This window comes from Vicia villosa, unplaced genomic scaffold (assembly GCF_029867415.1).
Source record: "Vicia villosa cultivar HV-30 ecotype Madison, WI unplaced genomic scaffold, Vvil1.0 ctg.001020F_1_1, whole genome shotgun sequence".
Lineage (NCBI taxonomy): Eukaryota > Viridiplantae > Streptophyta > Magnoliopsida > Fabales > Fabaceae > Vicia > Vicia villosa.
Window position 1 is genome coordinate 436,390 of NW_026705450.1, and position 72,089 is coordinate 508,478.

At 35.7% G+C, this 72,089-nt stretch overlaps 5 protein-coding genes across 7 annotated transcripts; 3 read left to right on the forward strand and 2 right to left on the reverse strand.

The window, feature by feature from the left end:
• The first annotated feature begins 2,456 nt into the window (after positions 1–2,456).
• On the forward strand, positions 2,457–4,729 carry LOC131632806 (serine hydroxymethyltransferase 4). Its single transcript, XM_058903532.1, has 4 exons — positions 2,457–3,221; positions 3,437–3,827; positions 3,912–4,013; positions 4,215–4,729. The coding sequence occupies exons 1-4, from the start codon at positions 2,544–2,546 to the stop codon at positions 4,457–4,459; spliced, it is 1,416 nt and encodes a 471-aa protein (XP_058759515.1). The 5' UTR covers positions 2,457–2,543; the 3' UTR covers positions 4,460–4,729.
• Positions 4,730–15,736: 11,007 nt separating this feature from the next.
• On the reverse strand, positions 15,737–39,503 carry LOC131632801 (DNA repair protein RAD50). The gene is made up of 27 exons (XM_058903528.1): positions 39,236–39,503; positions 39,070–39,156; positions 38,811–38,978; positions 38,481–38,656; positions 37,049–37,163; positions 29,237–29,465; positions 28,898–29,076; positions 28,648–28,818; positions 23,638–23,742; positions 23,445–23,552; positions 23,135–23,346; positions 22,969–23,061; positions 20,923–21,050; positions 20,080–20,194; positions 19,831–19,960; positions 19,532–19,741; positions 19,131–19,339; positions 18,479–18,680; positions 17,936–18,105; positions 17,540–17,864; positions 17,230–17,355; positions 17,080–17,132; positions 16,804–16,954; positions 16,647–16,709; positions 16,392–16,525; positions 16,176–16,304; positions 15,737–16,051 (listed from the first exon to the last, which is right to left on the reverse strand). The coding sequence occupies exons 1-27, from the start codon at positions 39,356–39,358 to the stop codon at positions 16,012–16,014; spliced, it is 3,951 nt and encodes a 1,316-aa protein (XP_058759511.1). The 5' UTR covers positions 39,359–39,503; the 3' UTR covers positions 15,737–16,011.
• Positions 39,504–48,077: 8,574 nt separating this feature from the next.
• LOC131632772 (3'-5' exonuclease-like) lies at positions 48,078–53,017 on the forward strand. The gene is made up of 6 exons (XM_058903497.1): positions 48,078–48,401; positions 49,455–49,634; positions 50,151–50,281; positions 50,377–50,538; positions 51,375–51,485; positions 52,030–53,017. The coding sequence occupies exons 1-6, from the start codon at positions 48,104–48,106 to the stop codon at positions 52,102–52,104; spliced, it is 957 nt and encodes a 318-aa protein (XP_058759480.1). The 5' UTR covers positions 48,078–48,103; the 3' UTR covers positions 52,105–53,017.
• Positions 53,018–57,460: 4,443 nt separating this feature from the next.
• LOC131632779 (ubiquitin-like protein 5) lies at positions 57,461–58,847 on the reverse strand. Its single transcript, XM_058903508.1, has 2 exons — positions 58,541–58,847; positions 57,461–57,678 (listed from the first exon to the last, which is right to left on the reverse strand). The coding sequence occupies exon 1, from the start codon at positions 58,768–58,770 to the stop codon at positions 58,549–58,551; it is 222 nt and encodes a 73-aa protein (XP_058759491.1). The 5' UTR covers positions 58,771–58,847; the 3' UTR covers positions 57,461–57,678; positions 58,541–58,548.
• Positions 58,848–63,769: 4,922 nt separating this feature from the next.
• Positions 63,770–70,397, forward strand: LOC131632807 (inositol transporter 1-like). Of its 3 annotated transcripts, none has more exons than XM_058903534.1 (7): positions 63,770–63,785; positions 63,884–64,090; positions 66,066–66,136; positions 66,369–66,704; positions 68,928–69,035; positions 69,150–69,335; positions 69,463–70,397. In XM_058903534.1, the coding sequence occupies exons 2-7, from the start codon at positions 63,952–63,954 to the stop codon at positions 70,111–70,113; spliced, it is 1,491 nt and encodes a 496-aa protein (XP_058759517.1). In that variant the 5' UTR covers positions 63,770–63,785; positions 63,884–63,951; the 3' UTR covers positions 70,114–70,397. The 3 variants fall into 3 exon arrangements, with proteins under 3 accessions (XP_058759517.1, XP_058759519.1, XP_058759518.1); XM_058903536.1 differs by lacking the exon at positions 63,770–63,785 and having other exon boundaries at positions 63,810–64,090; positions 69,463–69,545; positions 69,629–69,861; XM_058903535.1 differs by lacking the exons at positions 63,770–63,785; positions 63,884–64,090; positions 66,066–66,136 and adding an exon at positions 66,156–66,289 and having other exon boundaries at positions 69,463–70,394.
• The last annotated feature ends 1,692 nt before the right edge of the window (positions 70,398–72,089 follow it).

Sequence of the window (72,089 nt, forward strand, 5' to 3'; positions counted from 1 at the left end):
TAAATCTCTCTTCTTCATTTCTCACTTCTTTCTCTTATTCCAAACAATACATCAAATCTTCTATATTTCTCATTTATTTCTCTCTTCTCACTCTCTCTCTCGCCTCTTTCTCTCTTCTCAACTTCTTCACTCAACCAAACACACTCTAAATGTGAGATGTGAGAAAATAAAAGTTACTGTGAATAAACAGAGAGAAGTATAATGTGAAATTTTGAGGTGGTAGTAGCCTATATTTTAGAGAGAGAGGTGACCAAGTGTGAGATGTGAGAAAAGAAAGGTCAATGATACTCCTTCAAAGAAACTATTTTGTGATCTTTATCTTTATTTAAAAAGCTGAGTCTATTAGTCTACAATTGTACTACAAGCTTAGATAGTTAGAAAAAAATATTGGATTTTATCTTCATCTAAAAAGCTGAGCGTCAAGTTAAAATAAATATATATTAACTTTGTATGTCGGTCGGTAATGGGTATGTGTGGATCAATTTTGTGCACCCACATCAGCAAAGATTTTCTCCATTTCTAAAAAAAAATGGAAGTGTTAATTATTATAATTTTGAAATATAAATGTATAATTAATGTCACTATTTTTTGAAATGTGTCCAAATATATATTTTATTTACATCAAAACTATAATAATGGAGAATTCTATTTCTTTAGAAAAATTGAAAGGATCCTTACTCGTCCGTTTATACTCATAAAAACCCAAAAGAAATCATCCGAACAACCCACGGTTTAAAAGAACCCATCCATACTGTTTCATCCGAACAACCCATGTTTTAAAAGAACCCATCCATACTGTTGTGTTTGCAATCGGTTAGACCGGATTTCGGTCTGTTCGGAATTTATTGTCCACCCCTAAATACAATAAAACTCTAAAGTGTCATATTAATCTTCATAAACAACCCACAATAAATTTGTTTCAAATACAAGGTTGGATACACCTACTAGAATCTAACGGTTGTCCAAGGTAAACACAATATTGCTAAAACCCAAACCATGGCAGCCACCAACTCTAAAACCTACTTTTGGCTGTGGAAAACGAAACGAGGTAGGTGGTATAAGTTTTTTGTTAGTGCCAATGTGGCAGCATAAGCATCATGTATTCTATGTTAATTAAATAAAGAGCTGTGGTATGCTTACACTGGTTTTCCTACACCGAATTGCATTTACACCGTATGCAATATGCATACAATTATATAGTGCAGCACAGGTTTCAATGTGAGGTAAAAAATCATTAAAAAATGAATGAGTATATATTTATAGTATAAAGTACGGTGTACATCATACATGTATGTATGATTAAGTGTCATGAAAACATTTCTCTTAAATAAATCCAAAATTTGATCGGTAAAAAACATAATTTGGTAGTCTTTATAAATATTTTAAATTTTATTTTTAGTTTCAATTAAAAAAATAAATATATTTTTGTTTTTATAAATTTTTTATGTTTGTAGTTTTAGTATTTTTATTTTCTATAATTTTATAAACTGTTTAACAATTTTAAAATTTTTAAATAATTTTTTTTATATATGTTTAGAATATTCTAAAATATCTACTTATCAAATTTTAGAAATTTCTAAAATGAAAAGAATTAAATATATTTTTTTTAAAATAATAATAATAAAAATAATGAAAATCTAGACTTAGAAATCATATTTTTAATTTTTTTTTTTAAAAAAACTTTTTATAACCTTCTAATCATATTTATAAAATAATTATTTAAAAATATACATTATTTAACAACAGAAAGTAAAGCTACATGCATAATAATTTTATAATGACCAAAATATTTTAATTTTCTAAACAAAAATAAAATTTAATAATTCATAGAGACTAAAAATATATTTAACTTATAATTTAAAATTAAAAAACTTTATTTAACAAAATAACTGTTAAATTTTTAGTAAACTTAAACACATAATTTTAATGACAATATTTTTACATGTGTCTTAAACAAGTATTAATAGTATTTTCTTATATCAATTTCTAACCGTTAATTAAATCTATGTAAAAATTTGTGTCAATAGGTGAATTTAATTTTGACTAAAAAACTTAATACAATAATAAATTTTTATTATAATAAGGAGACCCGTTAATTCATTTTATAAAAGTAGGAGTAAAACTCAGTCATTAGCAAGTTAAACACGGGCGCAAGATCACCGGCAGTGTGGTTGGTAAGAATAGAATGACTGAATTACCCTCACCAACTCAACCCACTCATTTGAAACCTTTTGTCACCAACTTACTGGGAGAAAATTAACTTAACTTAACCACAGTTTCACAACCAAAATTTTCCTAACTCTATCCACGTCACATGCAGATTTTCATACATCACTCTCAAAGAACCTAATCTACCAAATCTAAACCAGAGTAGTAAAAGAAAAAGGATATAATTGTACATTCCTTATTTAATTCAACAGCTAAAAAATCTTTTAAAAGGAACACACAGCACACAAAGCCAAATGTACAAAAACCACAACACTAACAGAGCCACACACCAGTGACACCACACTGTTTGTGTTATTTCCTCTATTATTGTGAAAATGGATCCAGTTAGCGAGTGGGGAAACACGCCGTTAGTAACGGTCGACCCCGAAATCCACGACCTAATCGAAAAAGAGAAACGCCGTCAATGCCGCGGAATCGAACTCATCGCCTCCGAAAATTTCACCTCCTTCGCCGTCATCGAAGCTCTCGGAAGCGCCCTCACCAACAAATACTCCGAGGGAATTCCCGGTAACCGTTACTACGGCGGCAACGAGTTCATCGACCAGATCGAGAACCTCTGCCGCTCCCGCGCTCTCGAGGCTTTCCACCTCGACGCCGCGAACTGGGGCGTTAATGTTCAGCCTTACTCTGGCTCTCCGGCGAATTTCGCCGCCTACACGGCGGTGCTGCAGCCGCATGACAGGATCATGGGACTGGATCTGCCTTCCGGTGGACATTTGACTCATGGATACTATACTTCCGGTGGGAAGAAGATCTCGGCGACTTCGATCTACTTTGAGAGTTTGCCGTATAAGGTGAATTCGACTACGGGGTTTATTGATTACGATAGGTTGGAGGAGAAGGCTTTGGATTTTAGACCTAAGTTGATTATTTGTGGTGGAAGTGCTTATCCTAGGGATTGGGATTATGCTAGGTTTAGACAAGTTGCTGATAAGTGTGGTGCACTTTTGCTTTGTGATATGGCTCACATTAGTGGCCTTGTTGCTGCTCAGGTATGAATTTGTTTCTATCATTTCTTTATGGATCTATCTTATAGTGCTAGAATTAGGAAGTTAAACTAACAAATCTGCAATTTTTGTTCATGATTCAACGATGGTGATGGAGTGTAATTTCATGATTTTTATTGTTTTTTTAGCTAGATCTGTATTTGTTTCCCGAGTTTTAATGTTTTAGTTTATGATTTTGAGTTATTTTTGTGTGGATACAGGAAGCTAATAATCCCTTTGAGTTCTGTGACATTGTCACAACAACAACCCATAAGAGTTTAAGGGGTCCTAGGGCCGGTATGATCTTCTACCGGAAGGGACCTAAGCCACCAAAGAAGGGTCAGCCTGAGAATGCAGTTTATGAGTTTGAAGACAAAATCAACTTTGCTGTTTTCCCCTCCCTTCAGGGTGGTCCTCACAACCACCAGATTGGCGCTCTTGCTGTTGCTTTGAAACAGGCCACGACCCCCGGGTTCAAGGCATATGCTAAGCAAGTTAAGGCCAATGCAGTTGCACTTGGAAATTTCTTGATAAACAAGGGATACGCTCTTGTCACCGGAGGAACTGAAAATCATCTTGTCTTGTGGGATCTCCGTCCTCTTGGCTTGACAGGTAAACTAATCTGCAAGCTCATTGGTTTTTGATTGTTTAAAGTTGGGCCTCCGATTTGTTTATGCAATTTCCGTACTCTTGCAGGTAATAAGGTGGAAAAACTTTGTGACCTATGTAACATTACTGTGAACAAGAATGCTGTTTTTGGTGATAGCAGTGCCTTGGCCCCTGGAGGAGTAAGGATTGGTAAGAGCTCCTATGTATTTGAACTAGTGTTTTTAATTTAGAACCTAATTGTTCATACTCAGACACTATAGAGAAACGTTCTTGAATTAGAAACTTACGCAAAATTGAAGTTTTGTTTATGCCAAGTGTTGTTTAGTGCGTAATATGTTACAGAAAGTTGTCATTTTGCACGAGTAGTTGACCGGAGCTTTTTGTTAACAGGTGCCCCGGCTATGACTTCTAGGGGATTGGTTGAGAAGGACTTTGAGCAGATTGGTGAGTTTCTTCACCGTGCAGTAACTCTGACACTAGAGATTCAAAAGGAATATGGAAAACTTTTGAAGGATTTCAACAAGGGTTTGGTGAACAACAAAGCTATTGAAGACCTCAAAGCTGATGTTGAGAAGTTTTCAGCCTCATTTGATATGCCTGGATTCCTAGTATCTGAGCTTAAGTACAAGGATTAAGCTGCGCATGCTTAGGCTCTCATTTTGGATGTCAAAGGCTAATTCGATTGCTTTTGGTTCAATTTTAAGTTCGTGTATGTTGTTATGTGTCTATCCTGATATCGTATTTTCTTAAGTAAAATATGATACCAGTATTTTTTACAAATATCTGTTTAATGAAACAAAAGAATGTATTCTATTTACCTGTTACACCTACTACCTCTGTATTATGCCAAACGCCAACTTAAAAGTTTGTTGAATTTTATGAAAAAGAATGTGTTTCATATAGTAGTTAAAGTATTCAAATGTATTGGAGGGTTTTGTCTTTTGATCTTTGAACTGCGCCAAAAATAATCAGTTTGATGCGATATTGTGTTCTATCTTCATATAAGTGTCGAGATTTAATGAAGCTGTAACAATGATTGCGATTATATGGACATCAGACGCAATTATCATTAAGACAGTTCATTGATCGGTAAAAGTCAAAAAACTGAATTGAGTCTAACCTGAACTAAGATTTTCTTTTGATTACAAGGTTAGAATAAAAGGGGAAAAAAAGAGAAAAAAATTGTTTGCTTGCCCAATCTCAGTCACTATAGGCTCTCAGTAAGACTTGTTGTAGAGGATTAACAGGTGACAACAACTTAGATACCTTAGTATCCTTTTAGCCAAGCTTCAATGTGATACAAGCTTGTTAAACTGACAGGTTTTGTTTACACAAAAAAGTTATGCCATACCGTGTGAGGGTCACGTTTCCTTAACTTGCAGTGACTCAACATAGGAGTGTTCACACCATTAGCACCTGTCATGTGGATTTTATAAGCAAGTCCTTTATATACTTTGTTTGTGATAGCCGCATGGATCCATTTGGTTGGTAGAGTACTTCTATGCCAAGAAAATATTTTGAGATACCAAAGTTTTTTCATAGCGAATTTGTCATGCAATTTGGTAATGAGATCGTGGATTAATGTAGAGGAAGTGCTAATAAGTAGAATATCAGCAACATATAGTAAAGCATACAAGGTGACCCCTTATGCTTGTAAACAAAAAGACAATGGACACACTTACTATATGAGAACCCAAGGTGACACCCTTATGCTTGTAGACAAAAAGAGAATGGACACACTTACTATATGAGAACCCAAACTGAATCAAAGTTTCATGTAGCTTCTCATATCACACTAGGATTACATTGGTGTCAACAAAGCCAGAAGATTGTTGCATATAAACCTCTTCTTGAAGATCCCCATTAAGGACAATATTGTTCATATCAACTTGTTAAACTTCCCATTTGTAGTTGATAGCCAAAGAGAGAATAATTCTAATGGTTGTTGGTTTCACCACAGGTAAAAATGTTTTATGGAACCCTTTGGTTATTAACTTGGCCTTATACTTATTTACATTGTCATCTGGATTTTCCTTGACTTTGAGCATCCAATTGAAGCATATAGGCTTCATATGAAGAGGAAGTGTTAACAAAGTCCAAGTGCGATTTTTCATTAATGATTCATACTCATGTTTTATGGCTTCATGCCACCCAGGATGAGAAAGTTCTTGTTTGGTAGAGCTCGGCTTAGTGTGGACGAGAAAGGCTTTAGGTTTGAGTTTGTAAGTTTTAGCTCTAGTGAGCATAGGACGATTATTGACTAAGAGACTGGTTTGTTGAGAATGAGTGTGAAAGGAAGGAGATAAAGAAGTAGTAGAAAAACTTAATTGGTCTTGTGAGAAGGTAGAATTATATCCTTTATTTTGTGGTTGCTTATGTATGAAGTCATTTGCAGACTCTGATGACTTAGACTTATGTAAAGATGGGATGGGACATGTAGTGTACTTGAAATTGGATGAAAAGCATCAGACACGTGACGGTTCAAATGAGTACTCCACGGATAAACCATGGGATTTCTCTAAGTGGATAGGTTGGTCATGACTAGTAGGTACATTTGTTGGTTCAGAAGTGTAACTCTCAAGCAGGCTTGTGGAATTTTTGCGAACACTTATTTGAACTGAAGGACCAACCATACTAGGTGTCGTGTCTTGGACATTGTTGTTATGGTTTGTGACAACCAATTATTCTACATGTTCTTTGTCTTTTGTTGTTGGAGGCGAGCTTGGCATAATTAGAGGCATGTTAGATTGGATATGAAGGTGATATTTGGATTTTCAACTCAGAGTTATATGAATCATAGCTTTTGTATGAAAACTCAATTTCATTAAAAGATACATCCTTGAAAATGAAAATTATATCTTCAGTGTTAAGACACTTGTAGCTCTTATGAGTAGGAAACACGCCTAGAAACACACATTGACTTCTTCTAAATTAAAACTTATGTTGGTTGTATGACCCGAGGAAATGAAAACATGCACAACCAAATACTTTTAATGACTTGTAGTCTAGTTGCATGTTATACAAGGCAAAGTAAGGCGAGAGGTACTTAGTTAAACAGCAGTTGGTAGCCTGTTGATTAGATATAGTGTTGTAGTAAACCCATGGTTCTAAAACTTGATTAACATTAAAGCATGAGAAAGTAGTGTTAATCCCATTTTCACTATATTCATATGCTTTCTTTCCACAGTTTCATTTTGATGTGAGGTGCGTGGACATGTTAACTTGTGTAAAATGCCTAGATCATTAAGGTATTTGGTGAAGGGCCTGAACTCACTCCTAAAATCTGACTTTAACAACTTTTATGCTCTCATTGAACCAAGTTCCAACATAACTATGAAACAAACCCAAGATGTTGCTCCAGGTAAATCTCCTATTCCAAGTCACCATGCAAGAATACATTTTTGATATCCAATTGAGATAGATGTCATTGTTTCATGGCAGTCATGGCTAGAAAGAGGAAAATAGATGCCATATTTGCAACAGAAGAAAAAGTATCACTATAATCTTGATTGTGGGCTTGAGTTTCTCATTTCTGACTAAGACATATTTCAATCGATCTACCTGTCCATCGGGATTCACCTTGATATTAAATATCCACCTATAACCAACAACAAATTTTTCAGGTGGGAGAGGAACAAGCTCCCAAGTATGATTAGATTCTAAAGCTGACATTTCATCAAGTATTATCTCTCTTCACCTTGGATGGGATAAAGCTTCCTGGATAGTTTTAGGAATAGAAATAGATGCAAATGCAATAAAAAATGAATAATAGGTAGGAGATAACTGATGATAAGACACACTATTATAAATAGGATAAGGGTTACGAGTTGAAAGATTATCTTTACGGATGACAATGGTCAACTCAAGAGACGGAGTCGGAGCATGGATGGAGGCGTCTGGAATATGAGTTGAATCACGTGGTCTCAACCTTCTTACATAGGTAATGCCATATCGTTTCAATGGTGGTGGAGAAGCGTCTATCACAATGGTGGACTAGACGATTAAGGACTGAACTGACTCAGAATAAGGAATAGGCAAAATTTGATCTAAATTAGTTTCAAGGACACACAAATTGGGAAATTATGGTACGTCCTCAAAGAATGTAACATATGCCGACATGTAAAAACAATGCATAAAAGGAAAGTAACCCAGATATTCCTTTTGGGTGCAGGAGTAGCCCAGAAAAACACATTTGATAGCAAGAGCATACATTTTATCATGACCTGGGAACAAATCATAAACAAAGCAAGTACATCCAAAGACATAATGTGGAAACAACATATTAAGGATCTGTAGGGTGCACCAAGGAATGAGAAACCTAATCATTCAACATGGAGAATGGCATCCGGTTAATTAAATACCCGACAATAAGAACAAAATCACCCAAAAACTTTAGAGGTATATTGGCATTTAACAAAAGGGTACGAGTAGTGTAAAAAATGTGTCTATGTTTTGTTTCAGCAACGCCATTTTGTTGAGGCATATAGGGACAACTCAATTGATGCAAGATGCATTTGGAGTGCATGAAAGAGTTGAAACGATCAGAAGAATATTATTTTTAATTATCACTGTAAAATGCGAATTGTTTTGCCAAATTGGATCGAGATTTCAGAATAAAAATTCTTTAAAATATTAAACAACTCAAAACGATCTTTCATTAAAAGCATCCAAGTACATCTTGAGAAATCATCAATAAAAGTAACATAATAGATATACCATGGGATAGAAGGAATCTGACTAGGACCCCACACATCAGAACAAATGACGCCAAAAAGAGACAAAACTCTGTTATTAATGTGAATGGAAAAATAAACTCTAACATGTTTCCTAACTGACAAGACTCACATTGTAAGGACTCAAAATGAGGAAGACCAGACACCATTTTCTTCAATTATGATAAACTTGGATGATCTAAGGGATGATGTAGAAGATCAGGAGATTCGATAGTGGCACATATAGCAGAAGTAGGCATTTGAAGATTGTAAAAAACGGTTAGATTCAATTCCGACTCAAATCGTTTGTCCCGTACTCCGATCCTGTTTCAAAAAGGAATTAAACGTAAATTTTATAACATTGTTTAAAGAGATGGTTAATTTTCTTATAGAAATCAAATTGAAAGTACAATTATGAATCGAAAAAACATAACTCAAAAAGTGTGAGGGAATACGTGATACTCGTCCAACACCATATGCCTCAACTTTAGATCCATCTGCAACAGTAATATAATGTCAATATTTAGGTGGTGATAATTTATAGAAAAGTGAGGCATTACCAGTCACATGGTCTTAAGCACCAAAATCCATAATCCATCCAATAGAAGTAGCATGAGAAAGATAAACCATATAATTACCAGTATGAGCAATAGTAGCCGAGGAGGTGGCGCATTATGTTACTTTCAATCATAAATACTCCTTATACTCATCGGCTGAGAAATTAGTTTCGAGTTCACCCTTTGATTCACATTTCGCAGTGGTTTGAGCGACATTAGAGGTTTTGTTCGGGTAGCCATGTAAGTCAAAGCATCGATCTTGAGTGTGTCCATATTTCCTACAATTAGTACAATAGAAGTTACCTCTACCTCCTTTGACACGTCCTCGACCACGGCCATGTCCACCATGTCATCTATTACTAAACAAAATCAGATGACTTAGGAGCATTATGAGTGCCATCACTTGGTAGTTGGTAAAGATACTTGGATGAGGCGATCTATTAATTCTTCTATCGTAGGGATGGTAGTATTTGCTAACGCCTGTTGTTTAACTGAACTATATTCTTTAGAGTGGACATGAAGAGCAAACACCATGAACATATTTTCAAGCTTGCCCAGCACTTTCGTAATACCATCACTAACCATCATAAACTTGAGGCCATCAATAGTAGACTGAACCCGGGTAAAATATTCTGATAAGTCTTGATCATTCATATGAAGAGTATCCAAGTTGTGTACCAACACATACATTATTTGAATATCATTATCACAAAGGTTTTTAGCATTCTGCCAAACCTCATAACATGTCCTATACGCACGGAAGTGTGCCATCAACTTTGCCTAAATAAAATTTCACAACAATGATACAACATGATAATTCGTCGATTATAATAATATTTTATCTCTTTATCAATTTTTGAAACCTTTTTTGTAATATGTTCATCCAGACGTTGACCTAAAAACCACAATCCAACTAAAGCATACCAATTCAAATAGCTATTATTAACATTTAATTTGGCATCGTAATAGTGGTTGTTGCTTGAAACGCAAATGAAATAAGACACTTTTTGGGAGGATTCTCCTTAACACCAACATCCCATGGACTTGAAATTTAAGTCATGATGTTTCAGGAATGGTAAAAAAATCTCAATATCACCAAATAAAGAAGTTTTGGATAATATAAACGATACAATCGACAGATTATATGCGAACAAAGAGAAATAAAAACTAACAAATAAGTATAAGGCAAAGCACTAATCGAACACACCTTAAACGTGAGACCCACTAACTGATATTGGCCCCACAGGATTCAGCAGGCAAAATCGAGCATGTAGCAACAATCACGCTAGAAATAGACAGTCAGAAGGTGGCACATGGATAAGATTCGCCGACGAGGGAGCATGAGTGGGGCGCGTGGGGTATTCTCAGGGCGGCGCGTGGTAGGTGTTTTGACGATGCAATTTTGGAAGATGGTAGATCAGAGACTTCCGACCACCATTGGCGATTATGTGTCACTGTTTGAAGAAGACGATAAATTTTAATAACAAACTAACAAAGGCTCTTGCACACCCAAGAAAAAATAGACTTTTGACCCCACTAATTAAGGAGAAGATATACTTAATGAGGAAAGATTTGATACAATAATATCCTAAATAATATCCTAATTGATACTACTAATAAAAGCAATAAATATTGAATAATAATAAAATAATATCTCAACAATCTTCTTTCTAGTACAATCATTTGACTATTCTTGATCGTGTTGTTGTTATTGTCTCATTTGTTCACATTCATAATATGTTTCTCATAATGAAATATTTCTACTCACGAATGTCTCCCTACATAAAATCTTTTTCCACTCAACTTCCTCCACATTAGGTTCATATGTTAGCTCGTTTGCCAAATTTTCTGCTTACCCTTTCTCTGTTGCACACCACTGCAACATTAGTCACCTTTCTTTTGTGCTCTCGATATGGCCTGAAAGATAAGATTCTTTTTGTATTGTGTTTGTGACTGCACTGATTCTAGAAATCTTTGTTAGAATTTTGAATTTATTACTATTAATTTTTCAATAATCAAGAAGCAACATTAAGCTAAAAATAATGCTCTAGCACCAGAAATAACCTTTTTGCTAGAAAGATCAAGTGGACTTGGAGAAACATAAACTCAACCATCGTTTCTCATGAATCCAATTCTCATTTACCGTCTTTCTTAGTTATTCGCTCGATTGATAACCTCAATTTGAACTCTCATAAAGTCATCTCATCAAATAGAACTCTTCTAATTTATGCATTAGAGGGTTGTTATTCTTACAAATTTTAATGACACCATATACTTTACACCATCTTGAATACACCATAAGTTTGTGAGTATTTGTTTCCGAAAAAGGAAAAGTAATTATTAAACATAATTAGAAAATAAAACCGTATAAAACTACAGTGTAGTATCACTAAATAGTGTAAGAATAACATTATTGTTATACATTATTATGAATGTTGATGGAAGTTGTATTGGTACACCTACCTACTCATTCTAGCTTTGTCAACCTCATATATAATTCTCGAAAGCTTGGAAATGTGGTTTCTCTAGCTACATCCATGGCACTTCAAATATTCTTCAAGTGAAGCTTCATGCCACCTCAACAATCGAGCATTTAACTTACCACCCCCAAAATTATACCTGGCACCCCTTATTTTGTTAAAAAAGAACAACTTTTCCGAATAAAAATTTTGGTAGCATGTTGAAAATTTCTTGTATATGAAATTTACAATAGTTTATTTGAAATTTTTGGTAAGTTACAATTTTGTCCAAAATTTTCAAAATCTACCATTCTGTACCGGAAATTTAGTTAAAAGGTGGAATTTTTTATAGTGTATAGATTCAAATTTTTTTAACGATCATGATTTTGCCGACAGTTTTGTAGGGTCTTGATTTACCGACAATTTTGTGTGGTCTAGAATGAATCCAAAGTTGTATAAATAGAGCAATAATGGAATATGTTACAAAGAAAGACATCTAAAAAATGTCTCTTCCTCAATTTCTGATTGAGGCAGAAGTTTATTTCAACGTAGACAATGCTCTTGTTGAGTTCACGCTTCCGGATGACACTACATCTCTCCCTTGACAGACAACTTGAATAAATTGTTACCTGATATCGATAATATAAGGGTAAGAAAGATCAAGTTTCATGAACATTGATTTGATAATAATGGAAGGGTGAAATACAACTTGTTTGATTGGAAGACCGGTGAAGATGTGACGACTATATGAAAATCATTTCGCCGAAGGATAACTAAGGGGTCGATCGAGTTTGATGCACTAATTTTAAGATTTGTCGACAATATAATTAAGATGTTGAAACGTCCAAAATCATCTGGTAGTATCTAGGTTTTCATGTTTAGTTATTTCTAATTTATGATTGTTGTACAAATGATGAAATCACCAAAAGATTATGCAATAAAAGTACTGTGAGAAGTAGTCTGAGTCACAAAATATACAAAAAATTCAATTACCAAATCAAAAATCTAAATAGGCTCCATACGGGCTATGTGTGCTAGCCGAGATAATCCTATAAAAAAAACCCATCATCCGGGTTTATCAAATCCATGAGTTATCCATAATACAACGGTCATCTGGAGACGCTCTTGGTCATCTATGCCTTATGAAGGTGGTGGTGGAGGCACGTCGTCAGCCTGTACCTGAGCATCAAAAACCCTAGAAACATAAGGCCCCCAACATCCGGAGACCCTACAGTAGGTGGTATGAGGCAAGGATGTGATATAGTGAGATACCACTCCAGGTAACCATCCTCGCACTACAAAGGATGTTGAACCCTCACTGTCCTAGATCTAATTTCACGGGCAAAGTTGATGATGTGGCTCTGAAAACATCTATCAAAGCCCCCTTTTGAGCATTCGAGAGTGGTTGAGGGATGCCTTAAACATAACCATATTGTTTCAAATACCTGTCAGACAAGTGTCTAGCCACTGAGGTTTCCCACCTCATATGCCTTAAATATAATGCAGCTTCGTCAAATGCATGATGGTCCCAATGAGCTATGTATGGTGTCTAAACGACATCGTCTATTGTCAGAGCATCAAACCTCCTCCCGTACTCTACAACACCACCCTGAATCACTTGCCTGGCTTTCCATCTCGCATGTGGAGCGTCTTTTGCAACTGTGTGCACTCTCCTATCACAGATGTTAGGGAAATGCTCGTATATCCAGCATTGGAGAAATAAAAACTAACTAATGTGACAAACAACAATTAAATAAAAACAACTAAGAAATGCTTGTATAATTGGAATAGACTCAAACAACCTGCAAGTTGTCTTGTCGCAACTCCAAATGTTGAATAAATTATGATCAACACGGCTACTCCCCAAGCCCAGCATGGAGTCTCTAGGCTACTAAACAGACACATGTATCGAACATCAATATAAATATCTGACTCATCCTCAAAGAGAGTACATGCCATCAGATATGTAGCATGTACGCTCTAGCGAAAACCTAATACCTCTCTGCCTCTACAAGATCATGATACTTGTCTCGCGGCCAAGACATTCGAAGGTGAAATCCCCTTTTAAAATCAAACTCTACTAGCACGACATCCTCAATGACTTGCAGATCCTCTACAACTTGGAGTAATGTTGTCGTTTGATTAATGACAGTACCAGTAAAGAATCTACCGCCAATAAGGAGATGAAAGAACGAGGAGACATCATCCAACGTGATAGTCATCTCTCCAAATGGAAGATGAAAGGAAGATGTCTTTGAGTGCCACCGCTCAAAAAAAGCAGACAGAAGGGAGGCGTCGAGCATGGTCAATGAGCAATCGATGAACTCACGTAGATTGATATCAGGAATATTACGCCTGACATGCGCAAGCATCAGGAGGGGAGTTCTTCACCTTTGAACCGTGGGATGTGACCTTCAGCGTAGGAAGCTCTTGTAGAAAACAAAGTTAAAAAATTATCAGTAAACTTTCAACACAATCCCCAAACCATAATAAATATTTTGCAAATAAAAAATATAACATATATACCTTTCTCTACCATACTATGCATGCGACATGGCCAGCATATCCTGTGAGTACAAATCAGTCACTAGGTTCTCCTTGGAAGACTCAATCTTTGTGAACAAATGCATCTGCAGAAGTACAAGTTATGGTCGTTGTATCAGTAAGAGTGGCATCATCATCCGTAACAAAAACCTGCTCAGCCAGCACAACAACCTCCTCATCAGCAATAGGAACCTGCTCAACTGACACAACAACCTCCTCGTTAGCAACATAAACTTGCTCAAGCGGCACAAGTACCTCCTCAACAGCAACAAGAACAGGTACATGCTCAGCCATACATTTCTGGTCTAGCACGTAGTTGGGAAGCCTCTGCCTCAGCAGTTCTAGCGGCAGCTTCCGCTTTATTAGTGATCGTACCGGCAATGGTGTTGTCTTTCTCTCTGGTCTCACAAAAAAGGAAAACAAAAAAAAATAGTAAAGGAACAAGGTATCGGAAATTTTGAAATTTTCAAAAAAAAAATTGTACTACCAAATATTTTAAAATCTCCGATAAAATTACCGGAATTTCTATATTTTTCGTGCAAATCTCCCAAAAATTCTGAAATTTCCATGAAATTTTCGATATTTCACTTAATTTTTCGAAGAATTTCTTATATGCACGTCAAATTTTTGGTATCGCCTAAGAATTTTGAAATTTTCGGTTAGAGAACATGAATTTTTAAAAATGGAAAAAAAAATTTGAGTAGAATTATTATGGTCTTCTCTTTCGTTTCAAGGGGTGTCAGGTACAAGTCTGAGGTGGCAAGTTAATTTTCAATATTTCACTTAATATTTTTAAATATTTTCTGGTATGCACGTTAGATTTCTAATATACTACTTACTATTTTTAAAGAATTTTTGGTATGCTGGTCAAATTTTCGGTATCACCCATATGAATTTTGAAATTTTCTGAGAGAACAAAAATTTGTGAAAATGATGAAAAATTTAAATATGATTATTATGGTCTTTCTTTCACCAATCTTTGTTCAACCAAAGATACAGATCTCGGTCATTCAATTAGCTATACAGGCTCATCAAATATTATTAGCCTCATAGAATTTCCTACATGTCTGACTTGATGGATGAGCTAGATGCATCACCCTCTGATGCCGCATGTTTTTCTTTTAAAATTAGTTTTCTTTTCTCTCTTTAATCTATGTAATTATAAAAACTCAGTTCTATTAGTAGTTTTATGACATGGGTTAGTTACTTAATAAAAAAATCAGCAACATTTGCTTAAAAGTACGTCTAACATTTCTTGTCTTTTAAAGAACCAAAAACCTTGAATCCAAAAACCCAGAACATTCAGAAATTGCATCTTAGGAGGACTAATTTTGAACCCTACTTTCTTTGAGAAACAATGACTATTCTTCACTGTACAAGGTGAGAACTAAGAACTAAATGGTGCCTTGGATACTGAGAATGTGATTCAAACATAATTTTGAGAATTGATTTAAATCGAGAATGTTTAATTTTTTAGAACTGAGAATGAGATTGTTTGGTGTTTTATTTTTGAGAACTGAGAAATTGATATTTGAGAAATAACAATTCATTTAGGGTTTTAAAATTTGGTGTACAAAATGGTGAGAACAATTCTTTAAGAAATGGACTTGTAGTTTCCGATTGTGAGCTACAATAATAGGTTTAGTCAAGTGTTATGATTTAATGGTGCTGTCGCAATGATTAACAAAACAAACCCTATTATCATTATACATACTGCCATCAGTTAAGAGGAACCGTTGGTTTTCACATTTAATTTAGGGTCAGGTCAACAAGTGTCAGTCTTTTAATTAACTGAGACATCATCTTCAGTATCCTATACCTCATCAACAACTTGAAATATGTCTGCGCTGGTTTAACAAATCTGTCAATCCTCCAACCAGCAACTTCAAAAGAGTAACTAAATAAAATCCATTCTTCAGTCAAATATCGCCTGAGATTCGATTATGCTGTGCTGACTGAAAATGTGAGATATACAAGTTAAAGAAGCACTGTACAAAGTATTTACTCAGGAATGATGATAAAGTGGTGAATGTGTTTCAAAAGTAACTTGAAAACAAAACATTAGCATTTTATCCTTACTAGTCATCTTTTGCAACTCGATAATATCTCTCTGCATGCTGGCGCTGACCAATCAGTTGAGCAAAACGCTCATCATGAGTAATTACAATTAGCTGAAAATTTTCCTGGCCTTTCCTGTCCTCCATGATCCTACATGTCAAGGAAGATAGCAGTAGATAAGCAACAAAAAAAATCACTGTTAGCTATAACTACAGAACAAGACAATTCCATTCAAACCTTAGGATAGCAGCAGCCAGACTTTCAGAATTTGGTCCATCCAAATTTGTGGTTGGTTCATCCAATGCAAGAATTCCACAATTGAGGCAAAATGTTTCCGCTAAGGCCAACCGTATGATAAGAGATGCCAGTACCTGGAACCTCACAAACAAGTCGAGCTTATTTCAGTTTAACTTAATTTTAAATTGTTTAACAAAAAAAGCCTTTTGATTGAATAAAAAAACTCTTGCAAATCCCAGTGATAACATAACATACCTTCTGACCTGCACTACATCTTCCTCTCATTTCTAACTCAGCATCACCAGTTTGCATGAGAACCTATATGGTATACAAAAAAACAATAGTTTAAAATCTGTATTGGAAAATCAGAAATATTTTGAAGTAAACAGTGTTCAACATAAAGATGACAAACCCTGTAACTGTAGGATCGGGTGCCACCACCTTCAGAATCAGAATGAATACTAATGCAGTCAATATCTTGTCCTCTATAAGTCTGTTGCCACAATTCTCTTATAATTTTGTTGATTTCTTCCATTTTCATTGTGTGGAAGCGCATCAGTGCTCTGAAAGATGAATGATATGATCATATATAAATGTAGATTTTCACTAACAATTTATCATAAAGTATCTAATTTTATCAAAGAATACAAACTGGACAGTTGTGATGATAAACACTACTGAAACTCACTTATCAAGTGCATTGTAGTATCTGTCCAAGTCCTTGTTTGCCATTTCAGTTGTCTGTAAGGAAATGTCATGTTGTTAACAATTTTATATTGACAATGAGCATTAAATACTCATACAAAACATACACAGGAAATATAACATCACATTACACCTTTAGCTGGATAAGCTGGTCAAAATATCGCTTATCTATGTCCTTGTAATGGGCCTGCTTTAGATCAATCTTATTTTTGGAAATATTGCTCTGGTAAACTGACACGGTTCCTTTGCACCTGTTTAACTGTCATGGATGTATCGGTACAACAAAATGGAGAAACAGGGTGTATTAATTCTGTACTAGAAGGAAAAGTAAATAACTACTAAAGATGTGAGCATACAAATGGTAAAATGTCCATCAATCATTGTAGTTGGCCAAACAATTTACAAACCGCAAACATAGAAGCATGGCTGGCATATGAAAATACCTCCTCAAGAAGCCTCTCCCTCTCCTTAGATAATTTCGCAAGTTCCGTCTGAATTGTGGAAACTGCACCAACCTTCAACATATTTTCTTCAAGTGTATCAAGTTCGCATGATAGCTTATCTACTTTAGCCTTTGTTTCTCTGTACTTCACGTTGTCCTCAAGTATTCTTTTAAGCTTATCATTATTTCGCATCAAATCTTTCCTTTTGTCTAGTTCATCTGTAATTTCCAGCATCCTGGTTTCACAACTTTGCAGTTGAGATTCTAATAGAGATTTCTTTTCCTGCAACTCCTTCAACTTGTCTCCTTTCTTTAAATTAGAGTACCTGAACAAACACAACTTGTGTTAAGGAAAGTTGAACTCTTAAAAATTAACAATTTTGAGCAGACAACTTACTCTATGATCTTAGAAGTCATTCTAAAAACTGCTTCGGCTTCTTGCTGAAAAATTCTCTTTTTTTCAGCCAGATTCTCAATCTCGAGGTCAAGTCTAATCTTCAGTTCATTATATTCAGCAAGAATTTTATCTTTGTGCTTGGATAAAGGTTCTACGGCTTCAACCAGACTCTGCAAATACCAAGGTTTTGGATGGAATTATGCATTATGATTTTGTATACAGAGAAAAGAAAATCCAGCACTTTTAGAAACTCAGCAACAAATGAATTTTGGAATTTTGATCATGGAATTATGCATTATTATTTTTTCCTCTAGAGAATGCTATTGACTACTGAAGTAGAGAATTTTGAAAGAGGTCATTTCTATAGACAAATACATAATGAACTCAAAGATGAACTCAGTACAGTGCATCACAAGAAGTTTGAAAGAAATAAATAATAACAGGCATCTGCGTGTTCTGTTGAGAGAACTAATCACATCAATGTCAATTGCACATGCCTATTGCTTAAAATCAAGTAATCAATATCTCACATAATTAGACAACCTTCACATCAAGATCAATTTGGACCATTTCTTCAGTCAAGCATTCTAATTCTTTTTCTAATCTTTGACCACCTTGCAATTTCTTTTCTGCATTCATTTTATCATCCCTTGCTTTCAAGAGCCGTGTTTGAATACTTGATATATCTTTCTGCATATCCATCTGCTCTTCTGCCAATTTCTCCAACTCGGTTTTCAAATTGTCCCTTGTAACCAAAATACGAGAATCATATTAAGAGTAAGCAACATCCAACTAGGTAAGAGATAGAAGCACGTATGGAATGATAGATGAGGATAAGTTGAAAACAATCAATTATTCTAATTGGATCTAGATTATAAAATTGTTTGTATTAGTACATACTCCCTCTGGTTTTTATTGTCACTTCGTAAAAAAATTGTATCAAATTATATGTTGTTTTACAATACCAATGAATCATCAGTGATACTCTTCCTATTATACTCTTAAGTATTTATTATTCTCTCTTCTTTTCAATCTTTTAATTTATCTTTCTCATAGCATTAATGAACGCTAATTATGTAAAATCCTCCACTCTTTTTCATAACAATAACTACATTTCTTAATATCTGTAAAATTGGCAAAACAACTTATAATACAAAAACGAAGGTAAAAGTAGAAATCAAGTGAATCTATTTACTTCGTTCCCTGCACTGCAGCGAGTTCGGATTGAATTTCTTCTAGAGTCCTCATTCCTGGTCCTCCACAACCAAGCGCACTTTCTAAACCCTCAACTTTATTTTGCAAATTTTGAATTTCAAGGAAAGTTCGATCAGCATTTTCAACAGGTTGCAGCACCATCTCAACCAAATCCTTGTCAGTCTTCACTTGAGCTAAAATACCTACAACCTGAGACGAAGTTACAGCAGTTTTATAAGCTAATGCGAGTTAGCACCAACAAAAAAGGACAAATACATATGACTCAACAAAACTATTAATCACCATCCGGGAAGCGTACATGTAAAGAAGAAAGTAACGTGCATGAAGGGATAGTTTACAAAGAAAATTCAAAGAAATATTTAAGGGAAAATATAATGTTACATCATCAAGTGCTTGGGTTTTGTGATCCAACTCTTCCTTGACTTGCTGGAGTTCCTTTTCAGCATTAGGGATTGTCTCCTTGCTAAGTTTAACATATTCTTCATACCACATTCGAAGCTTGTCCAACTGCTGATAATCAGAGTCTGCACTAGAGGACTCCACAGCTAGAACTTTCATATGTTCAGCTGAACTGGCAGCTTTCACTCTTTGCTGTGATTAAAAGAAGGGGGGGAAAGCTAATTCAAAACCATATAAAGTTCTTGGTCAGTATATTATGATAGGATGTAAAATGTGCCAACCTTCATGACAAAACTATCTTCTTCTTCTGCCGAGAAAGAACGCTCACAGCAGGGGCAAAAATGATGAGCTCTGGCAACCCTTTCAAAAGGATCAAACATTTGTCTCATACCATCGGCAATGTTATATTTGCTGCAGGCGATCAGAAGAAGTATTAGTACATTTGAGACAAGAAAACTGGGGACAAAACAAACAGCAATCAGATGTGGTCACAAAAATGACTTCATGGGTGTGATCTGGCATAAGTTGACCTTTTCTGTACATCTCTTTTCTCCTTGACAGACTCTAAATGTTTGAGATAAGAATCGATTCCAGAACATTGCTCATCCAAAGACTGAAGCTTGGATTCAATAAACCTCTTTCTTGCTGCAAAAAGTTATTTGTACAAATGGTGTGATTCTACATGGTTGAAGAAAGAAAGCACAGTAGACTACTGGACAACGGAGAAGCTAAATTAATAAAGCAAGTACAACTTTTGGGGGGAACATTGTTAGTAGGCCTCCTATTAGTCATGTATATGTTAGAAGCATGCCCAGGTTAATGTTATTGTGGGTATATTTAAATCGAATAAGGATGGAAGGACATATTCCCAATGGGTAGTTTTATGTTGGTTTAGTTGGGAGAAACTAAAATCTATAATACCTTACCAAGAGGTTATGAAGGACATGTTCTCATTTGTCTTGTAACCAACTCTGCAAGAAGTTATTCCCAAGAGTTCATGATAATAATAGAAATACCACTTACATATATTTGAATACACCAGAACTGTCATAAATCTATCAATTTATTTTATATGTATCGTCTTTAGGCTATATAAAATCGACTTTGTTATGTAATTGAGATACATGATGTTCAACATGTGTTAATATTTTCTCTCTCAACACTGTATATTACGTGTAATGCTTATTTCTATTCTCTTAAAAAATTGCCTTATTATTGTTAGGCAGAATCATGTGATCTTCAATGGCACTGTAAAAACTATACAGAGATTCGAACCAAGAAACCCAAACTTTTACTCTAATATATTTTTCCAGATAAAGAATGCAATGAAGATAATTTATCTACAATTTTTTTAAATGATAGATGAAACTAACATTCCATATCCTTGTGGTGTTTAGATAGGTTATTGTCTACTTCTTGTATTTTCATCTGCAAAACATTTACTTCCTTGTCAACTTCCCGATACTTCACATTCAGCTCATCATATTCGGCTGCAACAGTCCTGCACCATAAATAGCATTAAATTAATACAAGGGAGTTCGTGGACACTCAACACAGACAAAGCTTTTTCGCTAAACTGGAATATGATCAATAGCCATAGGCATGCAAAAGCAAAAAAATAATGGCAAATGAACCTAATTCATTTTAAAAAGAAGCGCCTAATTCATTTTAATATTGGAATCTACTTATCTCAAATGAAAGTATGATATACTAGGCTCATAGTCATACCCGCCTTGAGATTGCCTTTTTTGTCAGTGTTGTCGGTGAGTTTATACACTCTACACCCTCCGGACACATTTATAAGCAACAAAAATGCTTCAATTCTTGGTCGCTATTATAAGCAAAAGTCAATTATTACTAAATCATTTAATACTGTAATTCCTAATATACCCCTCTATTTCATTTTCCATTCCATTAAATTTAATAAAGAGGACATTATAGTAAATTTAATTAATATTTTCACTAAAATCTAAAAAGTTAACTACACTTGATTGAATTTCTTAATAATCGTGAAAATCATTTTCGTTGCTTATACATGTGTCCAGAGGGTGTATTTATGAAGAGCATCTTGCAGTTGTCTACTGAATTTCAATATACTTGAAGGCTACCCAAGGAAAAGGCCTATTCTTAGAAAAAATCAATGATAAGAATGTGGTTATCTTTACTGATGCAGATAGAGAAGGTTCTGATATTAATGGGAAATCTACTTGAGGTTATTGTACCTATGTGTGGGAAACTTGATAACTTGAAGAAGCAAGACACAATGGGTAGTTGCCAGAAGTAGAGCTGAATTTGAGTTTAGAGCAATGGCTTACGGAATTTGTAAAGGTCTATGGATTCTTAGAATTTGTGAAGATCTAAAAGAACTAAAGATGATATTTGACCACCCGTTGAAATTGAATTGTGATAGCAAGGACGCAATAAGCATAGCTCGTTGTCTTGTCCAGCATGATACAACAAAGCATATTGAAAATGATCGTCACTTTACAACAGAAAAAAGAATCTTGCTAACATGTGCCCTTCAAGAAATTGAATGCATAATTTCCAATACAATATTTCTATATTTGCTTCACTAACAAGTGCCCTATAGGTACAAGTTAGCATTTACCAAGAAAAAAATTATTTTGGAATTCTCTGTTTGCCATTTTTGCCCTCAAATAAATAAACAGCTGTATCTTAACCAAGAGTTTAGCAAGATCAACCTTTAAGTGGTTAATAAGTTGGGCATTTTAGATATCTAGGCACCAACTTGAGCAGGGTGTCGATGATTATTAGAATATCCTTGGCATTTATTATTAATATCCATTTTAATTTTATTATATCACTCCTTGATTTGATGAGTTGACTTTCTGTACCTTCTCCCATAAAAAGAGAACTCTTTTTACTGAAGTAATACACTTTCAGTTCCTCTAATATTTCCAATACAGATCCTAAAATTTAAGAGCTTTTCTAAAGCTTCTCTGAGGTTTTCAGCTCCGCGATTCATTAAGGAGTTCATTTTTCTAATTTTTAGAGGGAATGCAGAGCTCTGTTAACCAATTTAGTTTTGTTTCTGCTTTTTATTTTAAAGTAGCAAGATTAGTACCCCTTAACTTTTTCCCTCTTCTCTACTTTCAACAGATACTAACATCAGAAGATAATGAATAGATAAACATCTACTAGACCAGTCTGGCTTGTTAAATTTAAAATAACTTGGAAAAGGAATAGTATTATCAAGAAAACAGTGCAATTCAAGCATACATTTAACAGAAAGAACAAGATCCAATAGTCAAACTGCCAGAGAGAAAGAGAAATTCCAGCACATTTCTTGTGATTCAATTGGAAGTAGAAAAGACTAGGTACGGTAACACTAAAGTGAAATTTCTTAAAGATAAATCTACAAGTTAAGACATACACAATCAAAGAGAAGGTTTTCCAACCTTAATGCTTGTGTGATTTCCTTCTTAACGTCCTTATCAGGAGGAATCCTCCCTTGTAGCACCCTTCTTATTTTATCTTTCTGGCCGTCAATTCTGCAAATTGTTCAAAAGATATAATTCTGAAAAAAAGAAGTTAATGAAAGAGGGGAGAATAAAATTGATCTACATCTTTTTATGTTGTTTCTTCTTTGTCTCCAAATGTTCCTTCATGAGAGATAATCTTCCTCTCTCCTGTGAATCATTAGCCATGGCGGCAAACTCTCGATTGACAACTTTAATCTTTTGCTCCACATTAAGGACTTCCTTTTCAATTTGACTTTTCTTTAGTTCAAATTCTTTTTCATCACGTTGCTTGGTCATCCTCTCCAGCTGAAAATGCTGCAAGCATTACTTGGTATTAAGCTATCAGGTTTGCAAGATGTCTAAATTTGAGGATGTAAACTGCCAAACAACACCAAAGAGTAACTTGCACTCACCAATTTTCTTTCTCGCTCGTCTAAATGAGAAACGTCTATATTAGATATTTCAAGTTCAAATGACTCAAGCTCATCTTTCTTCTCTTCAAAGCGCTTCATAATTCCAGCCTGCATGGACAACAAACTATTAACCTTTGTTTAATAAAAAAGCATTTGACAAGAAATGGACTGATTCAAAGTTCAAACACTAAACCTTGTTCGCTATCTTAGTTTGTAATTTAGCATCAGTATTTTGCCAGCTTTCACTTGCACTCAAGTAGGAATCCCATGCCATTTTGAGTTCAGTTTTATTTGCTTTCTGCAGAAAGAAAAAAAAGTCAGTCCTGTTCAGAGGTCTCAAGGATATTTAATAACAATACTAACAGATTTAAAATGCAAGAATAATGTTGTTTTCTTCCTTAAGAAATGGTGAAAATAATTTGAACATTTTTAATAGAGAATGAGAGAAAACTAATTTGGAATTTCTTAAATTTCTTTGGAATATTCTTTTTAATGATGAATCTTCCTTCAAGATTTACAAGTTTTATAGAGTGATTGTCCTAACTCAGCTGTGACTAAACTTGCACCCAGCACTAACAAACTTCCACTGCAAGTTCGGCAGTTATAATAGCAAGAGCTTAGGTGGCACATCTTTAAATACTGAGGTGACACACCCTAACTAACAGATCAATATACTCCCTCTGTTTCAAAATGAGTGTCGTTAAAGGTTTTAGCACACATATTAAGAAATATAATAATAGTGTCATAAGATATTGCATTTTTACCATATTAATCTTATAAATGTATTGGAAATAGTGTAGAGAATAATAATTAAAGGGCACAATTGGAAAAACAGTAATCATTTCTACATTGAAAAGTGAGAATGACATTCATTTTGAAACAAATTTTATTTGCTAAAACGACATTCATTTTGAAACGGAGGGAGTACTAACTAAGTAATGCAAGCTGCTTATTTGTATCAGAAACACGTGAGATAACTACTCATATATTCACAGACACACTCAATATCAAGGTGGAATAGTCTGAAGAACCAAGGCAGCCACATTGAGCTTGTTGTGCAACTTCAGGAACCAAGCAAAGGAGAAATAACTGGTTAGAATATCTGTTGTCTGATTTGTGCCAGGAATATGGGTTACACGCAGCTGCAGGGTTAAGACTTTTTCACAAACAAAATACAAGCCAATCTCCATGTGTTGGTCCAGGCGCAAAGGACAGGATTGTGAGCCATGGCAACAGAGCATTGGTTATCACAGTATATGACAGGAGAGGGCGAACCAATTTTGAGCGTATGCAAAAGAGGCTGCACCCACAACAACTCAGCCCTAGATCTAGGAAGTAGCTACCACATATTTTTTGCGAGACCACCAGAAAATCAACTTGGATGGGGCCAAAGAAAATAGCATATCCAGAGGTGAATCTGTATCTTCAGGGCTAGAAGCAAAACCTGCATCAGAGTCTTGGTAAGGACAGAGGGTGCTGAGCAGAGGCATGGGAAAGGAGCAGTCCATAGTAAGTAGCGCCTTTCAAATAACCCAGGATCCTTCTTACTTCATTCAAATGAGCGAGCACCAAGGGATTGCTAACATACTGACTCATGTTAACAGAGTAACAGAGCTCTGGCCTGGTAATAGTAGCATACTGCAGAGCTCCCACAACAGAACGATACAGAGAAGGATCCTGAAGTGAGATGAGCCAGCTTCGGACAACTTAGAGCTAGAGGCCATAGGGGTAGAGATGAGATTGGGATCCTGCAAAGTAATTTTGACCTGGAGGTCACGAATGTTCATTTTGAGTTAACATGGAGCCAGTGGGCTGTTTTCTGACTTCAATCCCAAGAAAATAACCTAGGGTGCCATGTTGCTTGAGAGCAAAAACATTGCAATTTATTTGTAATGGATTGGCCACTGTTTTAAATTAAACATTTAAATAAGTAGGCTGCTGACACCTGAGACTTAAAAATAAACAAAGATGGGCCACATTTCCTGTTGTGAAAACCAACCTCAAGTCAGGTGCATTTGTGCCTTTCAAACCATTGTCTTGGGGCTTGCTTGAGACCATAAAGAGCCTTGTGCAGGAGACAAACCAGAATAGGATCCGCGGAAACAAAACCATGAGGCTTCTCCGTATACACTTCTTCATCTAGGAGGCCCATTTAAGAAGGCCCTGTTAATATCAAGCTGCAGGATATCCCAGTGATTGGTAAGGGCAAGAGTCAGAAATGATCTGATGGTCACTGGTTTTAATAACAGGGGAGAAAGTCTCGAGAAAATCAAACCTATGAAGTTGAGCCAAGTTTTGTTCTCTTGCAAGGCATCATACTCCTCTGTCATTACAGCAAACCATCTGGGATCCATAGAAGCTTGTTCAGGAGTTTTGGACTCGGAAGTGGTTAAGAAGATCAAGGGGTGAACATGGGGCAGAGGGATACCAGATTTGTTTCTGGTTTGCATAGGTTGAGTGTTGGTTGGGGTTGAGTATTGGTTGGTTGGGGTTGAGGAGAGGGAATAATTGCAGGAAAGGTCAGTGGAGAGGTAGGAGTAGGACGGGATGGGCTACGAATAGGTGAAGGGCCAAGGGAGGAGGTAGAAGGGGAAGGCTGCACTGAATCAGTGCCTGTAGAGGGACTTGGTCAAGATTGTGGAGAGAAGATCGATGACGGAGGTAGGCCAGTTTGAGGAATAAGTGAAACTAGGGGAACAGAGTTGAGAGAGGCAAGTTTAGGGGATTTTTTTAGAGTAGACGGAGTGGGTGGAAAAAGGCCAAGATAAGATAACCTATATCCGTTGAAGAAGTCATCCTTTGAAATATGAAGTTTACTAGTAGGGGAAGACACTTGTACTCTTTGAGAGCTGTAGAATACCCAAGAAAGAGACATTCATGTCACCAAAAATCAAGTTTATGAGTATTATATAAGGCCTGGGGAGATAGGAGCAAGCACAACCAAAAACCTTTGAAGAACTTAAAGTCAGGACCATAACAAAAGAGGATAGAGTAGAGAATATATTGACCAATAAAAGTAGAAGAGTCTACTAATGAGGTAAACGACAGTGAGAAAAGCATGATTCCGGAAATTTAAAGGAAGGAAGCCTTGAGACCTTAGAAACCTTGAAAATCAAGAGGCATTGCCATATTAAACCGCCCATTGAAGGGATAGTAACACATGGCAACTAAGTGACTGTACTTGAAGCACACCTGATATTGTAAGTTGCAAAAACGGCCACCACGATCACATCTAGCACCACCATAGCTAGGGATGGTACCAACAGAGGAAGGATTGTTCTTAGAAGGCACAATTGTAAGATGAGTTTGCTTAAGAGGTAGAGTTGAGAAGACATGACGAGGAGTCACCATTGACCGTCACCTGAATTAGGTAAACAAAAGCAGTTTCATCTTGAAGTGACTTTTTGATGTTATCAATGCGCAAGGACCAGAGCTTCAACCTCTACAAGTTGAACAAAGTCAAACTTCCTCTCAGTGAAACAAGCAATCAATCCAAAATCCCGTGGCAATCCTTCTAAAACTACATTGATGTGTTGTTGCGGTGGAAAGGGAGCACCAACGGGGACAAGAGAATCAACCAACGCTTTGATTCAAAGAAGATACTCTTCAACCGTGCGATAAGCAAAAGAATAGTAGAGCATAATTTTCTAGCTTTTGAGCGTGAGTTTCTAGAAATGTGCATGAATGTGTTCCCAAAGTTCATATGCATGAACATATCCTGGAACACACGTCATGATGGAACAACAGAGGGTTGATTGAAGCCAGGAGATAAGCCACTTATCTTGACGAAGCCATGCATGATAAGTTTGGTTTTCAACATTCAAGGATTATTCCAAACGCAAAAGGAATTGTGGAGGAGCAGAAAAGCCACTGATCTTGACAAAGGTTTTCAACATTTAAGGATTATTCCAAATGCAAAAGGAATTATGGAGGAACTTATGCAAAAATACATGAGTTTTTGGATATTGTGCACATTGATTATTGGCTCAATGTATTGATGCCAAACTAAGAAACATTTCTCATCAATCTTTTCAGATATCTTCAGCAGAAATTTCACACAAGGTGAACCTGTTTCCAGCTATGATGCATAGTAATGGGTAGGGTATTCAGTGCAGGTACTCCCACTGGTACGAGATACGACATTTTAAAAAAAATTCAAGGTAACGGGGATGTTAATAAAAAATGAAAGTTTTTTTATAAAATATAAGAGTATAGAACTAAATTGTCGGTCCGCAACAAAATATCACTATAAAAGTTTTAAAAAAATGAAAAGTAATGTTAAGATACAATAATAAAATTAAAATACATAAATATACTAGATTGATTCAAGAGAAAACCACAAACTTCACTCAAAACCAAATAATAAGAAAAAAGAAGTACCACGAGTACTGTACATGTACCCTGTACCCATGCTTCATAGCTTTCGTGAAATGGAGGAAGGATACATACTGGAATAAAATGAACAAGAACAACTAGCGTTGGAGTAAGTGGTGGAGGAGGATTGGATTCGGATGTCATAGATCCTAACCTAGAGCTCTATGATACCATGTTATTAGAGAGAAAATGAAATAACTAATTTGGAATTTCAAGAATTCCTTGATTATTCTTTCTAATGATGAATCTTAGAGATTTACAATATTTTTTGTAGAATGTTTATCCTGCACTCAGCTGGGGATAAACCTGCACCCAGCACTAAAAAACTTTTGCTGCAGGCTTGCCAGTTAATAACTACCAGAGCTGGCGTGGTACATCTGTAAACGCTGAGGTTGCACATTTTAACTAAAAAATCAAGACATTCAGTAATACAGGCTGCTCATTATTTGTAGAAGCAACCCATGAGATAACAACTCATATATACTCATAAACATATGGTCTATTTAGAGAGCCTGAATCTTTAAGCAAGAAAACAAAATTCAGCTTGAAAATATGACAAAAGGACAGGACCACATGGTATGACATCCTTCTAAAGAAAACACCTGATCAAAGATTAACATCAACTGAGCAAAGAATGACAAACTCTGAATATCCAGCAAGGAAACCCTATACTAGTCGAGTATCATGAAGAAGATATGAAAGATGCTTTATCCAAAAAAATTTATAGTAGGAAGAATCATCATATATAATCTTCCATTTCCCAATTTCTTTCCAACCGAAGGCGCTTAAAAGTGAATACATAACCAAAAAGGGAGTACAGAAGAGTCACCTTCTTATCTTCAAGATCCTTCTCAAGATCCCCCAACCTTGATTTTACCCGATTAGTGAGGTTCAAACCATCTGCAGCACTGAAGGGTGGCTTTGGAAGAGACCCTAAGTTATAACTGGAAAAAATATTTTGAATGCAAGTATCTCGTTCATTCTTCAGAGACGTGTGAGCCTGCAGTTTGAATCAGAGACAAAATTACAACAACATTCCATACTAGATATTAGTATTGACAGTGTATCAACTCATTTACTTCTTCTTCAGTTTGTAGCTTGCTGATCTCCCAGATAGACTCATCCATGGCCTCTCTAAGGACAGAAACTTTTGTGCCAATGTCATTCTTCTCTCTTTCCAACTTGCTTATTTGTGAATTTGAAATTTCAAGCTTTTCGTCAAACTTGGTCTTCAATTCCATCAACTCTTCATCAGGTTCTAATGAATAAACGAAGCAGAAGAAAGAATGATAAACTTACAATATAGTATGATGGCCATTTATGAGAAAATTAATATGAGAATAAAAACAAACAAAAAAAGGAGAATTTAGAACTGGGTCGTTGATGTAATACATATACCATGGTCAACACTTACACACCATCATACTCCATCTCTAGATCAGCATGTTGCCTTTCTTGTCCCTCTAATAGAGTGCTTCTTTCTGTAGTTTTAGCTGATATTTGCTTCTGTAGCTCAAGCGAATGTTTCAATGTTTTTTCCCCATGACCAATTTTAGTGTCCAAATCTTTAATGCTTCCCTCCAACTGCTGTATCTGATCTTTTTGAGATTCTGTTTTCTCCTGATCCTGTGCAATGCTTTCCCGAAGCTATAAAAAAATAAAATTAGGTAATTAGGGTCAAAAATTCAGAGATATTTTGATATTCTGATAAACTGTGTCTTCACTCTTGGAGAATTTTCATATAAATACACTTTAAATTACAAGTTAAGGGGCTGACTCAGCCTCAAAAATCTGCAACTGCCATATATACGTTTATGCAGTTTAATATACTAATTAATAGTATTAATCCCATCCCAATAAATCTGCTACAGCAATATATACATTTAAGCACTTTATTATCACTTAGAAATCTAAACGTTAAGCCTACTGACATCCCCCCTCAAATTGATGCTGGTGAATCAACTAGCATTAATTTGCTAACTAAAAAGTTGTGTTGTTGCCGTGCCAATGATTCAGTGAAGATGACAGCTGTTTGAACAGCTGTGGAAACATGAGGTAAAGTGATGATTCTACGATCATAGACTTCTCGGATAGAGTGACAATAAACCTCGATGTGCTTCGTTTGCTCATGGTAAACTGGATTTGTTGCAATCTGTATAGCACTTGTGTTGTCAGCATATAACGAAGTTGATTGAGCTTGAGAGAATCCAAGTTCGGTAAGAAGACAGTGCAGCTATACTATTTCAGAACAAGCAGCAAACATTGCACGGTATTCTGCTTCAGTGGATGACTTTGAAACAGAATCTTGTTTCTTACACTTCCAAGAAATAGGAGCATTTCCTAGAAACATACACCAGCCAGTAGTAGACTTTCTAGTGTCTGGGCACCCTGCCCAATCAGCGTCACTGTATGCTTGAAGTTGGAGTGTCGAATCAATAGGAAAAAATAAACCACGTTTTGAGGTTCCAAGGAGGTATCTAATGATTCGATGCACTGCTGAAAGATGGAAGTGTTGTGGTGCTTGCAGGAACCTACTAACACTAATGCACAGCAAAAGAAATATCTGGACAGGGTGATAGTTGCATAGATAAGACTACCGACCAACTTTCGATAAAGAATATTTTAATGGCACTTATGAAAACATACTAGCAAATACCCAAAAAAAAAAAAACTCAAACTTAATGATTATAAAAAATACTATATATTTTTATATACACATGTTTAAAAAAATTTATATTATAATATAAAATTAACTTCATAATCATAAATTCATTGTTTTTATGTTGATGTGGTGTGTTATATATATTTTCTTTTTTTAAGAGGAATTAACTATTATTACTATTTTTTTTTCAAAAAACCAAATTATTATATTTTTTATAATCATAGGTGACGTATCTCATGGTATACAGCTATGAACTACCACATTGAAAATAGCTTTGTTTGACTTTTCAACACTCTTTCTCACATTACTATTTAAATATTTCCTGACTCTCCACTTCATCTCTTCCTCTTCTCGCGACTCCACCACTTCATCTCATCTTCTTCTAGTGACTCCACCGCCCATTTGGTTTTTTTTCTTAAAAAAAACCCAAAAGACAGATATGTTGCACTAACGATTCAGCTCTTAAACTCAAACGATTTTACCGAGTTTGCTCCATACGACTTTGCTTGAATCGGAGCACGCCGGAATGCATATGGAACGTAGGATCGGACGAGTTTACGAGTTGACTCGCGATTCTGCATACACTGCTCCAAACCATATAAACTGACCGCTTTGGACCGCATCTGATTCGCTACCAGACCTGCGATCTCTGCCGCGCCACCCGCTTTCTCATTTCGTGCCGAACCGGTGCTTGGAAGCGGCCACACCAATTTTTCCGCGTCGCACCGCTTTCGCGGCCACTATTAACAACATAGATAAAATATTTGTTAAATATATGATTGGTTGTGCTAAGGGATTCCACATCAATTCTAAAATCATTTGCTCATCTAAAGGTGGTGTTGTAATAATGTATATTTATAGCTATTAATAATAAATTGTATTTGACTCTAATAAAGTAGTGCTTTATATATGCGTTTGTATTCTATTACTATACTTGTGTATTGTTGTATTTCTGTTATACTTGGATTGCTGAGCTGTTAGGTTGTTATAATAGACTCAGTTAGTTAGCTAGGCTTGCTTCTCTATATATACAGTGAGCCCCTTGTATCATTGATTCATTCAATACAGTGAGAGATTATTTCCATATTCCAATTCTCTCTGTTTTACCAAACTCTATCATGATATCGTGAGCTTCTCTTTTTCGATCCATGGAGCCTCTTTTTCCTTCTTCTCAGGTGAAACTTTCTCACCTTATTTCTGTAAAGTTTGACGATAAAAATTTCAAACAATGAAAGCAACAGATTGACGGAGTCGTTCGCGGTCATCGCCTTCAACGGTTTGTTACAGTTCTGGTGATTCTGCCACCGTCACCTTCCGATCCTGCATCTCACAGTGTGTTTCTTGAATGGGAGCAACAGGACGCCCAAATTTGCACTTAGCTCCTTTCCACCATCTCCGATTCGCTTCTTCCGAAGCTTGTTGAGTGTAAACACGCATGGCAAGTTTGGACAGAGGTCCACCGTTATTTCAATACTCTTCTCTACACCAAAGCGCGCCAGTTACGATCGGAGCTCCGTCGTCTCACGAAGGGAACGCTGACGATAGAGGAGCTTATGGCTCGCACACGTGAGATCAGTGGGTCGCTGGTTTCGATTGGGGATCCAGTTTCTCTTCGTAACCTAATTGAGATTGTTCTGGATTCGCTTCCTGAGGAGTATGACTCTATTGTTGCCGCCGTCAACAGTAAGGATGAATTGAGTTCTTTGGATGAACTGTAATCGTCTTTACTGGCTCATGAGTCGCGTCTGGAGAAACATCGCAAAGTTGTGGTTACGGAGCCGGCGACGGTGAATCTCACTCAAGCAACACCATCACCTGCGCCAGTTGTCGCTGATCAATCTGTTACTGAAGCGTTTCCTCAAGGAACAAGTCACGTCACCGCTAATGCTGAGAATCATGCCTATGGCTCACGTGGAGGTCGTTCTGGCCGTGGAGACGGTCGTTTTGGTCGTGGTGGAGGACGGTTTGGCAAACCATCGTGTCACATTTGTCACAAATCTGGTCATGATGCTTCGGTATGCTATTATCGCTATTCCAATTCAAGTGGTGTTGGTTATCCACAGCAAAGAACTCCATTCAATCCCTTCTTTATGGCTCCTCGTGTTGTGTATCCTGTTCAGTTTGCGTATGCTTCTCCTAGAGCTGCACCTCCCAGATCTTCTGCACCACAAGCTTTCTATGCAGGTACTGAAGCTAGCTGCAACAATCAATGGTGGTATCCTGATTCAGGAGCTTCTCATCATGTTACTCCTGAGGCCTCTAATGTGTCTGACTTTGTTTATGTGCCTGGTATTGAGCAAGTCTTCATAGGAAACAGCCAAGGTTTGTCTATCAACTCTGTTGGTTCTATGTCCTTTCCTTTACCGCACAAACCTCACCTATCTCTTACTCTTAGCAATCTCTTACATGTCCCTCACATTACCAAGAACCTCATGAGTGTGAGCAAATTTGCTTAAGATAACAATGTGTTTTTTGAATTTCATCATAAATTCTTTGTTAAATCTCAGGCTACTTCTAAAGTGTTACTCAGCAGCCGTGTTGGAGATGATGCCTCTACAAATTTCCTAATCCTGCTGCCTCTCAACTGTCCAAGTCTTGTCCCAGTCTTCATACTTGTAGTACTAGTTGTAGTTTACCTTGTTCCCCTGCAATAAGCAGTTGTAATACTTCCAATTGTATGCCAAACCTTATGTCACAGTGTAATGAATCTTTTAATAATAATACTACAAGTACCAATTGTATGCCAAACCTTATGTCACAGTGTAATGAATCTTTTAATAATAATACTACAAGTACATTTTTCAGTTCTTCTCTTAATTCTGCCACTGTTAGCACTGAAATACCTTCTCCACATTCTAATAGTTCAGCATCTATAGCAACTAATAAGTATGTTTTGTGGCATACCAGATTGGGACACCCTAATCATCATGCTCTCATTGAAATTTTCAAACTCTGTAACCTATCTATCCCTCCCAAACCACCCACAGAAATATGTCATGCTTGCTGCATTGGCAAGTCTCACAGATTACCTTCTTCATTGTCCACCACAGTCTACACTCATCCATTTGAATTAGTTGTGTGTGACCTCTGGGGGCCTGCCCCTATGAAATCTTCAAGTAGATACACTTATTTCCTAACCTGTGTAGATGCTTATTCTAGGTTTGTTTGGGTTTTTCCTCTCAAACTCAAGTCTGACACCATGATTCAGTTTCTTCAATTTAAGAAAATGGTTGAACTACAGTTCAATTGTTCCATAAAGTGTGTCCAAACTGATGGGGGAGGAGAGTTTAGGCCTCTCACCAAGTATCTCACTGAATTAGGTATTGTCCATAAGCTCACTTGTCCCCATACACACCACCAAAATGGGCTTGTTGAACGCAAACATAGGCACATTGTTGAGACTGGCCTCACTCTCCTTGCCCAATCCACTCTTCCTTTAAAATTCTGGGATCATGCTTTTGTTACAGCAGCCTATCTCATCAACAGAATTCCCAGCCCTACACTTGACAAGTATTCCCCTTACTACAAACTCCTTAACAAACCACCTGATTATTCTACTCTTAAGGTCTTAAGGTCTTTGGGTGTGCTTGTTATTTGTTCCTGCGTCCCTATAACACTCATAAGCTAGCCTTTAGGTCTCAACAATGCATTTTTCTTGGATACTCCACATCTCATAAGGGCTATAAATGCCTTGCCTCAAAAGGACACATCTACATCTCTAAGGATGTTGTGTTCCATGAAGCTCATTTTCCTTATTCCACATTATTTTCCCCTCCCTCCAAATCATCATCTACTTCCTCCTTTTCTTCTAGTACCAAATTTGTCCCTCCTCTCTCAATTCCATCTGCTGCCAGTCAGTCTCACCTTCCCTCCTCTTCCTCCTCTTTTCCCAATTCTACTTCTAATCAAGCTGGCAGCCACAGTTCCACTCCCAGGTCTGCTCATTCTAATCATTCTACCTTTAATCCTGAGCAAACTACTCGTTATGATCAGCTTTCCCTTACTTCCAGTCAGCAGTCTGTTTCTCCAGTCCCTCACCCTCTCACTACCATTCATGTTCCCTCTTCTCCTTCTAACTCTCCTGCCCTTATTATCTCTGATCCAGCTGAAGCCAGTACCATCTCACCTTCCTCCTCTCAAAATCTATTATCTTCAGTTAGTCCTAGCCCTAGTCTCAGCCCTCCCAATACAAATTTACCCTTCATTCATCCCCAAAATGTGCACCCTACGCAGACTAGAGCCAAAAGAGGTCTCACTCTTCCTAGACTTCACCCTACCCTTCTTTTAGCCCACATGGAACCAACTTCTGTTGATCAAGCCTTGGCTGCTCCCCATTGGTTTCAGGCAATGAAAGATGAGTATCAGGCACTGATGAGAAATCAGACCTGGACATTGGTGAAAGCTCCCGATTGCAAAAAGCCTATTGGTTATAAGTGGGTTTTCAGAACAAAGCAAAATCCTGATGGTTCCATAAACAGGTACAAGGCCAGATTAGTAGCTAAAGGGTTCCATCAAAAGGCTGGCAGTGATTTTCAAGAGACTTTCTCACCAGTCATCTAACCAGTAACTGTCAGAATTGTTTTAACTATTGCTGTTAGTAATAAATGGACCATACAGCAAATTGATGTTAACAATGCCTTTCTCAATGGCACTCTTGAAGAGGAAGTGTTTATGCGGCAGCCTCCTGGCTTTGAAGCAGCTGACAAGACATTGGTTTGTCAATTGAATAGGTCTATCTATAGTTTAAAGCAGGCTCCTAGGGCCTGGTTTGACAAACTCAAGAGTGCACTAGTTCAGCTTGGTTTTCAGGCTAGCAGATGTGACCCTAGTCTCTTTCTGTTGCATCAAGGAAAGCTTCAGGTTATGATTCTGGTGTATGTTGATGATATTATCATCACAGGCAGTTCTGCTCCCTTTATTACCTCCTTAATCAAGCACCAACTATTTTTTAGGTATTGAAGTATCTCATTTCCCTAATGGTTCTCTGCTTCTTTCTCAAACCAAATACATCACTGACTTGCTTTCCAAACTGAATATGCTAAATGCTAATGGCATGCCCACTCCCATGGTCTCCAGCAACAAGTTATCTAAAGTTGGTTCAGCTGTTGTGGATGATCCAACTCAGTTTAGGTCAGTTGTTGGTGCCTTGCAAATTGCAATATGCTACTTTGACTAGACCTGAGATCTCTTTCTCTGTCAACAAAGTTTGTCAGTTTCTGTCCAATCCTTTAGAGGATCATTGTAAGGCACTCAAGAGGATCTTGAGGTACTTAAGTGGCACTCTGCACCATGTTAGCTCATTCAACCTGCTTCTGTCCAGCAGCCTATGCAATTGTTAGGATTCTGTGATGCAAATTGGGCATCAGATCCTGATGACAGGAGGTGGTCCAAGAAGCAACAGCTTGTTGCCAGATCCAGTGCTGAAGCAGAGTACTGCAGCATGGCTCAATTGGCTGCTGAGCATTTGGATCCAATCTTTGCTTGAGGAACTTCACTGCTCCTCTCAGGTGCCTCGGATCCTGTGTGACAACTTGAGCACTGTCACACTTGCTCATAACCCTATTCTCCACAACAGAACCAAGCATATGGAACTTGACATATTTTTTCTGCGAGAGAAAGTTCTCAGCAAAAGCGTATCCATGGCACATGTCCCAGCCCAAGATCAGTGGGCTGACATTTTGACTAAACCCTTGTCTGCTGCCAAATTTGTGCCTCTGCATGCTAAGTTGCGTGTGTTCAACAAAACTGCCTTGACAAACCCACCAGCAAATTCTAAGGGGGACTAATAGAGTAGTGCTTTATATATGCGTTTGCATTTTGTTAGCTATACTTGTGTATTGTTGTATTTTGATTATACTTGGATTGCTGAGTTGTTAGGTTGTTATAACAGACTCAGTTAGTTAGCTAGGCTTGCTTATATATATATATATATATATATATATATATATATATATATATATATATATATATATATATATATATATATATATATATATATAATATATATATATATATATATATATATATATATATATATATATATAGAAGCAAGCCCCTTGTATCATTGATTCATTCAATACAATGAGAGATTATTTACATATTCTCTCTGTTTTACCAAACTCTATCAGACTCACTAATAAATCCTATTAGATAAGACTCATTGTAATATAGATATTATGCACCCTACGAAAAACGGTAAAAATTGATTGATCTAACCACCTAAATCATTTTATCGGGTACTTCTCTCAAACATCTCAAGGTTATGCACCAACTTAAACTAGAGTCTTGGAAAATACTTCCTATTTGTGAGGAATATAACAATCCTCTACATATTGTGTTTATTTCAATAGTTTACATGCAATTAATTTTTATAGTATCATTATTTATGTAGTTTCAATCAGAGGAGTGTTTTTTTCATATTTAGTGCTTTTCCTTACCTCAACCCCAAAAAGACAGTGGCACAAAAAGTACACAGGCAAGAAAAAAGGAGTATAAATATTTTCAAGCTCTTCGAGTGATTGCATTTACTTTAGATTTAAAGTTCTTAATTTTGGGAAAAGAAAGTGACCGTATAAGCTGCATCTTTCAGAGTTTGAAGATTTTCTAGTTTCAGCTTGTAAGTCTTTATCTCTTGAGCTTGATCCTTGTGAAGTTTCTTTATAACCTCCAGTGCCTTTGTGTAACTGCTCAATACAAGAGCACACAGTAACTACCAATTCCAAGTCAAAATCAACAGCATTTTCAACATAATCCAGAGAGCATTTTAAATGGGAAAGAATTTAAAGGCCAAAGCAGCAACTGAAGATAATTGTGACTCGTGTTTTGATTGCTACAAACACAAAAAGCACCTAAATAATTTCTCATCAAATATCCTTGCTCCTTAAATTGCATTTGTCATAATAAAATCTGGTCTCGTTAGAGATGCGGCATTAAGAGCTATTGTAGAAGTGTATACTATGAAGGTTTATTTAAGATGTAATCCCTATGCCATATGTAGGTCTCCTAAAAATGCGTGCGTAAAACTGAACATAAACATTAAAGAAAGATTTCAAGAAAAATAAACAATTAAATCAAGAGTTTCATAAGAATAAATTACTATCCAAGGTTTTAAAAAACATTTCGCGACCGCGAATACAGCCACGACAAAACGGTATCGGAACCTTCCGATACCGTTATTCACCGTTTTAAGGCTGAGAAAAAAATCGCAAAAGAAACTCCGTTATGGCTACAACAAAACGCCGTTACGCCCATAAAACACTGTTACTTACAACTGTTTACACACTGTTATTGACGTTTTTTTTTACTCTGAAAGTACAAATCAAATGGCTTTTATAGGAATCAGAATATTGAAATTTTGAACTAAAATTTATTTTTATGGTAAAAATGGAATCACATTACATTAACAGGAATCCTCCTTTTGTACAATATTTTGTGCAATATTGTGAGGAATTCACACCGTGACGACCATTATTTGCAACGCAACACCTGTACTGACCGAAATCGCAAAAGCCACAAGGCGAACACGATTGTTTTTTAAAACCTTGTTACTATCATTCAAGAAAAAGTAAAAATATATACTCCGACACTTGGGTGAAAGTATCTTGATTAGAAAAAGTAAAAGTATATACTCCGACACTTGGGTGGAAGTATGTTGAATCAAGGATAGACAGCATCAACCTACTATGACTCCTACTTGCTCTTTTGAGTAAAGCATGAGAGCTCACAGGTGTTGAAAGCCAAATTACTTATTATACAAAGTAACTTTATAACACGTTGCAATTTTTAACAAAGCTTATATGATATATATTACCAATGTGAGATTGATGAGAAAAATTGGTGAATTAAATGGGGTAATATAAAATAAGAGACAAATGAAATAATAGGATGCTATCACATGGCAAAGTCGAATGTCTGAAAAACTACATGTTTAAATTGTGAAAGATGAAGCAGAATTACACAACAAACGAGACAAAATGAAAGAGGGATTGGTAAGATGATACCGAGTAGCTGAAAAAATATCGTCAAACTTCTTTTTTAACGTGGAAGGATCCTGGAGCGGCCAATTGGCTTCATCTTGATGAACAAATATAACATTTTCCAAAATGGCCTTTGAAACACCCATGAGCGCAGGAATCTCTCTATCCATATCAGCACATCTATAGCTAAGGCAAACTTTCTAACAGAGCATAGCAAACAATTCAAATCAATTGGATTGTTTATCAAACTATATACACCATAAAAACATAAACAAATTGAGCAAGTAGATAAATTATAGCATGAAATAAATATAAAGATGAAAAAACACGGTGCTACGAATTGAAGAATGATACCTCGCCTGTATGAGGGTTAATAGTTTGAAGCACACTCTCAATTGCTTTGTACTCCATCTTGGATGCTTTTTGCGTGAGTTGAAAAGACCTAATGCAAACCACATCTCTACCAGCGGCGGTCTTGAACCGGAGCTTAATCTGTCCCTTGGTCTCCGTTTCACCGGCAACCTATCCAAACCGAGCAAATGCAAAACGGTAACGACGCAGTTTATCGATATAAAATCAGTAATGATAAAAAAAATCGGTGAATGAAAGAAACCTTGGGATCGTGAATGAAGCTGTGTCCAGACCTAGCATTTGGCGGCAACTCGCCGGTGCAGGAAAGCTTCAAGCATTCGATGATTGTCTGTAGAAAATGCATGTGTGAGATTGATTGAGTGAGATAGTGTTAGTGTTGGTTTTGAAATGAAATGAAGTGAACTTACGGTTTTGCCGGCACCGTTGGGACCGACGATTAGGGTTAAGGGTTTGAAGAAGGTGATGACGTTTTTGTTCTCAGGATCGAAACTTCGGATGCCCTTGATGAGCATCTTGTCAACGGTACTCATCGTTGCTTCACTTTTTTTTCTTTGCTTCCTCCCTCAAAGAATGTTCAGGTATTCATAGTGCTTCTGTGGTGTGAGTGTGACTCGTGCTCAATACTCTTGCTTGTGTCTAGGCTACCCGCTCTTTCTTAATTAAATAATTTCGGAATCGGCCTTTGAGATGACCTTGGAATTTCTCAATTAAATAATGTGTATCTCTTCGTACACCTATGCACCATATTAGGACTTCCGGCAAAAATCGCAAAATATCCATATATTACAGATATTTATATTCGAAAACCTAAAATATATTTTTTCAGGAAAAAATGTGATTTAATTTTAAAAATAAAAAAAATGACTTTGGATGTGCATATCCGAAATTATTAAACATAGTTCGTACACGAATAGACTTCCCCCACTCTTTTCATTCTCTTCAAACACACACAAAAAAAATATATTCTCTCCAAACACTACATTGACATGGAAAAGTACCACTAAAGATTCTCGTGCTCCAAAAATTCCATAGAAGCATTTCCATTCATTTCAATTTATCCTCAAAGCTCAAAAAATTGTATAAGTTTTTTCTACTCATTAACTCATCCTCAAACTTGTTATTAGGTTTGTTAGAAATTATGACAATGTGTAAGTAGATGTTATTGTAGTTCAATGTTAGTGTTTGGATATTAAAAAATAGATTTTGGATGAGTTAGGGCAAGAAGTGGAAACTTTGAAAAAATGGTTATTCGTGTGTTATTTCACACATATTCGAAATCTCCTTAAACCAGTTTCGGGTGTGAAGTTGCGAAAAAACGTCCTGAGTTTATTTTTTTTCAAATTTGTTTTATTCTCTTACTTCTTATTAACTAGTCACATTTTTTTAGGAAAATGACTGACAACCAGGCACCGAGCGATCGACTAAGACAATGCAGGCCAAGCCAGGCAGCCTCTTCTTGGCGTGAGAGAGCTGCACAACAAGGAATGACTCGGGGATGGGGTCGAGTCCGCCAGGAGGAAGCGCCTGCTGGGTCCTTATTTGCACCGAGGAGTCGCCTATCTCGGACGTCATCTTATCGTGCCCACGAGCAGGTTAAGATTACTCTAGAGGATGAGGTGCCAGAGCATGTTGAGGTACCTGAGGAGGAGGTTCACCCAGAGCATGAAACGAGGTTGCTTAGGAGGATGTTCATGATGCATATGCTGCCCGGATCGACGCTGCAATGGAGGGGGTGAATCTTAGCTACTCATAAGGGTCTTCTAACACTTCCCTTTTGATATACTATTATGACCATCACGCTCAACATATTTGGGATGGAGAGATTTTTTTTTTTGCATTTTTTATTTAAACGGCTTACTCACAAATATGGATTTAACAATTAACATTAAGGGTTTTTTTTTGTTATAGGAGCGGTTGCCCATTAAATTCGTGAACCATTTGCAAAAAATCTTGTATCTATTTAAACTGCAGCTTGAGTGGTTTAATAATGTTGTTGCTGGATCCAGACTTGGCGGATTATGTTGTACTGGTTATGTTATCATAAGTCACGACATGCAAAGGCATTTTCCGAAAGATGGCACAAGGAGACGTTGTCTTTCCACTTTCCTCTTGGGGAGTTGACGATCACCCTTCATGACGTGGCTTGTCAGCTCCACCTGCCTATCAGAGGGAGGTTACTCAACCATTCCCGGATACAACGAGTTGAGGTTGTTGAGTGGATGATAGATTATCCAAGTATTGATTCATTTGCGGCAGCAGATGAGTGTAGAACAACGAATGAGGCGCATGTCAAATTCTCCCCCCTAAAAGTGCTTTATGAACACCACTTGGTAGTGGCAGTTGGGGTCGAGGATGAGGGTGATTAGGTTTTTGTTGAGTACCATTATGGTTGTGTTTTACGATGTTGGTTAATGTTATTGGTTGGCACGTCCCTCTTTATTGACAAAAGTGCAACCAACGTGGACGTGACATGCCTCAAGTATTTTATTGATCTGAGTACAATTCATGACTGGAACTAGGGGGCCGCCATTTTGGTATATTTATACCAAAAGCTGAATGAAGCATGCAACTAGAGGATCAGGCAGTTGATTGACTCTTGCACACTCCTCACGGTACCTTTCATTTAAATCATATTACATTTAATTTGTTATTTATTAACTTGTACTTACATATTTTGGTATTTGTATTTCAAAGTCAGGTCATCTCTTACTTTCATCGCATTCATGGCTACAATCCTGATCCGTTATATACTGACAACATGCCTAGGGGTGCAAGATGCCTCATCCACATGGGGAATCATAAAATGTCGTCATGTCAGGTGTATATAAATTGTACTAATCACGATGACATAAACTAGATGTCGTTCTGGGATTATAGGCATGTTGTCCCCTTCGACAGTATCTCATTACATTATGGATGGTTAGCATGTGAGACAAACACCGTGGTCAGGTATCCGCTGCATCAAACAGTTTGGAGGTGTGTATATGATATCGAGATCTCCATTTGAGACTGCTCCCGACACCATTACCCACCGAGCTCTTACTAACATATTTTCAGGATTAGAAGCATCATTTGGTGTTATAGGAGTATCAGAGGATGCGGGCATCACAAAGCTAGCACTGTGTAGAGGGATATGTGACATGTTTTTTTAAAATGTCACGTGCTATCATGACACCGAATGCTCTTGGGCGTCCACCTAGGCCAGCTCTTGAGGAGCTCTTGGAGAATCAGCAGGCCGCGGATGACCATGCCACTGATGTTCTGCCTATAAGTCAGCGGATACACTCGATTGGGCTGGAGACATTGAAAAGAGGGATCATTCAGGCGAGCGGTGCATAGGCGGTTTCTGTAGTTGAGAGGATGATTAAGGAGGCGTCCAGTGTGGCGTGCTATAGGAGGCAGAGGAGGTCGCAGGGGTAGGATTAAGCATACCTAGTAGTAGGGGTGGCAAAACGGGCCGCCCGCCCCGCCCGCCGCCCGCCCCGCCTTATGCCCGCCAAAAAATGAGCGGGGCGAGCATGCCCGCCAAGTAAAATGGGCATAAAAGTCATGCCCGCCCCGCCAAGATGGCGGGTTGGCGGGCGGCGGGCTTACCCGCCTATCTTTTTTTACCTTTTAATTAAACTTTTCACTTATTTTTTAAAACAATTTTTTATAAAAGCAACTTTTTAACAAATTTACTTAAAAAAATATTACATATATTTATAAATAAATGTATAAAATAAACCATCAAAAATTAAAATTACTAGAATTAATTAAAAAAAGAGTGAATTTTGGAGGAGCGGCGGGTTTTGGCGGGCGGCGGGCTTTGGCGGGGCGGGTATGGCGGGCGGCGGGTTTTTGCGGGGCGAGCTTTGGCGAGCGGCGGGCCTAAAATCTCAACCCAACCCGCCATTTTTTGACGGGTGGCGGGCCGGCCCGGCGGTCCACGGCCCGTTTTGCCACCCCTACCTAGTAGCAGTAGCCTATGTTTAATGTTTTGTATTTTTTGTTGTAATACTTTTACATTTCGAACTTTCAGAACAAATGTTGTACTATATTTTGGTATTTTGGCAATTTTTACGTAGTTGTTATTTTCAATTCATTTTATCGTATAAATGGAATACTTTTAGTTAGTCCGTTTCTCTGATTTTATCAATGTAATGATGACATTTTTTACATAAATGATAGATACAGAGTAAAATTCGCATGCGCATATCCGAAATATTTTTTTTAGGTGGTTTCAGATATGCAAATGCGGAAAAATCTCTGATATAATAAAACATCGGAAAAAATGTCATTTCTAATATGCATATCCGAAACATCTTGAAAATGTAAAAAAATGTGTGTTCGGATATGCATATGCAAAGGGTATTTTAGGGTTTTCATGGGTGCTTTTCAATCTATATGGGTGTATTAAGAGATTTCCTTAAATGATTTTGGGATGGGCCTTACGAAATATTATAAATGTTCTCAATTTTTAAGGATACATTTTCGAAGGCACCAATTTTTTATTTCACTAAAATTAACTTTAGAGATTTATCTGCGAAGGTGTTTTACGAAGGTGTTTTAGAGTATGTTCACATATACATCTCTGAATTAATTTTTTTTAATTCAAAAAATCCATTCGTAGATACATCTCTAAACTAGATAAATATATGTAAGCCTCACGCCACACTCTCCTTCTTCATTTTCAGAAAGTTTTTCTTTCTCATTGGAGCTCGTGAGCAACATTTTTTCAACCTTCTGTTCAATCATCATAAGAATTTCTACTTCTATCTTACCGATCTCAACTCATTCTACCTACAACATTCAGCATTTTGCATCCTCATCAACACATTTTTTAGTAAGTTTTTAATTTAACTTATTTTGATTTTTTTTTATTTATGTATTAGGTAAAATAGGTAATTTTTAATGCATTGGATAGTATTAGCATTCAAAATAAGTAATGTGTAATAGAATTTGGATGATTTTTTTGATGGTTAAGGAAAGTGTATCATATGTTTCTACCATTGAAATAAAAAAACAATTTTTTTCTGGAGATGCATTTATGAATTCTTTCCTTTCTAATTCTCTCGGCAGTGAAAACCTAACAACGTTTGCTCGCCGCGAGAGGGATCAACAACATCAGCAGGCCAGAGGTATGGGGGAAGTCGTCCCTTGACCTCACGACAGGCAAGTATCAGGTTCTATAAGCCTACAATAACAGAGGTCATCTCAGGCTCGTGTACATAGGGATGAGGAGGCTCTAGTTGCACGTGATGACTTTCTTCCACTTGTAGGCCTTTTCTCAAAAACACACATAACGCACAATAATTCACATCCTTAAACATATTAGGTACGTGAATAATACTCAAATAATTCATCTAATTATATCATTGTATAATTTTGCGTGTCAACTATCCAATGCTTCGAACGGCCCATCAAACAGACATGAAACTCAAGTTACGATCTGTTCTGCCCAAAATGTTAGTCGGCTTACCCAGCCCTCGCCTGGCAGAACTCCTCGGTTCGCCCATTTCTCGCCCGACGAGCCATGAAAAAATGTGATTCCACTATTCTCTTTGCTTCATTCGCCCGACGAAGCCTAGATGAAATCCATGCCCCACGCTCTCCCGATGAATTACGCGAGTCAACAACCTTCTAGGTATAATCCGCTTCTGTCTATGACCCCCAAGTTCCATCGCCTCACGCTCGCCCCGCGAATTTGGCGATCAGCAAATTTGCAGTTGCAATTCACTGCAGTTGCCGATCATTCAATGGTCAATTTTCAGACATCAAACTCACCAATTATACATCATAATCATCATAAATCATAGTTTAACAATAATTCATCAACATATACATATTATATTTAATCATGGCATCTCAAACATCATTATCACAATTACTCGTACGCGATCATCATTAATCGATATAATCAACAAAACCTACACCTACCATACCCTTATACCAATCATTAATCAACCATAATTACCCACCCTTGCCTTGTTATTTCTAGCAATTGATCTCTCGAGGTCGAATGGATGGAAGTTCTCCTGAAACCTTCTCTTGCCCTAGCACTCCTCTTACAGTTCTCCGAATTTTCACTTATGTTGCAACCTCATTACATTTTTCCTCACTCTTCCCCTTTTCTATTAAAATATTATCCCAGTTTAAGCTTTTCCTAATATGCCCTCCCAATTTCTACAACCTTATTATTATTATTATTATTATTATTATTTTAATAATTAATTAAATAATAATATAACTCATATATTATATTACTTAACTGCACCTATAATTACCTTACTACGTCTCTAACTCAAGGACTCTCATTCCCACCCAATAACTGAATAAATCATACAATATTCATAGATAAATATAATAGACAAAATTCTAAGTTGGGGTGTTACAATTTGCACCTGCAACATTATGACATGGCATATGCATTTTTTGTGGTGTCTTGGTGGCGGGTTATCTTCCATATTGTTATGAGATAAATATTTTGTGGTGCCTTAGTAGCGGGCTCATTATATACGATATGGACGATGGAAGATTGACCCCTTATAAATAACATATTAAGTACTAATGAGCTCAAGATGTGAAACCACACGAATAAAATATGGTGTGCGATCATGGAATTCAATAAAGGGTTTTCAACTTGAAATTTTATTTATAAGAAGTTTTTTTTCTTTCAAAACTTTAGAGAAGGAGATTTGTAACGTCTTAAATAGTTTAATTTTAATAATTTTTATTTAATTATAATTTTTAAAATTTATTATGGGTGATTATTTTGTTTAAAAACAAATATAAAAAAAGTTGCATTTTTAAAAGTAACTAATTATTTTTAAGTGATGTATTGAATTAAAATCCGGGGCATTACACATATATTTACAACAATTAAATTTGATGAGAATATCATATAATGTCTTGTAAAGTTTATTTATATGTCATGACACTTAATAACATTAACAAAATTCAGAAAAACACAACAGTGTCCCTCTTCTTCATTGCTGCTCACATCATTGTCTATGCTCCTGACACCGACTTCAACAATCTTTTTGGAGGATTATTTTTTCTTTAGGCCCTTTTTGTTGTCACTAATATTTTGCAAAGTGCCATTTTTTGTTAATCATTCAATTACATCATTTAGTTGGATGAAATCATTTGTGTTATGCCAATGACTTTTATAGAAACAACAATATTTGGATTAGTTTGTTCGGGCGGACTCCCTTACTAATATACAAGTTCCTTATTGTTGCCTCTTTGAACTCAATATTCACGCACTCTTTCAAAAATCTCCTTGTGAAGTGTTAAAAGGAGTGTAAACATCAAACTTGGAACGAGGTCCATGTCGACTCTCTTCCTTTTACCGTATAATGTGTGTGTTTTAATGTCCAACTAGGTACTACACTTCCTGCTACTCCGCTAAAATTGTTGGTCAGAAGTTTTCTCCGTAGTTGATGAAGTTTTTCTTAGAACGCACAGTCTGGTCTCAAGCCCTTTTCGAAGATCCAACACTTTAGGCTTTCCTTTGAGCATCCAACAGGCACGACAACTTTGGTGAAACGGTCAATGTATTTGCACAAGGTTTCTTTCTTACCGTGCTTGATCCCACTGAGCAAGACCATGGTAGTCAGTTGCCTCTTCTTGACGATGAAACGAGTTGTAAAAGCTTCACATGGACTTATACCACACCATTATTGTTTCAATTAGGTTTAGTGCAAAAAGTTTGCCTTACGCGCCCTTTCATTCAAGTCTATAATCCCCTTTCAGCTCTTGAGCTTCAGTGACTTCTCTATGGACTTTGGGATTATGCTCTCTAGAATGCGAGTGGACATGGGTTTTTTTCTTATGCATTTGGACGGGATCATCATCTCCATATATTTCTATCCTAATACGACCGTGAACCTTATGAGGAGTATGGCTACCCATTCCTTCTTTGAAACCAAGGAAAAAGTATAATGCTTATGTCTTCGGCGACTTGGTGCTCACGAGATCTCTTATGAATCCCTTATAAATTAAAGGAATGGTTGTTTTATGCAAAGATGCCTCTTGTAAAAAAAATTTATTCAGATTGGTAATGTGCAAAAAAAATTCAACCTGGGTAAGCCTTTCTGCCAAGTCCTGAGAGTTTTGCTACTGCACCGTCTATTAGACATTATTCAGTAGGTCGTTGACTCCTTGCAAGTTGGTATTAGACTGCAAGAGTTGAAAATCGAGAAACATTTTTCGCTCGGCACATGATAGGCAGTGATGGAGGTTGGAATGCAGGTGCTTAAGTGAAACTGTGGCGCATATTAGAGGAACTGTGGAGGTAGAAACACCCCCTGACCTGTTGAGGTTGAATATGATATTGTGTCGGGGGAACAAATGTAACAATTCTCAATACTCGATAGTCTATCACTTGAGGAGGAGGTAGATGATTCCTTATCATTGGATGATAGAGTGACTGGATTTAGAGGCTGCCATCTTTGAAGGACGTGATAAAATACTTGATGAAGAAGAGTTTGGATATGACAAAAATGACCATGAAACAAGGATATATGCTTTGATCAAAAGAGATATATATTTCTATCGAAGGTGATTCAAATGAATCAAGATAAGTTTGATCATATAGGATCGTAGGATCAGAAATCGGTTCTTTCAGACTGTGCCAATGTTTCGTACTAGAATTAGAGTTGATAAAAAATAATGGATTCATAGTTTGTTATGATGGTTCAAAGCTTCCAATGTAGCAGAGTGGGGGTTGACCAACAAGGTTAAAACTCCAATGCTTTAAGTTAATAAGAGGGTGAAAAGTGGAATTTAAATGAGAAATAATTTGAACACTTGTGAAGTGACGTGTTTTCCTTTTTAATTAGGAGAAGTGATTGACAACTGAATGCACCTAGCAACATGTGAGATGCAACTGACCGTCAGATTAATTTGAACGATTGGGATATCATTTACGTGAGAGATTACCTATTCATTTGAGAAAACGAGTCCACTTATTTTGCGCTAAACACCCTCTCGAGTTATTTATTGGACTTTCGCTTCTTTAAGTCTCATGGGCGGTCCAGAACAATTGTTTAAATCAACTTCTATATTAAACCATTCTAAAATATTTTAACACAAACTATGTTCAAATTTTATAAATATTTTTAAAAAAATTATATTATATAATCTGCAAAAACAAATTATTAAATTTATCTTATATACTTATTATAGTATATATTTTAAAAATAAATAACAAAAATGTATTTTAGTTATTTTTTTTTAAATAAATAAAAAACCTCATAAATTGATCATGATTTTCCCTCCAGTAAGGTTTGATGGATAGTTCAAGGAAAGGTGAAGCGAAAGAGAAGGAGGAGGTTGGTTTCAGTCGACTCGCCTCCTTCGTATACGAATACGAACCTTTGTCTCAACAAGATCTCGAAGCAATTGAAGCAACTCTTCAATCTTCTCTTCCCACCACCACCACCACCACCACCATCACTACCACCACCAATAACAACAATAAACGCCACATCACCTCTCACTCTCCCACTCGCCGCAGCCGCCGACGATTGCCTACGTCGCTCATCGCTCTTCAACTCCCACGCTCCCCGTCTTTCTCGCCTTCTCCAGGTTCCACTTCCTCTCCCGCATTCAATTTTTCAATACTAATTTGTATCACTGTTCTTATCTTTCATTCTTGATTCTTCCACTTATCTCGCATTTTACCCTTGTGCTGTGTTGCTATACAACGCATTGCAATATTATCAATGACTGTTAGTTTGAAATTTCTAGCTAAAATAAACATTTGATTTTTGAATTCCTTCCACCCTATATGTTTGTTTGGATATACTTTTTGAGTTTTCATGCGTGAGGCCAATGCTTGAGGCCAACAGAACAAAAGTGTACAGGTGTCCTGAAGTTATCTTCCGGACAGAGGCAATTTCGGGTTTTTATAGGAATTGTAAGGAACAATGAGTAAGAGCAACTCCTTGATTTCTAACTGATAGGTAGTGGAGAAGTTAGATGAGAGGGATTCTCAAATTTAAATGGGCCTGGGCAGCAGTTATTTAAATAAGGCGGCAGTTATTTAGTAACACAATTATAAATAAGAGGAGGAGACAAATAGAGGGTATTGGGCATTTTCATGTATTGGAAGGTTGGGAGAGACTAGACTCTCTAATTCCTAGGTGGTTATTAGCGGTTAGGTACCATTCTATTCTCTTCTCTCTAATTGTATTTTTTACATTTCTATGTAACTACTGTCTTTGTTAGATTAAGAGTTCCCAATCAAAGGTTTAATATATAAAGTATCTTCAGTATTCAGTTTTTCATATGTTTTGACCCGTTTCCATCACAATCATTGTGGGGTGGGTTATTTGAGTTTTACTTTCCTGTAAATGCTTGTTGAAAATTCACTGCTCATATTGGCTAGTCTATTGGATTCAATTTGATTATGAGAATGCAGTGAGTTGTTACTGGTTTACTGGCTTGTTTAGAAACAGATGATTAGTCTAGGCTACCCAGACACGAATGTCCTAATGGTTCTACTACGTGATAACCTGCTAAGGACGCATCTTCTCTTTTTTTTTTTTGCGAAATAAAATTTTGGATGCATTTTTATCATTATTTATTTCCTCTTATTTTTCTGATCAAACTTGTGACATTTATTTTTATTCTTGCAAGGCCATTCAAAGATGCGGTTGCCTGTAATGAAGTTTTGTGGGAAAATTATGTATAGCAGGACTTTTAATGATGTTGACAAAGCTGTAACAAAGTTCCTTAAAGTTATTGAAGAAAAGAAAAGAGAGACGATGCAGATTGCAATCGGATTTGACATCGAGTGGAAACCCACCTTCAGAAAAGGTTGGTTTGGTTTCTTGTTATCTTTGAATATCTGGTTATGGTTTTCACCTAGTTGAATCGAGTCTATTACGATTTCGGTATTTAAGAAGCAATATTGGTTTTGTATCACTGATATTATAAGATACCTTTTTATTTTATTTTATTTTATTTGCAAACAAGAGTAAAGGAATTTGATGAACTAGTTTTGATTTGGAATTTATGTTTGTTAGGGACTAAATAAAGATCAGAGAAACACCTGGTAAATAGGAATTCCAGTAAAGAAAATTCGATAATTTTATTGATAACCTCATGGAAGAAAATGTCCCTATGGGAATAGCACTTTTACAACTGCTTTCACAACTTTCTTCTAGTCAGTTGTTTGGCAATTTACTCGATCACACAGCTTATGAATTATCTATACTGTAATAGTTTTGTTGCAATGCCACCTATGTTCGTACCTTTTCAGCAGAAGAAAAACTTTTTGTTCCTTTTCTGCCTGTAAAATTACTGAACCAGTATTGTATGAAACTTCTATAGGTGTTCCACCCGGGAAAGTAGCAGTGATGCAGATATGCTGTGACACTAGTCTGTGTTTTGTTCTTCATCTAATTCATTCTGGAATCCCTCGAAATCTTCAGCTTTTACTTGAAGATTCCACAGTTTTGAAGGTTTTATTTATAATAAACTGTTTTTTTTTCTTGTTTTTTTCCTTTCTATCCGTAGGAATTAATCAATTATTAATACGATGTTTGACATTTACAAGGTTGGAGCTGGGATTGGCGGTGATGCTACTAAGGTTTCTAGAGATTATGACATATCCATTAAAGGCGTAGAAGATCTTTCTTTTCATGCTAATCAAAAGCTAGGTGGAGGTCTTCATAAGTGGGGTCTTGCATCGTTGACTGAAAAACTTTTATCAAAACAGGTATGCTTGAGCCTAATTCTTGACTAGTCCAGTATTCTTCTAACATCTGCTGGCACAACGAAACTGTTTATGCGCTTCAAAACTGTCTGGTTAAAGAGAACACTGTTGCCACTTCAATGTCCCTAACTTGCTCAGTTATTCCTATGTTCTTATATTTTTTTTTTGAAAGTTTCTTGGGCCTCTAACTAGAGATAAGGAAACTGGCCATCGTCTCCCTCCTAAATCAACGCAATATTAAATTCTTTCTATGCCAACTATCTTTTGGAAAATAATTGTTATTTTGACAGGTAGTCTCTGTAGGTTCAGCTGTGAATAGGATTTGAATTCCTGACATTACATATATAGTATAGTGAAAACACAAGCCAGTTCTACTGTCACCTACCTCTCTATTTGGTTAAAAAACTGTGCTAATATTTTTGTAATGTCCCTGAATCATCATCTACGAAGAAATGCTGTAACTATAATTACTATTTTTCACCATAAATGTTTCTAATTGACAACTACCCCGAAGTAATTTTTTTCAACTCAATATCGAGTAGTTAAGTAGGTTTTTTGACTGATCAGTATAGTAATATATTTTGTTGCATTCAAGCCATAGCGGATTGCTAGATTCTGAATAAACCAGAGTCTTGACCCTTCCCGATTAGGCGCAATTAAGTTCTTAAGATGCTACTGCTTGACTGTTTTCCGTTTTTAGTAATCCTTGTCCACTGATTTTAATTTTCTTTGGCCCTAGGGAGAGAAAATTTGTGAAGGTGTTACATTTTCAACTGCTTTCTTGAAAAAGGTAAAGAATTATGTTGATAGGATATTTAACAGTATTATTATATTTGCAGCTTAAGAAGCCCAGCAAAATAAGAATGGGGAATTGGGAGACTCCTATTTTGTCAAAGGAACAACTGGAGTATGCTGCCACAGATGCTTTTGCTTCTTGGTTTCTCTATCAGGTACTAAGGAATTCTGTCAAAATAAAGAAGAGCTATCATCATCGTGTAATGATTTGGTCGTAGATTCATAGTGATGATTTAATAGCAGATAATAAACGTAGATTTTCATTCTAATTCAAACTAAAAATTAATGCACATCACTCTTCACCACTGCAGTCACTAATCACCTTTTACCATTGCCACCTAACACTCTCCTCCATCATCACTGCTTCTCTACACCCTTCATCACCACCATTCTCCATCTCTGCCATTGCTAACTGACAAGTATAATTTTATTATTTAAGTTATATCGTAAAACGTTATTATCAGAATGACTCAAAAACATGATATCTACGATAATGTAAAACATTGAATAATATAAGAACTTTAAGACTCATCCTTTTCTATTTTTATCCAACTCTCTTATCCGATTTGTCCTTATATTTTATCACGATCCCTAAACGCGTCCTAAATAGTAAATTTAATCAACATGATTTTTAATATCGTTAGTTAATATTTCCATGTCAAAGTCAGTGATACAACAAATTTTTTAATGCTTTTGCAGACTATTAAAGATCTCCCGGACGTGCAGGATGCTACCGACAAGAGTAGTGAAGTTGATGCTGTGCCGCAACAATGACCATAATGTTTGTGTAACATAATTCATTTCTTATTAATTATATTTAGTTATTTATTATATGTTCGTACTAAAATAGATGTCAGTTGTAATTTTATGAGAATGTCTCAAGAAATGAAGTCTTCAGGATTCGGGTCCTGTTATGACTGGTATTTTAAATTTAATTGGCGGTGGATATTTCGTTCACTGAGGAAAAGAAAAGCAAACAAATATGCTTGATATTCATTTCCCTGTTATATACTGAGATCAAAATATTCAACTCTTCTGACAAGGATATTGTTGCAATTAATAATATCATCCTCTCTCTGGCCTACCTCTTTGAGCTCAATTCTTGCTAGAAAAAGCTTATATGTAATCAAGGGAGCACTTCTTTATACTATGAACTACTATAGTTGGCTGTTTATAGCAGTTCATTATTTCCACCTCTTAGATTTATCTAGTTCACTGAAGCAATGATGGACTTTATACAAAAAATACTTTCTTCTCGACCAAATCTTTCGTGTAAGAGCTCCCTTCAATTTGAATAATTGAGTCAAGTATAAGTTATGGCTATAAATGGAGCACAACCATTACCAGATTTAAGTATGACAATGGCCGTCCTTAACGGGATAGCATAGGATAAACATTTATGGACATTTATCATACGATGTCATTGTGTCCAAACGTGTCTCCTTAGCACCATAATGATCGAATAAATGACTATTAAGCCTCTTTATGATGATTAATTGAATTTATAGTGTTTGTTTTAAATTAGGCTAATGGGAATTAGTATAAAAAGGAGTCATATACCAATCAACATAGGAGACTGTACTCTCATACAGAAAACTACCCTATACAACTCTTATTGGTCAACATCAGAAGAGTTACCAGCTAGTGCACTTGCATGAACAAAATGTTTTCTATTTCAACTACAAATTCAAAATATCTCATCCACTCATATATGAGTTCAGAGTGCACATATTTTTTATCAACTAAATATGTTGGGAGCAATGTTATATATTTTTTACAGAACCAAACAGATTTTTTTATATTAAATAAAGTAAGGCATGAGGCTTGCCAAAACCAACATGTTACACATAACATGAGCTGCAACAAGCTAATACAACAACTTTCAAAACAGACGCCTAAACAATAACACACCGAGATCCACTGCAAACCAAATTATCCCATATAACTTATACAATAATACCTACATCTACTGAAATAACATAAAAATTAAAAACAAAATACATTCTTACTGAGTCAAAAACATGCTGCTCATAACACTTTGCATAATTCCCATAGACCTGAATCTCAACACCAAAATCCAACAAATGAAATTGGTAGGCAGGAACTGGTCGCACCTGAGAAGAGATCTTCATAACGCTATACCATAATGCCTGCTACCAACACTTCAACAATATCTACTTCTGCTACCTTCAAAGTATCTACTGTTGTCAAAAAAATCTGCACAAACAGTAGTACATAAGACAAACCAAACTGCCATTCTGTTTTTATTTTTTTAACTTTGTAGAATGCTGCTTTAAACCGAAATATTCATATTAATCGTACACTAGTTCCTGGATTTTGTATGTAACCGGTTCTAAATTGTTTGCTTCACCTCCTCAACCAAATTCTCAATGCAAATACATTTGTTATGATAACTCTTTTCACTTATTGCTTTCCAAATTATCCAAACACAAGCACTCTAAATAGCCCTCATTCACCCGACATGCAAATTGATCTAAATGTGCATCACTATTATTTTGGACTGCTATTTTTATTCCCAACCGGCGACATATCTCGTACCAGACCCCAGAAAGAATTTGGCATTCAAACCGCATATGAATATGATATACCAATTTCAATTTCCTGCAATAGCTAACACAACCTGCCTTGTTTTGATCCAGGACACTTGTTTTTGCACAAATTATCCTTTTTAACTATTTTGTTTTGCATCATTTTCCATATCATTATAGACACCTTTGTTGGCATATCTCTCTGACCAAACTTTTGCTAGGTTAGGGTTTGTGGTAACTGATCTATCGGACATTAAAACCTTATACGCCTATTTTACCAAGTATCCTCGTTCGTTACCTTCTCTCCACAACCACCGATCTTCCTCTGTATTTTTTAATCCCACTCCTTCCACTACATTTTCAAGGAGATTAAATCATTCCCTTCATTCTGATTTACCTCTCTGGTCTTTAGACAGCCAAAACAGATTGTTGAATGAGTTTTTTAAGATCACTCTACCACACCATCTATCACTCCAAAAACTAGTGCCTCCATCATTACTGATGATTTTGCTTATCCTTGGAGATAGCCAATTTTCATTAAGACCATGTTCCCAATTTTATTTCATTCAAATTTTCCCACCTAGTAGACCTTACCTTGTTGCCTACGCTTAATACTCCTTCCCCTGTATTATATCTCTTTATGATTAGCCTCTGCCAAAGAACATTAGGTTCTAATTTTAACCTCCAAAACCACTTTCCTAATAGGTCCAAGTTGAAAGCCCTTAAGTTTTTTATTCCAAATATTCTTTCTTCTATTGCTCTACAAACTTTATCAAAGTTAACCCAATTAATTTTTCTCTCTTCCTCACTCCCACTCCACAATAATTTTTTAAACAAATACTCTAGATTAGTAATTATAATTGTAAAGGCCTTGAAAAATGACAGGAGTAGATTAGTAAAGGGAATAAGCCTACGTTTGGAATTTATTAAAAACCACAGTGGGTAAAAACTACCAATAGTAGCTTCTGAAAATTATGGTGGGAGGGCTCCAAACGTGCGGTGGCGGCAGTGGACAGTATTTCCAAAAACACCATAAAATTGATTTTAATATCACAACCCAATCTCCGATTGACATTTAATTGTTGTTCCATCTCGATGACCTTGACTTTACTACCTCTAACACCGGCTTCCAAATCTCTTTTCTTCTAGGATTTGTGCAAATATGTAACCTGATGTATTTGAACTGTGCAACCCCTACCATACAATATAGTATGTTGTCAGCCTCCTCAATGCACCATGGTTGTGGATTTATATCGATCAACGTGTTAATATAGTTGACTTTTAGAGTCAACATAGCTTCGAACAAAATTAAAAGTGCTTTCATATTTCAAATATTAACCCAACTCTTTGTTCAATGATTAGTGCGTCACCTCAGTATTGTAGATGAGAGGCTTGTTCATTATCATTGTCAAATCAGTATTCAGTGAATTTCTTAGACTCGATCGATTTTCAATAAGTATATAAAGACCTTCAGCTATAATAAAAAATAAAAGGGTGACAATGGATCACCTTGTCTCAGCCTGCAATCCATGCTAAATTCTTTTGTGGAACTACCATTTACCAACACCGAGAATGTTGTTGATTTTAGACATGAAGATATCCAACCTCTCTCTTTCTCATGTAACCTCATTATCTGCATTACACCCTCTATATATTTCCAATTCAATTAATTGCATGCCTTTTCGAAGTCCACTTTGAATGTCGGTGCTTCTTTTTTCTTTCATTTGACCTCATCTACTATCTCGTTCACGATCAAAATATCATCAAGGATTTGTCTACCTTATATGAATGGTGACGGAATTTCATCTATAATTTTCCCAATTACTCATTTCAATCTGTTAGCCCATATTTTGACAGCACCCTGTAAATGCATTCAATCAACAAAATAGGTCAAAATTATGAAATTTTCACAAAAATTTTCTTCCCTGTAATTAGCAATGTGAATGATGCATTCCCCCCTTTTCACACCTTTTCGTTAGCATGAAATTCGGATAATACATGCATAAAGTCAGACTTAATGATATCCCAAAAATCCTTTATGAAACCAAAGTTTTTTTTGTCCCATACCGGACTTTTATTGTTCTCATATTCCCGTACTGCCATCCTTACTTCGTCTTTTGAAAATTTTTGAATTAAATTTTTTTTATCACGCCGAACAAAAAATTTGGTTAGATTTTCTTCTCCTACCATTTGCTTCCAAACAAAAATTTTGGTTAGATTTTCTTCTCATGTTTATGCAGCCATGAAAGAATTGTGTTTGCATCCCAATCTTTTAACAATTTAATTTTGGGCCTCTGCCACTGTATGCTGCAGTTAAGCCTTAACAGTTTAACAATCAACTCTCATTTAATTTTAACTTTGTTGAACTCTTCTTTTGCCTCCTTTATTCCCCTTCAATTTTTTTTTTTTTTTTTGCTATTCGCACCGGTGTCGACCCACCACAGGTGGGCCACTAATCATTCCCCTTCAAATTTTATAAGTGAATTTTGTGTCATTCCTTGAGATTCTGTTTTATCCTTATTAATTTTTCTTTTAATACACCCATCCACTCTTAGTTCTTGCCACCCCAATTTAAATTTGAGTCACTTAATCTAATTGGACCGGTATAAATCCACGATTTTGTGATAAGTTAATTATTATTATTATTATTATTTTTATGAACTCGTCAAAAGATTCCATTTTCCCTGCCTTAAAATCATTCGCAATAGACACCATGTCTCCGTTCTTTGCCAATAGTGCCCAAGTTTCGTCCACATAGCTATTTTTTTATTTTTTATCACATGGTGCATAAATATATTCACAATACAATGCAGACTGCATTATGTTTTTTTTTCTTGTATAACATGACGCATAAATGTATATTTACAATGCAGACTGCATTATGTTCTTAGTCCCAGATACCTTCAAACCATAATCCAGTCTCCACTTCTCGAAGCCAAAAAAACCATAATCCATTCTCCACTTCTCTCAAAGAGAAAAAACCTTTGCCACATGTGATGCCAACATGCAATCAAGTGGCTCTAGGGCTCATCACGACGCAAGAATCACAATCTATAATGGAGGCAAGCCGATAACCAACATAGGGGTGGGACAAAGGGTGGATTAAAGTTAAATTAACACAGTCAAATGTCTAAAAGTGTAATTTTCATTGATAGAAAATGGATATAGAGCACAAAAAAACAACACAGTTTTTTAAGACTGGCCACAATAAAATCAGTGTGACTGTTGCTTGTAGAAGTGATTTGAAGAAAAAAAAATAGATGTCTTTCGGCTTTTATCCACTCACAAGATGTGAGTGTATAGAAGACAAAAGGGATATGAGAACTGTGAAACAAATCGGCAAAAATCCTGATAGATAATATGAGCATTCTTGTACCAAATAGTTTAATTGGCCTTGAAGGATACTTAATATATTTTTTTTGCGTTTTTAGTGAAAACCCGAGCAGCAACAATTTGCCTACAATATGCTTTGTAAGACCATCTTTACCTAGCAGATCATCAATCTCGGACAAATTAAACTCCAATAAAGAAACCTGATTATATAGTTATCCCGGATACCATTAAATTCAAATTCAACAAAGTGAGACAAACACTACGTACATATGAAAGGAACAAGTCAGATAGATATGTGTTATGTGTTTTATATGTAGGTTACAACTGGTAGTTCCAATATCAAGTAAAATTCATCCAAAATCATAAAGGGATGTACATTATTACAATCCAGAGGATCTTTTGATGATTCCAAGTGACATTTTCATCCAAATGCCTGCTTATATAGTACATCATGCATGAAACAAGCCTGTAAAATAAACAAGAAAATGCGACAATTATTATCAAAAATTTTAATATAGAAGCTTGAAACATGTTCAAATATATCCATGCAGTTATACTACTTAAACGTTAATGCACAGACAAAATAAGTTGCATAAACCCATCCAAAATCTTTTTACATTCATGTTACCGTCTAAAGTGAGAAAGATACACCAGTTGATTTCTGATTTAAACAATTTGTTGATGAAGATAAATAGTCAATGACAGAAAATAGCGAGAAATCCAATATAAGAAATAGCAGAAGCCGCCAAACATAAACATAAATATATAAACATAAAACTAGTATCGCTACAAATAGCAGAGTTGATATATGATACAGGCTACTCAAATTCTATACATTCTAGCCGTATAAAATCGCTTTTCGGGTTTTAATAACAACACTTGTTTATGCAAATGTTTCCTACTCATACTTTGCCACAATTATAATCAGGACCATACATAGTTCAATTGACAGGATATGAATTTTCTCTCTTTCCCAACAACAAGACGCCAGGATCATTCAACTTAAGCACATCCATGTTTACAAACCATGTAACTAACATCAAGAGTTAAGAAAGCTTCAAACTACATCAAAATCGCAGTCTTCCACTCCCACCCCCATAGAATAAAAATTAAGCAGCAGTAAATTAGAATTACATAAACCCTAAATTTCACCATATGAAAATCCGGTAAACCTTCAAACCACGAACACAATATCAAAATCAAACAATCAAGCTTGATAATTTCATTTATTGACACGAGAAATAACATGATAACAGAATCTTAAAAAAAAAACAACTATCTCTAGAAATTAAAACGAATTGAGGTGAAAATAGAGAGGAAGAAGGAACCTTATGGTTTAGTTGTAGTAGAGTTCAAGACCCATGCCATCATGGATCTCGTAATCCCTAAGAGTGATATGATCTTTGTAGATAGTGTACCACTTCTGAATACGGATCTTGTCGGCCCTAGTTCCAGTCTGAGCCGCCACCAGCTTCTTCAAATCACCAATAGTGTCATCATCGTTGCACTTCACACGGACCTTCTTCCCCAATCGATCGTTCAACACCACCTCTATCATCTTCGTATAAAACCCTAATTCCCAATTCGGTTTCGGTCTTTGCTTTGGTTGCTGTTTTTTGGATACAAAAGTTTCTTTTATATATAGCTTTTTATTCACGGCTTTGCGTAGAAATTAAGCTTTCAAATAGTTCTTCGGGTATTAGTATTTAGTGTCATACTAGTATTAAAAAAAAACTGAAAACTAAATTAAAAAGATATATAGAAAATAAGAAATTTTAAAAGGTAGATTTTTGTCAAAAAAAAAAGGTAGATTTTAGAATATAAAAAGATTTTTAATTAAAAAATATTATGAAATATTTATGTGCCGAATCACATGAGTCCTTTGTTAAATGGTATGATTTTAAAAATAAATTATGATATAAATTTTATTTTTTAAAATTAAAATAAGAAAAAAATAATTTAATTTATATATTGAGAAAATACATATAACATTTTTTTCCTAATTTTACATGTTAATATTAATAAAAAAACTAAATTATAAATTTTATTTTGAAAAAATTATTTTAAATAAAAGAAGCAAAATTAATTAAATATTGTTAAGGTTTTATATGATTTTCAAGAATAAAATTGCTTTTCACGACTTCTACTTCTCCAAGTCCATTTATTTTTTGTTAACTCGTTTTTCTATTCTATAAGTAGAGATCTCTGAAAAAGAATCAACTTGTTACTTTTGAAACGAGGATTCTTCTTCTCTTGTCGTATTGACTCTCCAGAAGGATGTTGTGCGAGTCCAACTAACGCTCTAATGGGACATCTTTGTCAATTTAGAAAAGGTAAGGACCCTCGCGATTGTATTGTTTTGATTAGGTTCTTATGATCTGGCATCTCTCCCTTTAGAACAAATATTTAAGCAAATATCCCTCCAAGTAAGTTACATTTTGAGGGGCTTACTCAAGTTTCAAGGATCACCACAAGAAAGCCTTTCATGGTCTTAAACAGATGCAAAATTTACATGCTATCAAGGTTGTCATTTAGAAGACTTGCATATAATTCGAGGTATATGGGATAATTGTTGTCCAAATACAGAAGGAAGTTAAAGGTAGTATGACTCTCTTAAAAATGGAGCAGGAACGAATCGAGAATAAATTAGACCAATTAACTCCAGAGGCATCACATTTGGGCGAGAAACATAAATCGGTTAACTATCAAAGGATCAATTATATGGAGATTCAACTTGAGTTGACATGAGTTAAAACCTATCACGACTTTGAAAACATGTGTTTGAGTTTGATTTAGAGGGTCATATGAAGGGTTTGAATCTCTAACACGAAATTTAGGCTATTTTTGGAGTTTCCTTTTAACAATTCCGAGCATCATCTTCCAAAAGCATTATTGGGTCACTACCATTTCCCAACGCATGAGCCAAGGAGACTCATATGGATGAGGGTCGGGAGTCCTATAAGATTGATAAAATGTAAATTTGTAGTATATATATATATATATATATATATATATATATATATATATATATATATATATATATGAAACAACATATGACGCTACATGTCATATGGAAATCTTTGTTGAGGTGGCTGTTGTTGGAGAGGAAGTTGTCAAAATCTACACATTTTTAGGCTTTTATGTATTTTTTTCCACATAAACTAACCTGATGTTCATCTTGCGGCTACTAACTATTTTAAGAATTAACAAAATCTTCCCATTGTTCATCAACATTTTCCCAAATAATAGGATAATATTTCTTGAAGTATTTCCCTTATATGTTTATTTTTAACTTGCCCCATTGCATATTTACCAATAGATAGATTCCTATGCTAAAGACTCTACTAATAATAAAAGTTTTTTCTCAATTTGTTGATCATTTCCCAAACTTGAGGTTTTTAATTCCAATTAATAAAATAGTTTTTCAATATAGGTCTCCTTCAAATAATTGTGTAAGGTTGACTTGTTTGCTATATAATTCAACCATTTTCTCTTTTGAACTCACGATTATGATTAAGGCCATTAACCGATCTTTTCACCGAGAGTCAAACTACATCAATATAGTATGATGGTATTCATCAATATTGAGTTATTATTCATGCCAACTCTAGGTAAAGATATGGTAATTTCTAAAGATTGAACTGCATCTTGGAGATATGTGAACCCATAAAGATTAAAAACTTTAGATACCATTTTAAAATTCTTTATGGCCCCATAAAATTTCATGAGAGGTTTTGTGTCATTTCTTTGGTTAATTCCTCAATGTTTGTAATTAAATCAATATTGATTCAGTTGGCCAATATTGAGAATAATATGGAGAAGTATGTATATGTTTTATTCCAACCATTTTTTACAACCATTTCATCACTAATGAACACCGCTCATTCAATTTTCGCAATAGTTTGAAGACAACAAACATGTATATGATATGTTGTAATGTGAAATTAATGATGTCATCATGTCTCACATTTATCATTTAATGGACCTCTACCCATTTGGTGAAGTAGTCAGCAATCACAATGATGAAGGCATAATTTTTATACTAACAAGGATTTATTTTTCCAATCAGATACAAACTAAACCCTCTAAGAGTTTAAAGTTTGATAACTAGATGTCCTAATTTGGTCTGTGTCGTATGTTGTAGTTTATCTCGATCAAATGTGATGTGCACCCATCGATCTCTTTTAGTCTTAGAAATGCAGATAAGAAAATGAGGTCTCCTTGTCATAGGATTATCAAGTTTTCCATCAATAGTATTTGATGGTAGGTTAGCTTTTCTACGACCTAGGCCGATTCCCTTTCATTTTTCCTTTAACGGAGAATGTCGCATGTGCAAAGTCGCTACGATTATTTCCCAATTAATCATTTTATCTGTATCGAGGCCTTTTTGGAGTATACGTGAAACGAGGGGCGCATAAAATGAAATTCCTTTGCCGGAAGCATTATCCTCATTCTTTCACAGAGTTCTTAAGGAAAATAACACATTAATTATATTTTTTATGATAATAGGAACGCCAATCACCACATTGCATCTTGAAATCTTTAACTATGAGTGTTATTGTCATAACTTTGACATTTAAGGGTAGACGATGTGGTTTCCCAGTTAGGATTTCAGTTTTGTGATTCTGGTATCAATTGGTTCCAAAATGGACGTGCTCTAGTTGTTGGAACAAGGATTTATCATTTCTTCTTTTTTTCAACTAGTTGATTTTGGTTAACATCAATCAAAGTAACCACCGACTTTCGCCACTTCCACGTCTCACTTCTTGTGAGATTCAATTTGATTATGAATTCAATGATTTCGTGTTGGCGGAGTGACGATTATGAGATTGATTCAAGATCGAAGAGATAGTTTTCCAGTGGCGACAACGAGAGCGTATGACACATGACCGACTCAATTATGACTATTGCTTTTTCAGAATTCAGCGACATTATGGCCAGAGTAGAAGTCGATGACCTCACATGGGAGATTTTGAGACAGTTGACAAACTTCTAGTTATTAGCATCATCCAAGAAATTTAAGACGTAATTAAGAGGATCGTATTGAGAATATCCATAATGACGACAACAATGACGAGTGAAATGGGGGATGAAAATGTTGCATTTCTCTTTTAAGTGTAAGAAACTCGTTGTCAAGAGTGAACCCTTTTTCCTCACTTCACACTGGATTTTAAAATGATAACATTAGCAACTTATAGTAAAGAAGCAAATTGGTTTAGACGCTTACTAGTTGAGACCCTTTTGTGGGAAAAACCTATGCCAAATGTGTCGATCCATTGTAATAGTACCTCATCTATTGAAAAAAAATAACAAACCATTATTAAAAAGGTAAGAGACATCAAATAAGAATAAAGAACACCTTTGTTAGAGAATGTATCGTTATAGGAGCATTAAAAGTGGATCATGTAAGCACTGATGAAAATTTAGCAGATCCTTTGACGAAAGAACTAGCTAGAAAGAAAATACATAACACATCTAATAGGATAGGACTAATGCATATAGATGAATATGTTTCTCATGATGGTAAGCCGACTTAAAATACTATAAATCTCAAGAATTAGGTTCGATGAGTAATAACAAGTTGTGAGTAGTATGAGATGAGTATGCTATTATAAACAAGAGAAACATGAATCCTGAACCGATAAAAGGATGAGATAATAAAAACTCTTAATGAGATATATACTTTGTATGGGTGGATTATTAAGCTACAAGAGTATTCTTGATAGACACACTTGAGTGATCGTGGAACTTAGGTCGGTTCCTATGAAATTCTAAGGTCAAATTCCTTAAGCCTTTACAAAATTGGGATAAACGTGCATGGACATTAAAGCCTGGACTTAAAGAATACACCCTAAAAAAATGTTGTGTGGGGATTTAATGTCTGAGATAGAGTTCAAGACTACGAACCACTTTTGTTGAATCAAAATCTCACTTTCTATACCAAGGTTCAAGTTGTCGACACCTCTATTTATGCACAATCTTAGAAATGTATAACATTACTTTTAAACACTTTTCTAAATTCAAGTGGGGGATTGTTGAAAATTTAATGGAGAAGCTGGTTTGAAAATGGTACGAGCATGAGTATGAGATAGTTTGAGAAAATGTTTAAATTATGTTCTCTAGATAACAAAATGTCAAACAAAATGTTGTAACAATGTATTTCTTTTTCCAAATTCTTTTGCTACAATCTCGGCGCTATCATCGCCTAGTTCTTGATGCAATTTCGTTAGGCTTTGCTCATGGATAACTTGATTTTCGACGGACCTTTTGGTTGCGCCACCGTAGGAATGGCCGACTGCGTCAAATTATCCGTTGTTCTCTTAGTTTCTCCCTATTTGCGATCGATTCGTATTTGACCATAAAGAAATCATTATCAATGTTCATGATCTTAAAACCTCTGGTAAGTTTTCACAATGTCTTCCACCTATTCTTCATCAAATGATAGCCCACATTTTTCTAAAGAATTTAATGATTAGCATCACCTTTCAAGGACCGCATAGTTCCTGAAAAAGCTTCTCATCTATCGTGGCGTTTAGTACCAATAAGTTTCTCCTTTAAGAAAAACATTCAAAGGTGTTTTACATTAAAAAATATCCATTTTCAAAGAAAATCGAGTCTAAATCAAATTTTTTTAATTTTGGTAATAAATATCAATTTTCAAAAATTTTCAGAGAAGAAAAAAAAACAGTTCTTCCCCATTTCTTTCGGGTCCAAGCAGCGCGATCGAAGAGAGAAGAAGATGCCGGAGGCCACCCCGGGAAGCTCCGGTTACTTGGAATTGTATCCGGAAAGAAAAATATCGTATTTCAAGAATCCCTACATTCTCGGAGTAACTGCTGCCGCTGGCATTGGCGGACTCCTCTTCGGCTACGACACTGGTATCTACGCCTCTTCTTTCTATTGCTCCTCAAATTGACTATCAAGCAATTGATGCAGAAACAAACATGAACTCAGAAATAAAAACTCTAAATATTGAACTGATTATTAGTTTATTACTAAATATTGATTGAAACAATTGATCTTTTTATCATGGATGTTTTCCTCGGAAGAATCCATTATAAAGTATGAATAATCACAATTGTGACTATCCACAGTTTTTTGTATCATCAATAATAGCAGTATGGGTACCACTGTAATTGTGGTGCCATAAACTATGTTTATCTGTAGCTATTTATCATATATCAAAACATTGCAGTTTAACAATAACTGCAAATAGGTTTAATTTAAAAATAACAAATAAATAGAGTTGTACCTATCATATATCAATTTGGTTTTATACTTAGTAAGTCGATCATGGAAGCGATCTATCTACTACGACGTATGATTTAGTAATATCGGAAGAGCCAACAGGACTTGCATTTAATTTTTATTGACTTGGAGAAGGCGTATGATAAAGTGTCTATAGAGATTTTGTGGAAGATCCTATAGAAGAAAAGGGTTAGAATTGTATATATTTGAGTTATCCAAGATATGTATGAAGAGGTATTGACTAGTGTGCAGACACAAGGTGGAGAGACGGACACTTTCTTCATTACAATAGATTTGCATCAAGATTCAACCCTACGCCCCGACGTTTTTACCTTAATTTTGGATGTTTTCACGGAACACATCCAAGAGCTAGCACCGAGATGCATGCTTTTTTGTAGACGATACAATACTACTTGGAGAGTCGAAGGAGGATTTTAATGAGAGATTGGAGACTTGGAGAAAACACATGGTTTTCACCTGAGTAGAAGTAAACAGAGTATACGGAATGTAAGTTCAACAAAAGAAGAGGCGTTTCTAACATAGAGGTAAAAATTGGAGACCATATCATCCCTCAAGTCACACAGTTTAAATATCTTGGGTCCGTAATACAAAATGATGGAGAAATAGAAGGGAAGGTAAACCTTCGAATTCAATCTGGGTGGGCGAAATGGAGAAGGACTTTAGGTGTTTTATGTCACACAAAAGTACCACTCAAGCTGAAGGTAAATTTTACTGAACTGCGACGAGACTTGCGATGTTGTACGAAACAGAATATTGGGCAGTTAAGAATCAACACGAGAATAAAGTAAGCGTAATAGAGATGAGAATGTTGCGTTAGATGTGTGACGAGACTAGACAAAATACAATTAGAAATGAAAGTATTAGAGAGAGTGTTGGGGTAACGACTATAGTAGAAAAGATAATGGAAAATAGATTTAGGTGGTTTGAGCATGTAGAGAGTAGACCTGTAGATTCTGGGGTAAGGATAGTAGATCAGATGGAGAGAAGTCAAACAACTATAGGAAGAGGAAGACCTAGAAAGACTACAAAAGATGTTATTAAGAAAGATCTCGAGATTAACGATTTGGATAGAAGCATGGTCCTGAATAGAACATTATGGTGAAAGTTGAACCATGTAGCCGACCCCACTTAGTGAGATAAGACTTGGTGGTTGTTGTTGTTGTTGTATTAAAATTAACATTTACTTGTGCATTTTAATTGAAAACTCGATTTAAGGATTTCGTGGGATGGGGAATTCGAAATGAGAAGATACCCTGTGAGGCTGTAATATGTAAAGGTTCACTTTTGATGCTTGCTAGTAATTGTTATACTTTGTTTGGTAAAGTTTATAAGTCAATACTGTTATCCCCATTTTAATAATAATTGTTAACAACTATTGTGTCTCAGAGATTCTGACTGCTGTTAAACCCATTTAAGATTTGCCCAATATTTTGTTTTTTAGATTGATCCAATATTTTGTTTACTATTAAGTTGTGAGCAGCTATAGTCTGAGTTCTAAACTCAAGATCAATTTTAGCCAGAATGATTACAGAAACTAGCGTCTGAGGTTTGACTGTTCATGGAACTGTTGTTTGCTGCCTGTAGGTGTTATATCAGGGGCCCTTCTATATATTAAAGATGATTTTGATGATGTCCGGAAAAGTAGCTTCCTTCAGGTACAAGCTTATACACCTTATTGATTGTTGTTGACTCCAAAATGCACGGTTTCTAATTTACAGGGATATACCTATACAGCATCACTTTTAAAGTGATCCGCCAATGCACACAGAGTTGGATTTTATCTCCATCAAGAATGAAACTTGCTGCTTGTAATTCTCATCTAGCATACATGTTCACATACTGCTTTTTTGTTGGAATCAAGATCGTTTTACATCTTTATGTTCCCAGGAAACTATTGTAAGCATGGCATTGGTTGGTGCAATTATTGGAGCAGCAACAGGTGGCTGGATTAATGATGTTTTTGGACGTAAGAAGGCCACACTTAGTGCTGATGTTGTCTTTACTCTTGGATCAGCTGTCATGGCTGCCGCACCAGATGCATATATTCTAATACTTGGCCGTCTTCTTGTTGGCCTTGGCGTGGGCATAGCTTCTGTCACTGCTCCTGTATATATTGCTGAATCCTCACCATCAGAAATAAGGGGTTCATTAGTAAGCACAAATGTACTCATGATAACTGGCGGACAGTTTCTTTCTTACCTCATAAATCTTGCCTTTACCAAGGTTAGGCCTGTCTTTCTTTGCTCTCTATGTCTCCTACTCCTAGTCGTGCTGGCACTACTTGATAGTCAGTTTGAGTAAATGAAAGTTTTTATGGAAGAAATCTATTTTAACGGTATGCAGGAATGTGTCTGTTTTTTTTTTTTTTGGGACTATTGTTTAAAAGTTTAAAGAGGTAAAGGATCTTTAGCCTAACCATTGACTAACTTAATTTGAACACAGAAACTAAGAATCATAATCTATATACTGAAACATAGTATATGTTTATAGGCTTAATTGCCACATGTCACTCATCATTAATTCTTTCCCCCCAAATCCATGTTCCCTTGATACAATTATCCCATTTTTTAAGAAAATATTTTTGCCTGTTCTGATTCTGAAAAGTTTAAATTCAATTTAGAAGTTAATTACCGTATAAAATATGACTTTCAACTCAGAATTTCTTATTTCATATTGTTGACTGGTGATTAGGAGATAGTTATTTAACCTTAAAATCACAAGTAACTTAAGGCTTTTATAATTTGTATTGTTAGTCTTGTATACAATATGTATTTTTTGATAATGTCTTGTATATGAGATTATCAGCCACAGCAGTAGGAAGCTACTTCAAAGGAAGTTGCTCCAACAACTAATTGAGAAGTTGGATATATAAATCATTTTTGTCAGTTAGTCCTCATGGGTTTCATTTGTTGCATTATTAGTTTTGTAGTTGCATAATCAATTGTAAGATATAACTGTGTAATCAAGTTTACTAAATGTTAGTGCAATCATATAACACTATATTATATGTATGACGTACCAAGAAGCAGTTTCTCTTCTTCTTGCAGAATACTGCTATTTTTTCTTCCAAGTTTAGAGTTCTTAGACGAATCAATATTTGTATTTTGTTCCGCACATCGATCTATGTTAAGTTAGTAAATAGCTCTGCTCCAGTATGTCAATACCTTGACTGTAGTTAGCATAACCAGTTACCCACAATGACCCCCCTCTTACATGAACAACAAATACATTTGTTATTGTTTTTACTCATACCGTAATGTTATTTGTGAATGACATTACTGGCTAGTAAAGGATGCACAAACACAAATACACTATCCCACTAAGTTCTGCTGCATTATTATTTAGTTGAACTTTTGCTTATTCTTTGATAATTTAGATGAAAATTTGGAGTTTTTTTAATTCAATTTCCAACAATGAAGAGTTACAAATTTTCTGGAGAAGCTTATCTTTCTTTTAAAGTTTTGGTTAGAGTAGATAATTTAAATGACTAGGTAACAGTTAATTTAAATCACAGATTTTCTATTCATCTTTATGATTGTTAAGAGTCCCACTTCGGACAATATATGGCCTGCACATGTCCTTATAAGTGGGGGTAATCCTCACCCTACAAACCGGTTTTGTAAGGTTGAGTTAGGCCCAACCACATTTCTTAACATGGTATCAGAGCCTCGTTTAAGATCCGGTGGGCCACCTTCTATGGTTTTCGCTATCGGACCACCCGCCATTTATTTATACGCTCCAGTTGTCTAGTCCTGGGCGTTTTGTACGGTTGAGTTAGACCCAACCACATTTCTTAACAATGATTATTGTTCTATGAGGTTGAAAGTGACAACATATATTGGCAGGAGGATTCAAAATGTCACAACTGATACACTTCGGGAATACTATTCCTCTTGAAACAAAATCTGATGCTTGATTTTTTCATATCAATGCTTATTTCACAGTCTTTCCTAAAAGTTCCTTATTTAATATTGCTGGCACATAAGAATTCCATTTTTGCAGCTTGAAGGGCCAACATCGCCGTCAACATATATTGAGGCAGCACCATTGAAGGAATTCTTGTGTTCTTTCCTTCTTAATTTAATGATTTATGTTTATTTGATTTTTAATTGCATGCTTCTGTCTTTCTCATCCATATAAAGAAAAGTTGTGTTATACCAGTGCAGTTTTGCCACATAGTGTACGTCATTAAAGGATGTGACAATGTATCATTGAATGACAGTATAAGACTTTTTTACCGTGACAATATGTTCAAATTGAATTAATTTTTGTGTTTCTGAAAAACCTTGAAGGCTTTAATGTTGTTCAAAAGTAACCATTCGTGTAATGAAAGGCTAAGTTGCCTTTATCTTTTGAAATTTTATTTGGCTCAATTGTATTGTGGTTGCCTATTAGGATGTGTTTTTGTTATTTGAGAAACCGTCTAATAAAACTTTAATAAAGCAGGTTCCTGGGACATGGCGATGGATGCTGGGCGTTGCTGGTTTGCCAGCTGTTATTCAGTTTTTTGTCATGCTTTTCCTGCCTGAATCTCCAAGGTGGCTTTTCCTGAAGGTGAAAAAAGCTTCTATTTATATTTATACATTATATTTGGGGTATTGGTTTCTCATTCCTTGAAAGCTTTCCTCATGCTAAAAGCTATCTTACACCAGTATGTTTCATGTACAGAATAGGAAAGAAGAAGCTATTTCTGTGCTTTCTAATATCTATACTTATGAACGTCTAGAAGATGAAGTCAATTACCTCACAGATGTTTCTGAGAAAGAACGGCAGAAACGGAAGAACATTAGATACATGGATGTTTTCCGCTCAAAAGAAATCAGAAATGCTTTTTTTGTTGGGGCCGGACTTCAGGTTATTGAGCCAAGACTAAAATTTCTGTTTCTGTATTCCACTTTCAAATGATATATCTCTAGATATTGAATGAATGTGCTTGCATCTTATGCTGTGTAACTTCTCCCATATTCTCACTATTATGCAGGCTTTTCAGCAGTTCACCGGTATCAGCATAGTCATGTACTACAGCCCCACAATCATTCAAATGGCCGGGTTTAATTCCAATCAGTTAGCTCTTCTTTTATCTCTCATAGTTGCTGGCATGAATGCTGCTGGAACAATTCTTGGCATTTATCTAATTGACCATGCAGGGCGAAGGAAGTTGGCTCTCTCAAGCTTGTCAGGTGCAACTATAGCTCTGGCAATCCTTTCTGCAGGATCTTACCTTCAATCATCTGACTCCTCAAATACAATCTATGGATGGATAGCAATTATCGGGTTAGCTCTGTATATTCTTTTTTTCGCTCCAGGAATGGGACCAGTGCCATGGACTGTGAACTCAGAAATCTACCCTGAAGAGTTCCGAGGTGTATGTGGGGGAATGTCAGCTACTGTTAACTGGATTTGCAGTGTGATAATGTCTGAAAGTTTTCTTTCAGTCTCTGATTCCGTTGGTCTTGGTGGGAGTTTCGTGATTCTTGGTGTTATATGCGTGGTTGCTTTTTTCTTTGTGCTCTTCTTTGTGCCAGAGACAAAGGGATTGACATTTGAAGAAGTGTCTCTCATATGGAAGAAGAGAGCCCGGGGTAAAGATTCTAACATACAAACCCTTCTTGAGAGAGGAAGCCAATTCTAAGCGTCTCATTTGTGAGCAGCAATATTATTGGAAGTGAGCGAGGAAACCGATCGTAGTCATTTGAGTTGTTACTAGCTGCCACATTATGGGATGGTGGTGGTTGTGTTTTGTGTGATCCTATGCTGTAGATTTGTATCATTACAAAGACATTATTGGTCTGTTAACTATAATGAGAAAATCGAGCAGACTTATGATTTTTGGTCTGTTAACTATGAATATCATGTTTGATTGGCTACTTTTTTTATTTTTATGTATGTATGATATTTAATGTTTGTATGTTGCATATTGCATGCCTGTTAATTTTACAATCTTAGCAGAAGTAGAACAAGTTGACTTAGAAGGTAATGTCAACATCTGTATATTTATAGTCCATGTCATACATATAAAAAGTCTATTAGGATTCAAAAATTCTTAGATTGGAGTGTAAAAGAGTTGACATGTATGAACTTTATAAAGAAAGCAAGAAACAATTAAAACAACATCACATAGTCCAAAAAACATGAATGCCCGTTCAAACTGTGGAGTTATTTTTTGTGTGTATATAGAAACTTGTTAAAAAGACAAAAAACTGTGGAGTTATGATTTGTGAAAAACACAATTATAAGATGACACAAAATTTAGAAGGCCATGACCATGAGTGTTTAAAACATGAAACGAAGAAACTTTTTCATGAGATGACATATATTAGGATCCTTTAAAGAAATATCCTTATGATTTTTTTATTTAAATGCTCATAAAGTATATAATACATGTCCTAAATATTAAAAATTTATCAAGTATTCAATGATTTTAAATGGAATATCTAATAAAATGTTTGGTTGATGATGGATGTGTTACTTTACATGTATATAGAGTTGATAAAATGAACTATCCAATCTGTTTTATAAAAGTAAAAAAAAAACTAAAAAAGTAAACAAATTATAATAAGTTGGTTCTTCTGCAGGCTATGACTATTTGTGTCGGTTCATATTATATTTAATATTTGCTTTTAATTGAAAAAGTAATTTTTAAATAAAAAATACAAAAAAATAATAAACTAAAAACTAAAATATATGAGTATTGAATTCTAAATAAAATATAATTCAACTACGTGCTAGATAAACTAAAATTTAGATAAACTATTTCAACGAATCAACTATAATTCAAGTTGAGACAACTACTCACATCGTTTGATTTAAGAACTAAACTTCAATAGTGTTTATTTGTAAATAATATAATAAAATATAGCAAAATATTAATATTGATATCACTGATATTTACTGTTTAAATTAAATCAAATGGTATGATATATTGAGTGAATATAAGTTCCATCAAACTGCTTAACACTTTTTCATTAGTGTTATTGATCGACTCCAGTTAGAACTGCATGCCTATCATTATTTGAGTTTGTCGAAATTATTTTTACTGAGACAACATATTCACTCGCATTTGTTTATATTAAGGTTGAGAATAAAGACAACATCGATTAAACTTTAGAGAAGTTTCACAAATGAAGGTGAAAAAAGTATAAGAAAATGAGCGTTTGAATTATGTAGAGTTTTAAAACTTTTTCGATAACATGCAACATAAAAATAAAGCGATGATTGTAAAAAGAGAATGGTGGAGATTCACTCTTAAAGTTTATCATGGTTCACTCTATTAAATATGAGTTACTTTCAATCTCCTCACACTAAGAGATTTTCTCAATAATCAAACTAGATTACAATCAACCACTCTAGTCCTAGTCTCCTAGATTTCTTTGCCTTAAACCAATAGAGACTTCCTTGTCTCATAGTACTAGAGAACTTCCCTGTCTCACTCTAGATGACTTCCTTAAGTTAAAAGTAAATTATTTGTTTACAACAACTCTCACATAGAGGTAAACTCAATAAAATGCAATTACAACTGAATAATTTTCCTAAGAAATAATAGTAATTGAAGCACTTGTATTTGTATTTAAATGTTATTATTTGCTATTATAACAATCAAATGCAAAG

Bases quoted from the DNA above. Each gene is read 5' to 3' on its own strand.
- LOC131632779 (XM_058903508.1), bottom strand. From the start codon at position 58,770: ATGATAGAGGTGGTGTTGAACGATCGATTGGGGAAGAAGGTCCGTGTG.
- LOC131632801 (XM_058903528.1), bottom strand. From the start codon at position 39,358: ATGAGTACCGTTGACAAGATGCTCATCAAGGGCATCCGAAGTTTCGAT. The intron at 29,466-37,048 runs GTCACTTTCTTT...ATTTTTTTATAG, and splicing joins TGAAAGATGCAGCTTATACG to CTTCGGGAAAGCATTGCACA. The intron at 21,051-22,968 runs GTTGGAAAACCT...TTTATGGTGCAG, and splicing joins GAAATCACACAAGCATTAAG to GACTGTTGCAGCCGAATATG.
- LOC131632806 (XM_058903532.1), top strand. From the start codon at position 2,544: ATGGATCCAGTTAGCGAGTGGGGAAACACGCCGTTAGTAACGGTCGAC. The intron at 3,222-3,436 runs GTATGAATTTGT...GTGTGGATACAG, and splicing joins GTGGCCTTGTTGCTGCTCAG to GAAGCTAATAATCCCTTTGA. The intron at 3,828-3,911 runs GTAAACTAATCT...GTACTCTTGCAG, and splicing joins CCGTCCTCTTGGCTTGACAG to GTAATAAGGTGGAAAAACTT.
- LOC131632772 (XM_058903497.1), top strand. From the start codon at position 48,104: ATGGATAGTTCAAGGAAAGGTGAAGCGAAAGAGAAGGAGGAGGTTGGT. The intron at 50,282-50,376 runs GTTTTATTTATA...GACATTTACAAG, and splicing joins AAGATTCCACAGTTTTGAAG to GTTGGAGCTGGGATTGGCGG. The intron at 51,486-52,029 runs GTACTAAGGAAT...ATGCTTTTGCAG, and splicing joins CTTCTTGGTTTCTCTATCAG to ACTATTAAAGATCTCCCGGA.
- LOC131632807 (XM_058903534.1), top strand. From the start codon at position 63,952: ATGCCGGAGGCCACCCCGGGAAGCTCCGGTTACTTGGAATTGTATCCG. The intron at 64,091-66,065 runs GTATCTACGCCT...TGCTGCCTGTAG, and splicing joins CCTCTTCGGCTACGACACTG to GTGTTATATCAGGGGCCCTT. The intron at 69,036-69,149 runs GTGAAAAAAGCT...TTTCATGTACAG, and splicing joins CAAGGTGGCTTTTCCTGAAG to AATAGGAAAGAAGAAGCTAT.